General features: G+C 42.4%; 1 pseudogene; it reads right to left on the reverse strand.

Annotated features, from left to right (window-relative positions):
• Positions 1–19,642: 19,642 nt before the first annotated feature.
• LOC140186990 (uncharacterized) lies at positions 19,643–38,851 on the reverse strand (annotated as a pseudogene).
• Between the last annotated feature and the right edge of the window lie 33,238 nt (positions 38,852–72,089).

Genomic DNA, 72,089 nt, shown 5'->3' on the forward strand with positions numbered 1-72,089 from the left:
ATAATCCGACGATTCTTCATTGCTGTTTCCATACCAACCTTTTGACCAGTCAGGTTTGTTAGCCCTGCCTGAGCTGATCCCCCAAACCTGGAAGACCATGGACCACTCTTAGTCTGGCCTTTACCCTTTGACCTGTTTGGCACATGTGATCCTATCAAGAGCCAAAGCAGAAAGCCCTGACTCCAACCAACGTATCTTTGTGGGTCGTTGAAGCACGCAATCCTGTAAACACTACGACAAGTTTGTGGTGTGGTCCTCTTGGAGGAGGCTGGGATTAATTACTACTTTTTGGAGGAATTTCCATTCAAGGCATTGGTGTTTCCATACCAGACTGTAATGCAATGTATTTAAATTCTGGACGCTTTGAATCTACATTCCCGACAGGTTAATCTAGGCAGGCTGTATCTACATCCTAGACAGGTTATTCCATACAGGTTGTATCTATGTTCTAGACAGGATTTATCTACACTCTAGTCAAATTATTACTGGTAGGTTGTGTCTACATTCTTGGCAGGTTGGTGCAGACAGATTGTATCCACATTCTAAGTTGTTATTCCAGGCAGCTTGTATTTACATTCCAGACAGGTTGTGCAGTATATATCTTTCAAGCAGGTTGTATCTACAGTACATTGCAGACAGGTTGTATCTACATTCTAAGCACGTTGTTGTGGGCAGTTTCACGTACATTTCAGTCAGGTTGTATCTACATTTTAAACAGGTTATATCTGCATTCTAGGCAGGTTATCCCAGGCATGTTCAGGATAATTTTTATCTACATTCTAGGAATCACTGGGTTCCAGCAAACTAGTAACAGAGGAGCTGAAGACAGTGTGGACAGGGCCAATGAACTTAACCTGTTCTTTAACTCATCTGACATTGTGGCCCCTGCCCATCCCCCACATGAGCCGTCTGTTGTCGGACCCCAACCAACACATATTCCACTCTCCCCTCCTACTCACAGTCCCCCACCCTGCTCTCATGACTATAAGCCTTCCCCACATGAAACCACCACGGTGGGCTTCACAGCTGAACAGGTGAGAAGACAGCTGAAACGTCTCAACCCAAGCAAGGCTGCAGGACCGGATGGTGTCAGTATCAGGGTGCTGAAAGCCTGTGCCCCTCAGCTATGTGGGGTACTTCGCCATGTATTCAACCTGAACTTGAGGCTCCGGAGGGTTCCTGTACTGTGGAAGACGTCCTGCCTTGTCCCTGAGCCAAAGATGCTGTGCTCCAGCGGCCTCAATGACTACAGACCGGTGGCATTGACCTCCCACATCATGAAGATCCTGGAGAGACTTGTTCTGGAGCTGCTCCGGCCTATGGTCAGGCCACACTTAGATCCCCTCCAGTTCGCCTACCAGCCCCGAATAGGAGTTGAGGATGCCATTGTCTACCTGCTGAACTGTGTCTATGCCCACCTGGACAAGCCAGCGAGCACTGTGAGGGTCATGTTTTTTGACTTCTCCAGTGCGTTCAACACCACCCGCCCTGCTCTGCTGGGGGAGAAGCTGACAGCGATGCAGGTGGATGCTTCCCTGGTATCATGGGTGCTTGCAACACTGTGTGTCCGACAGAGTGATCAGCAGCACTGGGACTCCACAGGGGACTGTCTTGTCTCCCTTTCTCTTCACCATTTGCACCTCGGACTTCAACTACTGCACAGAGTCTTGTCATCTTCAGAAGTTTTCTGATGACTCTACAATAGTTGGATGCATCAGCAAGGGAGATGAGGCTGAGTACAGGGCTACGGTAGGAAGCTTTGTCACATGGTGTGAGCAGAATTATCTGCAGCTTAATGTGAAAAAGACTAAGGAGCTGGTGGTAGACCTGAGGAGAGCTAAGGTACTGGTGACCCCTGTTTCCATCCAGGGGGTCAGTGTGGGCATGGTGGAGGATTACAAATACCTAGGGATACGAAATGACAATAAACTGGACTGGTCAAAGAACACTGAAGCAGTCTACAAGAAGGGTCAGAGCCGCCTCTATTTCTTGTGGAGACTGAGGTCCTTCAACATCTGCCGGACGTTGCTGAGGATGTTCTACGAGTCTCTGGTGGCCAGTGCTATCATATTTGCTGTTGTGTGCTGGGGCAGCAGGCTGAGGGTAGCAGACACCAACAGAATCGACAAATTCATTCGTAAGGCCAGTGATGTGGGGATGGAACTGGACTCTCTCACGGTGGTGTCTGAAAAGAGGATGCTGTCTAAGTTGCATGCCATCTTGGACAATGTCTCCCATCCACTACATAACGTACTGGTTGGGCAGAGGAGTACATTCAGCCAGAGACTCATTCCACCGAGATGCAACACAGAGCGTCATAGGAAGTCATTCCTGCCTGTGGCCATCAAACTTTACAACTCCTCCCTTGGAGGGTCAGACACCCTGAGCCAATAGGCTGGTCCTGGACTTATTTCATAATTTACTGGCATAATTTACACATTACTATTTAACTATTTATGGTTCTATTACTATTTATTATTTATGGTGCAACTGTAATGAAAACCAATTTCCCCCGGGATCAATAAAGTATGACTATGACTCTGGTTATGCAAGTTATTCCAGGCAGCTTGTATCTATATTCAGTCAGGTTGCATCTACATTCCAGGCTGGTTCTTCCAGACAAGTTGTATCTACATTAGAAACAGGTTGTTCAAGGAAGCTTGTATTACTTTCTAGACAAGTTGTAACTACATTCTAAGCAGGTTGGTCTGGGCAGGTTGTACCTACAGTCCAGACAGATAATTCCTGGCAAGTTGCTCCTACATTCTAGACAGGTTACTCCCAGGTTATTTGACATTGTAGGCAGCTTGTTCCATCACATTTTATCTGTATTCTAGACAGCTTCTTCTGGGCAGGTTGTATTTACATTTCAGAGAGGTTGTGTCTGTATTCTCGAGAGATTGTATCTACATTCTAGACAGGTGATTGCAAGCAGGTTTGATCTATGTTATAAACGGGTTGTTCCACGCATTTTGTTCCAGACAGGTCAATTTAATTCCAGGTAGTTTGTTCTAGGCATGTTGTACATATGTTCTAGACAAGGTGTTCTATGAAGTTTTGATTCAACATTCTAGACAGGTTGTATCTATGACCTAGGTAGGTTATATCTACGTTATTGGCAGGTTGTTCTACATTCTAGACAGCTTATTCCTGACAGGCTGAATCTACTTTCCATTGTTCTAGACAGGTACTACCTACATTCTAGGCGGGTGTTTCCAGCCAACTTTTATGTACATTCTAGACAGGATATATATGCTTACTTTTTAGGGAGGTTGTATCTTTGTTCTAGGCAGGGTATTCCAGGAAATTGGTATTTTCATTGTAGATAAGCTGTACCTGCACTCTGCACAGTCTGTATCTACATTTTAGACAGGTTACATCTCCATTTTAGACGGTTAGTTCCAGGCATGTTGTTCCAGACAGATTGTATCTACATTTTTCATTCTTGGCAGGTCGTATCTGCATTGTGGCCAAGATGGTCCAGTCATGTTTTATCTACATTCTGGAATGGTTGTTCTAGGTAGGTTCTATCTACATTCTAGGCAAGTTGTTCCAGGCATGTTGTTCCAGACAGATTGTATCTGCATTCTAAATTCTAGACATTCCAGGCTTATTGTTCCAGACCTGCTATATCTATATTCTAGACAAGTTTTTCTAGACAGTTTGAATCTTCCTTCTGGGTAGGTTTTAGCCAGTTTGCAATGTGCTTGTGATGTATCTAAGGCATTCTACATTGTCTCAGTTGAGGACTTTGAGTTATAATGTTGTTATCTTCCTTTTCACCAGCGAGATATAATAACAGTTTGATTTTTTCCTGTTCTGGTTTATCTGCTCAGCTCAATATACAATGTGGAACCTTGACTCAACTCCCTTCATTTTTTTAAACAGTTTACTTGACTGTAAACCCACTGCCTCTGTCCATCATTGATTTTGTTAACTAAATGAGGCACGAAAGTGCACACCTAATAGAGATGATGCCCCACAGGGTTCAATCCTGGAGTTTGCATTTTCTCTCTGTGATCAAGTGGGTTCTTCTGTGTGCTCCAATTTCCACCCACATCCCAAAGGCGTGAGGGTTGGTAAGTTAAATTGCCCTTAATGTGTAGATGTGTGTTTGAAGCTGGTGTTAGCTAATGTTAGTGTAAGAATAGAAAGGGGTTAGAATAGTCATTTGATGATCCCAACAAACTCATTGGGCTTGTTTCTGTGTTGTAATACTCTATGACTCTGAATCACACAGCTCACCATCTTTCTATACATGTTTACGTCTTGACCCAGTAGAAAGGGCTCTCACAGAGTGATCAGCACTCAAATACAGACACAATATATAACCTTCATCATTTTATTGATCAGCATTTTTGAAAACATGCTTCTAAATCTCCTTAAAGACATTAGAAGATACTTGATAGATTCAACAAGCAAACCCATTTACAAGGAGCACTGCCAAAAGAAAATAGCGTCCATTATCAAAGACTCAACCATCCAGGCCAAGCTCTCTTCTCACTACAACAATCAGGGAGTAGATACAGAAAGCCTTAGGTCCCACACCACCAACTCCAAGAACAGTTATTACCCTATAACCATCAGGCTCCTGAACCAGTGTGGATAACTCACCACTCCTCTGAACTGATTCTACAACTTACAGGCTCTCTTTCTTCACAACTCTTGTTCTCAGTATTTTTTTTGCACATTGATTGTCATTCTTTCTTTTTCATAGATCCTATAGCTTTTTATTGTAACTTCTCCTCTAAATGGTTACAAGAAAATGAATCACAAGGTAGTATATAGTAACACTTTCATACTTTGAACTTTGAAAATCCTTCATTAGTTAAATAACTTATGGAGAGCTTGGCAATCATCAGTTTTATGTGACTGCTCCAGAGAAGCAAACTTGCACAGTAAACAGAGTCACAGCCACAAAGGGAATCATTGGTCACAAATGGTAATTCATCAAATGTTTGCAGCCAGTATTGCACACTGCAGGGAAAAAGAAGATTAAAAAAAGAATAATTATGTAATTCCTGCAGGTGGTTCTACAGAAATGGGTGTAAGGATGCACAAAGCAGGAAGATCATACTAGAGCAATTAAGTGGAAAAGTGGCTGCCCCATCCTATTACGGCATTTTTTGGTTTGCCAATGGTAGAACTTAGATTTTCATCCTCTTCAGCCTGTCAGATGATTGCATTTGTTACTTTAATGGCCGGAAGATCCATTTTATTGAACTGGAAGGAGTCCAATCCTCCTACTACATTTCAATGGTTTTCTCAAACCATATTATGTTTAAATTTAGAAAAAAAATCAAAAGTGACATTTTTGATACTTTGGTTAAATTTGAAGAGACTTGGAAACCACTTATTCAACATTTTCATATGATGTAATTTGACCTTTCCGAATCCTTCTTATTAACTTAAAATATATGAATAGAGGAGCGAAGTTGATGACATTATTGAACGTGTTCGATTCAAGATAATGGTCTAGCTTTGTTTTGTTCCGTTTGCTTTTTTTGGGGGGAGTTAGTATTTAGTTTTTTTTTGTTTCTTTTGGGGGGTTTTTCTTTGTATTTTTTCTTTTTATTTCTTTTTTCTCTATGATTAACTATATCAAGAGTTTGGAAGTCTATTATACTTGTATTATTTGAAATCTTTTCTGTATATGCTTATCAACAATCAGATTATTCCAAACTCTCTGTATCAACAATGTTATTCTGTTTATAATTTTGGAAAATTAATAAAAAGATTTAAAAAGAAAGGGAAAGTGGCGAATCTGATAGTAATGCAGCCTCACAACTTCAGAGACCCAGGTTAAATCATGATCTGTGGTGCTACCTGTGTGAAGCTTACACATTCTCCTTGTGTCTGCATGGGTTTATTCCAGATGTTATAGTTTCCTCCCATAATGCCATGGGATTTTGGGAGGAAGCTATAAAGGCAAAGACATGCATTATGTGGTAAATTAATTGGCCACTCTAAATTACCTCTTGTTTATAGGCTGTGGTATTACCTGGGGGGAGTTGCTGAGAATGTGGGAATAAGTGGTAGGATTTGTGCAGGATTACTACACCATACCTAATCAGTGTGGGCAGTGAGCTAAAGCAGGGGTCCCCAACCTTTTTCGCACTGCGGACCGGTTTCATATTGACAATATTCTTGCGGACCGGCCGACCGGAGGGGAAGAGGTTTGCCAACGGACAAGAGTAGCAGTCAAATACACTGGGTTTACCCCAGAAAGACTACAATGACCATGAAGCCTTGCACGGGCACCAGTGCGCATGCGTAAGTTGCGTATGCGTGTATAATTTTTTTCTACAAATCGTTTTTGGCGATTCTGGTCAGGGGGAGGGGAGGGCGGTGTTAATCACAACCGGAATATAGATGATAATTAGCTATTACATTCAATTTTGTTTCTAAAAGGGTTTATCTAACGAATTTAATATTAAACACATATTTTCCTCGCATGAATATAGTGATAAGTCAATTATCAGGGGAGGTCAGGGGAGCTTGAAGTAAATGTTGAACGAACTTCCAGTAGAAGTGGTAGAGGCAACTTCGATATTATCATTTAAAGAAAAATTGGATAGGTATATGGACAGGAAAGAAACGGAGGGTTATGGGCTGAGAGCAGGTCGGTGGGACTAGGTGAGAGTAGCATTCAGCACGGATTAGAAGGGCAGAGGTGGCCTGTTTCCGTGCTGTAATTGTTATATAGTTATATAAGTCAATAGCATCATAACATTTTAAGTATCGTTTGGACATTAAACACGCAGCACATATTTTCCCTGTATGAACATATAAAAGCATTGCAACACACCAGTATCGCTGAATCAGTGGGAGCCCTGGGATTGTTTTCCTGCAACAAGACAGTCCTATCGAAGGGTGACGAGAGACAGTGATACTCGAATGGGGTTCCTTATGTCCAGTCTATTCCGCAAATTAGTTTTTGTTGCATTCATTGCAGAGATACGTTGGAAATGGAAGCAACGTCTTCAGTGCTTTCGTGACTATCTCAGGATATTCAGCTTTGACTTTGATCCATAATGCTGGCAGACATGTTATGTCAAATACACTTTTCAGCCCACCATCATTTGCAAGCTCGAGGAGTTGATCTTCTTCCCGCGCTGAAATGGATGACGCACAGGTAATGACCTCGCATGTGTAATGGCTCAACAGTGGGCGTGACAGGGAATGAGGAAAGGTGCAGCTGACTCCTATCGCCAAATCATATTGTTTCCTCGTGGCCCGATAGCGCATGCTCTGCGGCCTGGTGGTTGGGGACCGCTAAGCTAAAGGATCTGTTTCATGCCACGTGACCTGTACTCAGCTTGAGTACAGTGCACAGTCCTGATTATCACATCACAAGGAAGGATGTGATTTTCACTGGGGAGGACACAAAGAAGAATATTACCAGAGCTGGAAGCTGTAGCTGTGAAGAAAGGTTTAAAGATGAACAATCTTAAAGATTAGCTTTCTTTTTGTCACATGCACATCAATACATACAGTGAAATTACAGTGGTTGTTAGGATTAATGACCAACACAGTCCAAATATGTACCAGGGCAGCCTGCAAATGTTGCCATGACTCCTGCACCAGCATGGTATGCTTTAGAACATGGGAGAAAACTAGAGCACCCAGGGAAACCCTACCCAGTCATGGGGAGAACATACAAACCCCTTACAGATAGCAGTGAGAATTGAACCCCAATCACCGATTATCAGCACTCTAAAGTATTCCACTAAACCACTCATTGACTGTACATCGTATCCAGCTGAATGAGCTAGGACGGTCTAAATAAAATGTGAATTAGAAATAAAGTTTAATAAGAAATTTAAAAAATATGTTGGCATCATAGTAGGAGTAGTATCAAATAGTCCATAAAATCTTACCACCAAAGTCCCAAGGGTGTGGGATGATCAGTCTTCCTCCACTGGTTTTGTCAGTGACACTCAAAACCAATGAATGAATAATGATTAAGGTTGGAATTTAAATAACATCTTTCAGGATGATCTGAACTGCTTTACAACAAATTAATTACTTTTGATGTTGCTGTAATGAACAGTGCAGCTTGCTGAAAGCTGAATTTGATTGTTTATGGAGGAACATAGAGTCAAAGTCATAGAACACTACAGCACAGAAACAGGCCCTATGGCCCATCTAGTCCATGCAAGCCATTATTTTACCTACTCCCGTTGACTTCCACCTGAACCATACTCAGATTTCCCCTAAATGTTGAAATCGATCCTGCATCCACATCTTCCGCTGGCAGCTCATTCTACACTCTCACCTCCTTTTGAGAGAAGAAGTTCCCTGTCATGCTCCCCTTAAACGTTACACCTCCTGTAGTTCTAGTCACTCCTAACCTCAGTGAAAAAAGTCTACTTGCATTTACCCTATCTATTCCTCTCATAATTTTGTATACCTCCATCAAATCTCCTCTCATTATATAACCATATAACAATTACAGCACGAAACAGGCCATCTCGGCCCTTCTAGTCCGTGCCGAACTCTTACTCTCACCTAGTCCCACCAACCTGCACTCAGCCCATAACCCTCCATTCCTTTCCTGTCCATATAGCTATCCAATTTAACTTTAAACAACAACATCGAACCTGCCTCAACCACTTCTGCTGGAAGCTCGTTCCACACAGCTACCACTCTCTGAGTATAGAAGTTCCCCCTCATGTTACCCATAAAATTTTGCCCTTTAACTCTCAACTCATGTCCTCTAGTTTGAATCTCCCCCATTCTCAATGGAAAAAGCCTATCCACATCAACTCTATCGATCCCTCTCATAATTTTAAACACCTCTATCAAGTCCCCCGCAACCTTCTACACTTCAAAGAATAAAGACCCAACTTGTTCAACCTTTCTCTGTAACTTAGGAGATGAAACCCAGGTAACATTCTAGTAAATCTTCTCTGTACTCTCTCAATTTTGTTGACACCTTTCCTCTAATTTGGTGACCAGAATTATACACAATACTCCAAATTTGGCCTTACCAACGCCTTGTACAATTTCCACATTACATCCCAACTCCTGTACTCAATGCTCTGATTTATAAAGGCCAGCATACCAAAAGCTTTCTTCACCACCCTATCCACATGAGATTCCACCTTCAGGGAACTATGTACCATTATTCCTAGATCTCTCTGTTCTACTGCATTCTTCGATGCCCTACCATTTAAAGATTCGAAGAAGGAGTCTGAGAGTCTGAGTGGGAGTGCCGAGAAAGACATTTTTGAAATTTTCGTTATTTTTTTTTCTCCAACGGCGTTCTGAGAGGCGGGACTGCGCAGGCGTGTGACGTCGGGCAGTGCAGCGCGGCAGATTTAAAAGGGCAGACATCCTGCTTCGGGTTTGATTCGAAGAAGGAGTCTGAGAGTCTGAGTGGGAGTGCCGAGAAAGACATTTTTGAAATTTTGGTTATTTTTTTTTCTCCAACGGCGTTCTGAGAGGCGGAACTGCGCAGGCGTGTGACGTCGGGCTGTGCAGTGCGGCAGATTTAAAAGGAACAGAGCCTCATAGAGCGGGCAGCGTAGTTTGCGGGAGCAGTAGTAGTTGAGTGAGCCGGGAGCAGAGTGAAGGCTTAAGGGCTTTGGCTCAACGGGCTTAGGCGGAAACGGGCGAGGAAGGTTTGGCATTCATTTTCTGTTGTTATTTGAGGAGAGGGGCAGTATGAGTGTGAGGGCAGTTTGCTGTTCTCGGTGTCGGATGTGGGAGGCCCTGGAGTCTCTAAGCCTCCCGGACGTCTACATCTGCGCCAAGTGCATCGAGATGCAGCTCCTAAGGAACCGCGTTACGGAACTGGAGCTGCAGCTCGATGACCTTTGTCTGGTCAGGGAGAGTGAGGAGGTGATAGAGAGGAGTTGCAGGCAGGTGGTCACGCCGGGGTCACGGGAGGCAGACAAGTGGGTCACGGTTAGGAGGGGGAAGGGGAAAGGTCCGGTAATAGGGAGTACCCCGGTGGCTGTGCCCCTTAACAACAGGTACTCCTGTTTGAGTACTGTTGGGGGGGACAGCTTACCCGGGGGAAGCGACAGTGGCCGTGCCTCCGGCACAGAGTCCGGCCCTGTAGCTCAGAAGGGTAGGGCAAGGAAGAGGAGGGCAGTTGTGATAGGGGACTCGATAGTAAGGGGGTCAGATAGGCGATTCTGTGGACGCAGTCCAGAGACCCGGATGGTAGTTTGCCTCCCTGGTGCCAGGGTCCGGGATATTTCTGATCGTGTCCAAGATATCCTGAAGTGGGAGGGTGAGGAGCCAGAGGTCGTGGTACATATAGGTACCAATGACATAGGTAGGAAAAGGGATGAGGTCCTGAAAGGAGAATATAGGGAGCTAGGAAGGGAGTTGAGAAAAAGGACCGCATAGGTAGTAATCTTGGGATTACTGCCTGTGCCACGCGACAGTGAGAGTAGGAATGCGATGAGGTGGAGGATAAATGCGTGGCTGAGGGATTGGAGCAGGGGGCAGGGATTCAAGTTTTTGGATCATTGGGACCTCTTTTGGCGCAGGCGTGACCTGTACAAAAAGGACGGTTGCACTTGAATCCTAGGGGGACCAATATCCTGGCAGGGAGATTAGCGGGGGCTACTGAGGTGAGTTTAAACTAGAATGGTTGGGGGGTGGGAATCAAATTAAAGAGGCTAGGCGTGAGGAGGTTAGTTCACTACAGGGGGATGGGAACCAGTGCAGAGAGACAGAGGGGTGTAAAGTGAGGGTAGAAACAAAAAGTACTATGGAGAAAAGTAAAAGTGGCAGGCCGACAAATCCAGGGTAAGCATTAAAAAGGGCCACTTTTCAGCATAATTGTATAAGGGCTAAGAGAGTTGTAAAAGAGTGCCTGAAGGCTTTGTGTGTCAATGCAAGGAGCATTCGTAATAAGGTGGATGAATTGAAAGTGCAGATTGTTATTAATGATTATGATATAGTTGGGATCACAGAGACATTGCTCCAGGGTGACCAGGGATGGGAGCTCAACGTTCAGGGATATTCAATATTCAGGAGGGATAGACATGAAGGAAGGGGAGGTGGGGTGGCATTGCTGGTTAAAGAAGAGATTAACACAATAGAAAGGAAGGACATAAGCCGGGAAGATGTGGAATCGATATGGGTAGAGCTGCGTAACACTAAGGGGCAGAAGACGCTGGTGGGAGTTGTGTACAGGCCACCTATCAGTAGTAGTGAGGTCGGAGATGGTATTAAACAGGAAATTAGAAATGTGTGCAATAAAGGAACAGCAGTTATAATGGGTGACTTCAATCTACATGTAGATTGGGTGAACCAAAATGGTAAAGGTGCTGAGGAAGAGGATTTCTTGGAATGCATGCGGGATGGTTTTTTGAACCAACATGTCGAGGAACCAACTAAAGAGCAGGCTATTCTGGACTGGGTTTTGAGCAATGAGGAAGGGTTAATTAGCAATCTTGTCGTGAGAGGCCCCTTGGGTAAGAGTGACCATAATATGGTGGAATTCTTCATTAAGATGGAGAGTGACATAGTTAATTCAGAAACAAAGGTTCTGAACTTAAAGAGGGGTAACTTTGAAGGTATGAGACGTGAATTAGCTTAGATAGACTGGCAAATGACACTTAAAGGATTGACGGTGGATATGCAATGGCAAGCATTTAAAGGTTGCATGGATGAACTACAACATTTTTTCATCCCAGTTTGGCAAAAGAATAAATCAAGGAAGGTAGTGCACCCGTGGCTGACAAGAGAAATTAGGGATAGTATCAATTCCAAAGAAGAAGCATACAAATTAGCCAGAGAAAGTGGCTCACCTGAGGACTGGGAGAAATTCAGAGTTCAGCAGAGGAGGACAAAGGGCTTAATTAGGAAGGGGAAAAAAGATTATGAGAGAAAACTGGCAGGAAACATAAAAACGGACTGTAAAAGCTTTTATAGATATGTAAAAAGGAAAAGACTGGCAAAGACAAATGTAGGTCCCCTGCAGACAGAAACAGGTGAATTGATTATGGGGAGCAAGGACATGGCAGACCAATTGAATAACTACTTTGGTTCTGTCTTCACTAAGGAGGACATAAATAATCTTCCAGAAATAGTAGGGGACAGAGGGTCCAGTGAGATGGAGGAACTGAGCGAAATACATGTTAGTAGGGAAGTGGTGTTAGGTAAATTGAAGGGATTGAAGGCAGATAAATCCCCAGGGCCAGATGGTCTGCATCCCAGGGTGCTTAAGGAAGTAGCCCAAGAAATAGTGGATGCATTAGTGATAATTTTTCAAAACTCGTTAGATTCTGGACTAGTTCCTGAGGATTGGAGGGTGGCTAATGTAACTCCATGTTTTAAAAAAGGAGGGAGAGAGAAACCGGAGAATTATAGACCGGTTAGCCTAACGTCGGTGGTGGGGAAACTGCTGGAGTCAGTTATCAAGGATGTGATAACAGCACATTTGGAAAGCGGTGAAATGATTGGACAAAGTCAGCATGGATTTGTGAAAGGAAAATCATGTCTGATGAATCTCATAGAATTTTTTGAGGATGTAACTAGTAGAGTGGATAGGGGAGAACCAGTGGATGTGGTATATTTGGATTTTCAGAAGGCTTTTGACAAGGTCCCACACAGGAGATTAGTGTGCAAACTTAAAGCACACGGTATTGGGGGTAAGGGTATTGGTGTGGGTGGAGAGTTGGTTAGCAGACAGGAAGCAAAGAGTGGGAATAAACGGGACCTTTTCAGAATGGCAGGTGGTGACTAGTGGGGTACCACAAGGCTCAGTGCTGGGACCCCAGTTGTTTACAATATATATTAATGACTTGGATGAGGGAATTAAATGCAGCATCTCCAAGTTTGCGGATGACATGAAGCTGGGTGGCAGTGTTAGCTGTGAGGAGGATGCTAAGAGGATGCAGGGTGACTTGGATAGGTTGGGTGAGTGGGCAAATTCATGGCAGATGCAATTTAATGTGGATAAATGTGAAGTTATCCACTTTGGTGGCAAAAATAGGAAAACAGATTATTATCTGAATGGTGGCCGATTAGGAAAAGGGGAGGTGCAACGAGACCTGGGTGTCATTATACACCAGTCATTGAAAGTGGGCATGCAGGTACAGCAGGCGGTGAAAAAGGCGAATGGTATGCTGGCATTTATAGCGAGAGGATTCGAGTACAGGAGCAGGGAGGTACTACTGCAGTTGTCCAAGGCCTTGGTGAGACCACACCTGGAGTATTGTGTGCAGTTTTGGTCCCCTAATCTGAGGAAAGACATCCTTGCCATAGAGGGAGTACAAAGAAGGTTCACCAGATTGATTCCTGGGATGGCAGGACTTTCATATGAAGAAAGACTGGATGAACTGGGCTTGTACTCGTTGGAATTTAGAAGATTGAGGGGGGATCTGATTGAAACGTATAAGATCCTAAAGGGATTGGACAGGCTAGATGCAGGAAGGTTGTTCCCGATGTTGGGCAAGTCCAGAACGAGGGGTCACAGTTTGAGGATAGAGGGGAAGCCTTTTAGGACCGAGATTAGGAAAAACTTTTTCACACAGAGAGTGGTGAATCTGTGGAATTCTCTGCCACAGGAAACAGTTGAGGCCAGTTCATTGGCTATATTTAAGAGGGAGTTAGATATGGCCCTTGTGACTACGTGGGTCAGGGGGTATGGAGGGAAGGCTGGGGTGGTGTTCTGAGTTGGATGATCAGCCATGATCATAATAATTGGCGGTGCAGGCTCGAAGGGCCGAATGGCCTACTCCTGCAGCTATTTTCTATGTTTCTATGTTTCTATTTACCATGTATGTCCTATTTTGATTATTCCTACCAAAATGTAGCACCTCACACTTATCAGCATTAAACTCCATCTGCCATCTTTCAGCCCACTCTTCTAACTGGCCTAAATCTCTCTGCAAGCTTTGAAAACCTACTTCATTATCCACAATGCCACCTATCTTAGTATCATCTGCATACTTAGTAATCCAATTTACCACCCCATCATCCAGATTATTAATATATATGACAAACAACATTGGACCTAGTACAGATCCCTGAGGCACACCACTAGACACCGACCTCCAATCTGACAAACAGTTATCCACCACTACTCTCTAGCATCTCCCATCCAGCCACTGCCGAAACCATTTTACTACTTCAATATTAATACATAATGATTGAACCTTCCTAACTAACCTTCCATGTGGAACCCTGTCAAAGGCTTTACTGAGGTCCATATAGACAACATCGATCGCTTTACACCTGGAACCACATGAGCAATACACCAATCCTCCAGCACCATCCCCATTTCTAATGACATTTGAAATATTTCTGTCAGAGTCCCTGCTATTTCCACACTAACTTCCTTCAAGGTCCTAGGGAATATCCTGTCAGGACCCGGAGACTTATCCACTTTTATATTCCTTAAAAGCGTCAGTACTTCCTCTTCTTTAATCATCATAGTTTCCATAACTACCCTACTTGTTTCCCTTACCTTACATAATTCAATATCCTTCTCCTTAGTGAATACCGAAGAAAAGAAATTGTTCAAAATCTCCCCCATCTCTTTTGGCTCCGTACAAAACCGTTCACTCTGATTCTCTAAGGGACAATTTTATCCCTCACTATCCTTTTGCTATTAATATAACTGTAGAATCCCTTTGGATTTATTTTCTCCTTACTTACCAAAGCAACCTCATATATTCTTTTAGCTTTTTTAATTTCTTTCTTAAGATTCTTTTTACATTCTTTATATTCCTCGAGCACCTCATTTACTCCAAGCTCCCTATATTTATTGTAGATCTCTCTCTTTCTCCGAACCAAGTTTCCAATATCCCTTGAAAACCATGGCTCTCTCAAACTTTTAACCTTTCCCTTAACAGGAACATAAAGATTCTGTTCCCTCAAAATTTCACCTTTAAATGACCTCCATTACTCTATTACATCCTTCCCATAAAACAAATTGTCTCAATCCACTCCTTCTAAATCCTTTCACATCTCCTCAAAGTTAGCCTTTCTCCAATCAAAAATCTCAACCTTGGGTCCAGTCCTATCCTTCTCCATAATTATATTGAAACTAATGACATTGTGATCACTGGACCTGAAGTGCTCCCCAACACATACCTCCGTCACCTGACCTATCTCATTCCCTAACAGGAGATCCAACACTGCCCCTTCTCTAGTTGGTACCTCTATGCATGGCTGCAAAAAGCAATCGTGCACACATTTTACAAACTCCAAACCATCCAGCCCTTTTACAGAATGGGTTTCCCAGTCTATGTGTGGAAAATTAAAATCTCCCACAATCACAACCTTGTGCTTACTACAGATATCTGCTATCTCCTTACAAATTTGCTCCTCCAATTCTCACTCCCCATTAGGTGGTCTATAATACACCCCTATTAGCGTTATTACACCTTTCCCATTCCTCAATTCCACTCAAATAGCCTCCCTAGACGAGTTCTCTAATCTATCCTGCCAAAGCACCGCTGTAATATTTTCTCTGACAAGCAATGCAACTCCTCCCCCTCTTGCCCCTCCGATTCTATCGTACCTGAAGCAACAAAATCCTGGAATATTTAGTTGCCAATCACACCCCTCCTGCAACCATGTTTCACTAATAGATACAACATCATATTTCCAGGTATCAATCCATGCTCAAAGCTCATCCACCTTCTTACAATGCTCCTAGCATTAAAATAGATGCATTTAAGGAACTCTCTACCTCTTATTCTCTGTTTATCCCTAATGGTGCAAACAACTTTGTTATCTTTTTCTTCCTTCTCCCCTACATCTTCGGTCTAGGTGCTCCTGTTCTCTGTCCCCTGCCTATCTTCCCTCACACACTGTCTACTAGCTTTCTCTATTTGTGAACTAACCTCCTCTCTCCTAGTCTCTTCAATTTGATTCCCACCCCCAACCATTCTAGTTTAAAGTCTCCTCAGTAGCCTTTGCAAATCTCCCCGCCAGAATATTTGTCCCCCTAGGATTCAAGTGCAATCCGTCCTTTTTGTACAGGTCACACCTGCGCTAAAAGAGGTCCCAATGATCCAGAAACTTGAATCCCTGCCCCCTGCTCCAATCCCTCAGCCACGCATTTATCCTCCACCTCATTTCATTCCTACTTTCACAGTCCAGAGATTACAACCTTTGTGGTCCGTCTTCGCAACTCCCTTCCTAACTCCCTATATTCTCCTTTCAGGACCTCTTCCCTTTTCCTACCTATGTCATTGATACCTATATGTACCACGACTTCTGGCTCCTCACCCTCCCACTTCAGGATATCTTGGATGGGATCAGAAACATCCCGGACCCTGGCACCAGGGAGGCAAACTACCATCTGGGTCTCCTGACTGCATCCACAGAATCGCCTATCTGACCCCCTAAATATCGAGTGCCCTATTACTACTGCCCTCCTCTTCCTTTCCCTACCCTTCTGAGCTATAGGCCGGACTCTGTGCCGGAGGCACGGCCACTGTTGCTTCCCCCAGGTAAGCTGTCCCCCCACCCCCCCAACAGTACTCAAACAGGAGTACTTATTGTCAACAGGCACAGCCACTGGGGTACTCTCTAGTACCTGACACTTCCCCTTCCCCCTCCTAACCGTGACCCACTTGTCTGCCTCCCGTGGTCAACTTCTCACTCTCCCTGGCCACCTGGCCAGACGAAGGTCATTGAGCTGCAGCTCCAGTTCCCTAACACGGTCCCTAAGGAGCTGCAGCTCGGCGCACCTGGTGCAGATGTGGACGTCCGGGAGGCTAGGAGACTCCAGGACCTCCCACATTTGACACCGAGAACAGCAAGCTGCACTCACACTCAAACTTCCCCCTTTCCTCAAATAACAGGAAAAATTGAAAACCAAACCTACTTTGCCTTGTCCGTTTCCGCCTAAGCCCGTTGAGCCAAAACCCTTAGGCCTTCACTCTGCTCCTGGCTCACTCCGCAGCCCGCTATATAAGGCTGTGTTCCTTTTAAATCTTCCGTGCTTCACTGCTCAACATCACATGCCTGCGTAGTCCTGCCTCTCTTAACTCCGATGAGGAAAAGAAAAAATCAAAATGGCTTCCGCCGCACTCCCGCTCCAATTCTCAGGCTTCCTTCTCTGAATTCTCCTACACTCATTCTCCTACGCTCCAAAGAATAAAGTCATAAGCTACACAGCCTTTCATTATAACTCAAGTCCTCAAGTCCCAGCAACATTCTTGTAAATTTTATCTGTACTTTTTCAGTCTTATTGATATCTTTGCTGTACATAAGTGACCAGAACTGCACACAATGCTCCATAATAGGCCTCACCATGTTCAGCTTCAACTGAACGTCTCAACTCCTGTACTCAATACTTTCGATTTATAAAGACATCTTAAACATACGCATTAAATATGGATATATTTGCGCACGCACACACACACTTTTTCCCAGTGATGCTGCGAGTACAGCAAGCGCAGTGCACACAGCAAATCAGAACTGACACCAGCTTAAAATTTTTGCCTCTACAGGTGCTGCTCAAACTGCTGAGTTCTTCCAGCATCTTATTTTTATTGTCAGTGATACAAACATAAGAAACATAAGAACTAGGAGCAGGAGTTGGCCATCTGAGCCGGCAAGTCAGCTCTACCATTCAATAAGATCATGGCTGATCTGGTCGTGGACTCATCTCTACTTATCTGCCTTTTCCCAATAACCCTCAATTCCCCTGCTAGTTTCAGTAATTTGTCTAACTGTATCTTAAGTATATTTAATGGGGAAGCATGCACTGTTTCCCTGGGCAGAGAATTCCACAGATTCACAAATCTCTGGGAAAAACAGTTTTTTCTTAATCGCTGTCCTAAATTGATTCCCCTGAATCTTGAGGTAATGTCCTCTGTTCTAGCCTCACTAACCAATGGAAACAACTTTCCTGACTCTATCTTATCTATCCCTTTCATAATTGTATATGTTTCTATTGAGATTCCTTGTCATTCTTCTGAATTCTAGCAAGTATAGTCCCTCCCAGGTGACTCAATATCTCCTCATAGGTCAATCCCCTTATCTCCAGAATTAACCTTGCAAACCTCCTCAGCACTGCCTCCAAAATCAGATAAATCTTAATAATTAATAACTATCTGATTGTTAATCTTGCAGCCTGAATACTGAAAGGACTGTGTACAAATCTGCTGCCTAAATTTGACTAATGATGGCATTTCAATTTAATTTAATTTTTGTTTAACTTTATTTTAATCATTTTGTTATCATAATCCTTTTAAATAGGGAGAGAAGAGGACTTTTGCCAAAGCTTGTTCAACTCTTATGTCCAAAAACTTGATTCCAGGGCATAGTTCCAAGATGTTTTGTGAGAATTATTAACAAGGTTTAATAGGAAAACCTTTTAGCAGGTCTTTATCAAAGATTAATAAAGACTGCCGGATATAGGAGGTGCAAGCAGTTTCCATTTCTTTCCATGCCATGTGTTAATTGCAGTTGTATAGAGAACAAACAAAAAAAAATGCCTTTGATCTTCACAGGAGGTACAATGTTATATCTCAAGCAGCAGCTTGCTTTCAAAAGTCAAATCATTCAGGAGATTTAATATTTCATGGAAAAAAACGGTTCATTTGTTTGTGTAAATAAAACTTCTGTTAGGAACTGTGCAAGACTATAAATCTGAATCTCATCTCTGTCACTCATCAGCTTTTATATGTAGGCATGGACTAAACTTCCTGCTCCAACTCTCCCACACTTGCCCTCTCTATCACTGCTCCTCCCCTGCACGGAAAACTACAGATAAAAAGAGGTCAGATTTAAACACTCCATAGCCATGTTATAAGGTACCCCTGTACCTTTAAAGTGGCCACTGAGTATATGTTCATAGTCTTCTGCTGCTGTTGCCCATCCACTTCAAGATTCAATATGTTGTGTATTCAGGGGTGCTTTCTGAATTATTGTTGCCTTGCTGTCAGTTTGAGCCAGTCTAGTCATTCATTCTCCTCTACTCTCTCTCATTTCACCCACAGAACTGCCACTCACTGGATGTGCTTGATTTATCGCACCATTCTCTGTAAACATTAGAGACTGTTGTTCAAAGTCCAAAGTACATTTCTTATCAAAGTATGTATACTGTATACAGCCTTGAGATTTGTCTCCTTACGGGCAGCCACTGAACAAAGAAACCCAATAGAACCTGATTAAAAAAGAAACCCACACCAGCAAAACCACTGAACGCTGTGAAAGTGGAACAAGTTGCTCAAACAATCAAGAAGTAAACAAATAACACACAGAACGTTAACTACAGAGTCCCAGAAAGTGAGTCTGCAGCCTTGGAACCAGTTCAACACTGAGATGCATGAATCTAGTCCAGGAGCCTGACAGCTGCAAGCCATAGTCACGGAATCAGTTCAGTGTGTGGCAAACGCTGATGGTTGCAGTCAGTTCACCGCTGAGGTGTCTTGATCAAATCACACAAATAGTAAAAGAAAGTTAAAATAACATGGCACATGAACTGCAGAGTCCCCAAAAATGAGTCCACAGCTGTGGAGCACTGAGCTGAGTGAAACCCGTCCAGTAGCCCGATGGCTGCAGGGCAACAACTGCTCCTGAACCTGATGGCATGAGACCCAAGACTCCTGCACCACCCACCCGACAGCAGTAGCAAGAAGAGAGGGAGACTGGTCAAACACAGGCAGATGGCACTGAACAACTGTTCATTATCTACTTTCATCCTCCACTATTTAAGTCTTGCTCCACGCTCTAAATGGCGCAAAGTAATGGAGCTAAACACAGGTTCATGTTCTGCCATCAAGCATTGGTACAGCGTCCACTCCCAGTGATGGTGGCGTCCATCGTACCTCCGTTCCTGAGCGTCTAGTTTGCTGAATCCCCCAAGAGATCGCAAAAGTGCCAGATCACTTAGTGAGCTCAAAAGTACATCCTTCAAACGGAAACCACAGACTGCAGTTCAGAAGTACAGCTGGAAGATGAAGAGTATCTAGTAGTTTTGCAAGCTGTCTGCAACACATCGCCGTGGGTCACGGACACCATATTGCATATCATGTGCATGAAAATCCTAGAAGATCAGCAGCTTCTGAGATCAAACCATCCCATGTAGCACCAACAATCATTCCATGGTCAAAGTCACACTTCTTCCCCATTTTAATGTTTGGTCTGAACAACAATGGAATTCCTTGACAATGTTTGCATGCTTTTATGCATTGAGTTGCTGCCACATGATTGGTTAATTAGATATTTGAATTAACAAGCAGGTGTACCTAATAAAGTGGCCAATGAGTGTATGTTCGAATGTAGACCCTACACACTGGGGGAGATATAGCTTCATACAATAAGCAACTCATGTTTCAAAGTTGTTCCTGGAAAGCTTAAACATAGTTCAGACATTTCTACGGTTCCTTTACTCCATAATTAACCTGGAGAGGGTGGAGATAATGCCACATTCTGTAGGCACAAATGGCAAAAGAAGCCAATCCTTGGAGATCATGAGCTTGAACATAATAGACGACTAGCATTGACCAAATATTATAAATTGGCCACAGAATTACAAAGAATAGCTAATTAATTTGAGCTTAATTACTACATTTAAATTGGTAAATTGTTTTATTTTTGTCACACGCAGTTAAAAAAAAATGTTTTTCACACCGATTACTTCATCACATCAAAACATCGAGGAAGCACAAGGGAAAACAATTACAGATTGCTGAATATAGTGTTACAGTTACCGTGAAAATACAATTCAGCCAGGCAATAAGTTGCAAGATCATAACGAGGTAGATTGTGAGGTCAAGAGTCCATTTTGTCATACTAAGGGACCAATCAATAATCTTATAATATTGCAAAACATAAACACAAGAGATTCTGCAGATTCCGGAAATCCAGAGTAACAAACCTCCAGACCATGGCATAAAGGTTGATTTGTCTGACTTCTGGTAATTTCTCCCCACCTTCTCACTTTTTCCATTCTCCATTGTGGCTCCCTTCTTACCCCCTTCTTTTCTCTTCACCTACCTATCAGCTCCCTCTGGTACCCCTCCTCCTTCCCTTTCTACCATGGCCCTATCAGATTCCCTCTTCTTCAACTCTGTTCTATTTCCACCTATCGCCTCTCAACTGCTCACTTCATCTCCCCTCCCCCAGCCACCTACCTTCCGCATCACCTGGTCTCACTTGTACTCCTACACCCCTTCCCCCAGTTTCTTATTCTGACTTTTCCCCCCTTCCTTTCCAGTACAGGTGAAGGGTTCCGGCCTGAAACGTTGACTGTTTATTTCCCTCCATAGATGCTGCCTGACCTGTTGAGTTCCTCCAGCAATATGTGTGTGTTGCATATAACGTAGTCTGTAGCTGGAACTTTACAGGGCTATATTACTCTGAATGAACAAGAAACAGTTAGCTTGGCTATGATTATTCCAACATTGGATCGTTAGATAAGCATTACCCTGAAATTCATCTCCGCTTAACTGTACTGCATTCTGCATAGCAGTTAACACAGTTCCTTTACAGCACCTGTGATAGATACGATAGTAAAGATATAACTATACTATTGATATAATTATAAAGAGATCATGACCATCTAGGCCAAGCTCTCCTCTCATTACCACCATCAGACAGGAGTTGGAGGCATCTTAGGTCCCACACCACCAGGTTCAGAAACAGTTATTACCATTTGGGCTCCTGAACTGGCTTCATTCACCTCGACTCTGAATTGAGTATACAACCTATAGACTCACTTTCCAACTCACATTCTCAGTATTATTTATTTATTTATGTATTTATCTATCTGTCTATCTACTGTATTTATTTAATTTTATTTGCACAATTTGTCTTCTTGGCACATTGGTTGTTTGTCAGTCTTTGTTTCTATAGCTTTTCATAAATTCTACTATATTTATTTACTTTCCTGCAAATGCCGGCAAGAAAATGAATCTCAAGATAGTGCATGGTGACATATAGGTACTTTGATAATAAGTTTACTTTGACTTTGATTTTGACTAGATGTAACAACGTGTTATTCTCTGCTTCATCAAATCAGTCCAATCAATATTTTAAGATTGTCTATCTTGTCCAACAATATGCTGTCAAAGTTAGAAAAAGTTGTTTTTACTTCTTTTTATCCTGGAATTTTTGAATGCTGGCAAATCACTCCGTTGTGAACCATGAGTATTTTTTCTTGTCCTGTGCTGATCTTTATTGCTGCCATGGAAGATTATACTGTGTGGACAGTGGAGAGGATTCTAGGATGTACTCCATGCTTCCCTGGGATAAAGCACCATCACCACACTGATTCCTGTGAAGATCTGATCTGTGACTGTTCAAAGTGGACAAGGAGCCGCTGGAAAGATGTTGAGAAACGTAAGACCATGCAATGGGAACACACAGCAATATAGTCAGGTATGAGCTCTGAGCCACGGAAGGGCTGTTGGATATTCTGAGATTGGACTGTACTTTATATTGGTCTCCTTCAGGTTTTCAGCATTTTCTTTCTTGTGGCTGATTGGTGGGTGGATGATTAGTTCTGTGTGTGTGAGTTGGAGTGGGAGGGGGTTTTGGTGCTACTGTTGCTGTTCTTTTTTCTGAGAGAGAGGTTTTGGGATTGTGATTGTCTGTTTTTTTTCTCCTGTGGGCGAGGAATTGGGGATTTGTTGCTATTTTTGTTGTTTTTTCTTCCGATGGGGAGGGATGGGGGATTCTGTGGTCTGCAAGTTTTGTTTCTTTTTCTTTTTTTGGGTGTATTTCCTGGCTATCTGAAGAAAGCAAAAATCAGACTTGTATTGTACATGCATACTTTGATAATAAAATTAACTTTTGAACCTTTGAAACTTTGATTATTTCAAAAATTAGGATTGATTGGCGCGTGGTTCAGCTACTCCCCTTAAACTCGCTGACATTGTGTGAACGGAGACTAAAAATAGACAACAATTTTGTAATTTAACATTTTCAATATGCTGTAAGTGAACACGTAGAGATGTTTTAAATGTTTCGGTTTAGGGACAGCAGTACAGTGTAGGGGGTGACATCATCACATAGGGAAAGGAACGGCAGCATAGCAGTTAACACAGTTCCTTTATAGCACCTGTGATCACTGATCAGAGTTCAATTCCTGCCACTATCTGTAAAGAGTATGTACATTCTCCCCATGACTGTGTGGGTTTTCTCCGGGCGTTCCAATTTCCTCCCAGATATGGGTTAGGGTTAGTAAGTTGTGGGCATGCTAGTCTGGTGCTGGAAGCATGGCAACACTTGTGGGATCCCCTGGTGCATCCTCGGACTGTGTTAGTTGCTGACACAAAAGGGTACATTTCATTATATGTTTTGTTGTACATGTGATAAATAAAGCTAATCTTCTTTTAGAGGTATTTATACTGAAGGGAATGGAGGGATAGGGATCATGCGAAGGCAGATGGGATTAGTTTCATCTGGCGTCCTTGTGAGCTAAAGGGCCTGTTCTGTATTATGTACTGTTCTGTATTCCATGTTCAGCCAAACTAGGGGCCGTGAGCAGAGGAAGATCTGAGCTTTATGCATGCTGGACAGTGAGAAGAAAAATCAGATGTTCATACATGTTCAAACCAAAAGAACGGATTTTATTTCCTCAAAGGTCAGATACAAATATGGTTACCAACAAGATTAATGATCATGCTTCTAAGTATGGGAGAGTGCAACAACTGTGGGTGATCCAACGTGAAATGCCACACAATTTGTTCCATTGGCTCAGATAAGCAGTAGTGGTCCAGGAGCACCAAATGAAAAGAACAGCTAATGCTGCTATTTGTCCTAGCCAGTGAACATTCCTCTCTTAACAAAACAAAAAATAAATTTGCTGCCTAATTATTTAATATCTCGTTTATCAGATGAAATATGAAAATAAGGAAGAGGGGAATAAGACAGGAGAATATACATTCTCTCTCACACCTAGCTTTGACTTGTAGTCTATTCAATGGCACAATATTCATGCTGAACTTCCCATCTCATTCATGTGTGCAATATAATTTAGTACTGGCTCAATTTTAAACTTATAAAGCACACTTCCAGTTTGTCAGATACCTTAACTGCATCTATATTGGCAGTGTGGAAGAACAGAGGGATCCACATCCATAGATTCCTCAAAGTTGCTGCACAATTTGATAGGGAGTTTAAAAAGGTATTGACCTTTGTTAGTTGGGGATTTAGTTCAAGATCTGCCCCCTAAAGTTCCAGCTCTATAACATTCTGGTTAGCCAGCACCGAGGTTATTGTGTTCATTTCTCATTGTAGGAAGTATGTGGAAGTTTTAGAGAGGGTGTAGAGGAGATTGACCGGAATGTTGTCTGGATTAGAGAGCACGTCTTACAAGGATAGGTTGAGTGAATAAGGGTGTTTCTCTTTGGAGTGAAGTAAGTTAAGAGGTGACGTGATAGAAATATATAAAATGATTAAAAAGCATAGAGGAGACAGCCAGGGTACTTCTCCTCGCACAGAAATGGTTTACATGAGGGGGCATAATTTTAAGGTGATTGGAGGAAAGTATAGGGGGGATGTCAGAAGTAGGCTTTTTACACAGAGAATGATGGCTGTGTGGAGTGCATTGCTATGGTTGATATAGACTTGGATACATTAAGGACATTACGGATGAAAAAAATTATGGACAGCTATGTGGGAGGGAAGGGTTAGATTGATCTTAGAAACAGGTTAAAAGGTTGGCACCATGGCTGAAGGGCCCGTACTATTTTATGTTCTATGTTCTATAACACTCCTGAATGAACGCTTGAAGAGCCATAACCCTAACCTTAGCATTGCAATGCCATGTAGGGAGCTAGGAATTGAAAACAACCAGGCTGGCTCCATTTTTTGCCTGCGACAGACATGATATATTTGGCTATAGTCATAGATTCATATAAAATAGAAACAGGCCCTTCCACACCAACCAAGACTTCTATCTGAGCTTGCCTCATTTGCCCATATCCTTCTAAACCTCTCCTATCCATGTACCTCTTCAAGTACCATTTAAATATTGTTGATTATACATGCGTGAACAATTTCCTCTGAGAGCCCCTTCGATATATTGTACGTACCATGCTCTGGGGGTAAAAGCTGTCTCTCAAGTACCTATGAAATCTCTCTATCAATTCCGTGAGACCAAACGTGGATTCTATTCCAATTTAAGGTATCCACACCTAGATTATCACTTAGATGTTTAGATACCTGTACGCCCTTAGAATTCTTTTCACAGGGTTAGTTGAACAGTGCCTAGCATTGGACAGTGAGGGTTCCATTTGCTCAATTTACACTCCGTCTCCAATGGCACTTGTTATTTCTACTTGTTCGAATTGCCAGCCAAATTGAAGTTATATTGCTCTACCGCAGTGCTTTTTAATGTCTTTTTGAAAAAGATGCACAATGCTGAGCACAGGTTTGAAGCGATTTGCTGCAGGGGTTTATATTTAGCAAACCAGCGCGCCTACCTATCCAATTAGCAACTGAACAGATTCTTCTCTCTCCTCGCATCTGTTATATTACGGATATTAGATAACAGAAGAGAGCAAGGAACTGGTGGCATTTTAACCAGTCACAGATACAGCCTCTCAAACAAGAATGTTAATGGGAGAAATCAGATGCATTATCTTAATTTGGAAAGAAAGTGGTGTTTCAAAAGCCACCTAATGCTTTATTATTAGGGGGCGTTTATGAGTGTGAAGGATTTTTTTTAGTGCCAGTTTCAATGCAGCTTGAGCATACAGTGTGGCAGTATCCAGAATCTCGTTGCTTTAAAGAAAGACAACTTCACAGAGAATGAATCAACAGAGTGACTCAGACTGTGTTGACATATTCCACCTCTGAGAACTCGGAGACTGGCATAAGCTTATGAGGGTGTGATGGTTGCTAGGAGGCAGGTGACGTTCTGAGGCCATGTGCAGTTGGAATTGGAAGTGGAATTCGTTTATTATTGTTACGTGTATCGAGATACAGTGAAAACCTTGTCTTACATACTGTTCAAAAGATCAGATCATTACACAGTGCAATGAGGTAGAACAAGATAAAACAATAACAATGCATAATAAAGTGTAACAGCAATAGAGAAAGTACAGTGCAGGTAAACAATAAGATAATAATGAGTTAGATTGTGAAGTCAAGAGTCCATCTTATTATATTTGGGAACCATTTAGTAGTCCTTTAGTAGGGATAGATGCTGTCCTAGTGCAAAGAGCAACATCCAATGAATTGATAAGTTAAATACAAATTACAAAGCCTAGCACATTGCCCTAAATCAAGGGTTACTACTCTTTTTTTTATGCCATGGATCCTTACTATGAACTTAAGTGTCCATGGACTTCAGGTTGGGAACCCTTCCTAGCTTAAAATGAACAAGTGCGGAAACCACCAGAAAAGTTCATCCCAAAGATCCTTCCTGGGATTTGATGTTGAATAGATCCCAACCATTCTCTGGGTACAGATGCTTCTCCTGAAATGGACTTAATAGTGACTGTCAGATATTGATGAAATGATGTAGTTAGCGATACCAATAAATGTTGGGGAATATATGCTGAGATATAGTGATGCAGAGTCCATTATTAAGGATCTCCAGCACACAGGGCATGTCCTTTTCTCACTGTTACCATCAGGTAGGAGGTACAGAAGCCTGAAGGCACACACTCAGTGATTCAGGAACAGCTTCTTCCCCTCTTCCATCAGATTCATAAATGGACATTGAATCTTTGGACACTACCACACTTTTTTTAATGTACATTATTTCTGTTTTTGCACTTTTTATAATCTATTCAATATACGCATACCGTAATTGATTTACTTATTTGTTATCTTTTTGCTCTGCAAGATTATGTATTGCATTGAACTGTTGCTGCTAAGTTATCAGATTTCACATCATATTAAAGGATAATAAACCTGATTCTGATACAAAGTGAGGAGGCAGATGGATCTCGGAAAACATCTCTGCAAATCCCTGAAGGTAGCAGGACAAGTGGATTAGATGGAGAAGAAGGGATATGGATACGTGCCTTTGTTGGTTGAGGTGCAGGTATAAAAAGCAAGAGCAGAGCCATTGGATTGGAACACACATAGTCTTTATTAAACTAGATGGTGGTGAATCTGTGGAATTCATTGCCAGAGATGGCCGTGGAGGAATATTTAAAGCAGAGATTGATAGGTTCTTGAATAGTAAAGGTGTCAAAGGTCATGGGGAAAAGGCAGGAGAATGGGCTTGAGAGGGAAAACAAATCAGTCATGATGGAAAGCAGAGCAGACTCAATGGGCCAAGTGGATGTCTGCTCCAATGTCTCATGGTCTAATCATCTTATAAACCAAAGCTTGAGCACTGTGTACCCTGAAAAGGATGTGCTGGCACTAGAAATTAGTGCAATGTGCTTCTTGCTAAGTCTGATGGGAAACCCTAGAGGAGGAGCCAAAAGAGAAACTGTTGAAGGTAATCACAAGTTCAATCAGGTGGAAAAGGATGTTGGTGGAATGCTTTTGCGTTTATGTTCCTGAAAGTAACAGTATACCCCAAGGACTTCCTAATGAGGAACAGAAATGTACAGAGACTGGACATCCTTGGTGAAAATGAGATGGTGGAGCCAAGGAATGGAAGATTGTTGAAGAGGTGGAGAGCTTGTGAGGTATCCCAGATGTAGGTGGGAAGAGAATGGACCTGGGGGTCGGGGGGTTGGGCAGGGTATGGTGGTAGGTGGGGTTACAAGATGGAAAAGAATTACAAAGGGATAGGTTCAGTGGGGCAGCAGCAGGCAGAAACAATGGACCAGGATAGTCTTACTTGTGAATTGTGGGAAGCAGGTAGAAACGGACAGTGCAGGGTCGATGAGAGACTGTTCAGTCTAGGGCTGTGTTTTTCAGATAGTCTCTGTGTCGCTTTGTCACAGTTATACAAATTCACTGTTATAACTCCAGCTCACTGTCAGAGTTCACACTAACAGCATTAACTCTGACATCAGGCAACAGCTGAAATTCTTTAGTGTTTTGGAAACTATGTCCACTGACGTGGCAATTTCACATACATGCTCATATGCTAAATCTTGAGAATTTAATAATTCAGTGTGAATGTGCTTACTTGATAAACTGCACAGAAGTGTATCCCAGCACTTGGTTCAGAAAGATGCCAAAATTACACCTCTGAGGCAGATCTTTTCAATGCCACTACATACCGATTTATGGTTTCGGATGACTATTGGCTTCTGGTCCTAAATGTGGAACTTCCTACGTTAGCATTCATTTCAAGAGGACTAGAATATAAAAGCAAGGATGTAATGCTGGGGCTTTATAAGGCATTGGACCAACCACACTTGGAGTATCATCAACAGTAATGGGCCCGTTGGTCTAAAAAAGCCTGTGCTAGTATTGGAGAGGGACCAGAGGAAGTTTATGAGAAAGATCCCTTGATTTAAAGGATTAACGTACATATGAGGAGTATCTGATAGGTCCAGGCCTGAACTGGCTGGAGTTTAGAAGAATGAGAGGGGATATAATTGAAACATCAAATATTAAAAGGCCTAGATAGAGCAGACATGGAGAAGATGCTTCATACAGTGGGAGAGTATAAGACCAGAGTACAAGTATGTCTCTTTATAACAGAGATGAAGAGGAATTTATTTAGTCAGAGGGTGGTGAATCTGTGGAATTCTATGGCAAAAGGTGGCTGTGGAGGCCAAGTCATTGGGTATATTTAAAGCAGAGGTTGATAGGATCTTGTTTAGTAGAGGCAACAAAGGTTATGGACTGCAGGCAGGGGAACGGGGTTGAGAGGAAAAATAAATCAGTGATTATGGAATGGTGGAGCAGCATTAAGTGGCTTAATTCTGCCCTGAGTCTTATGGTCGTCCTATGAACTCAGAAGTGTTGTGTTAGGATGGTTCCCCCATCATTCCATTACTTCATTGTCTTGTGTGGTGCCTGATGGTCTATCAAAACCTCATATCTGTCAGGAGGAAGGCTTTCTTTGAATTGGCACATTTTTATCCTCAGCCACAGTTACAACCAATTTCCATCTGTTCTACATAAGGACACTTCATCATCACAAATGCTAAGGCTCCCAATTTAACCAGCTGGTTTTGAAACATCGATGATGCATCATTGCACTTCAATGAGTAGAAGCTTTCCAATTAAACATCAACACATTTTAATTATTTTGTGCAGGAGTCTCTGGAAACTTTGATCACTTTGCTCGGAAGTGGACTTTGTTTTATATCTGTTCTGATGGTGTTCTTTTTAGTAAACATATTGTGCGTAATTTACACTCAGAGGCCACTGTGAGAACAGCTGAGAGGGTCATAGGGGTCTCCCTACCATCCACTGAGGATATTTATCAGGAGCACTGTGTACAGAGGGCCCTTAATATTGTTAAGAATCCCACCCATCCATCCAGCATCCTCTTTGACTTTCTACCATCAGGCAGGAGACTACGATGCATAAAACCAAGAATGGTCAGGATGAGAAACAATTTCTTCCCTAACGCCCTTAGGCTTCTGAACACCCTGCCGCACTGCATTCGAAGTGTCACCAGTTAATCTGTTCTGTACCTTACAATATTTAATATTAATGCTCTTTAGTTTGTTATTTATGTGTGATTCATCTGTAGATTTTATCCTTACCTTCATAAGTTATCATGTGTTTTGTGTGTTATGTGTACTACCGTGCTCTATACCCTGGTTCGAAGAAATGCTGTCACGTTTCTATATACATTATATGGTTATATGCATTATATACATGTATATAGTTAAATGACAATAAACTTGACTAGACTTAAATTGACTTGACTTTATTAGTTATCTCCTGCACCTAATATAGTGACCACTGAGTGTATGTTCATGGTCTTCTGCTTCTGCAGCCTATCCACTTCAAGTCTCAACATATTGTGCAATCAAAGGTACTCTTCTGCACACCATTCTTGTAACACGTGGTTATTTGAGTTACTGTTGCCTTCCTGTCAGCTTGAACCAGTCTGGACATTCTCCTCTGACCTCTCTCATTAACAAGCCATTTTCACCACAAAGCTGCCACTCACTGGATTGTTTTTTTTGTTTTTTACACCATTCTCTGTAAACTCTAGAGACTCCCATGTGTAAAAATCCCAGTCTGAGTATCTCAGCAGTTTCTGAGATACTCAAACCACCCCATCTGGCATCAGCAATCATTCCATGGTCAAAATCTTCCCCATTTTTTCCCCATTCTGATATATAGTCTGAACAACAACTGAACCTCTTGACCATGTCTGCGTACTGTTATGCTTTGAGTTGCTGCCACTTGATTAGATACAGATTTGCATTCATGTGCAGGTGTACTGGTGTACCTAATAAAGTGGCCACTGAGTGTATATTTCTTTTGTATTCCGTTTTCTTGTGAATACTGTGAGTCAAATACCATGTGGCTGTGGTGCTGCAGCAAGTTTTTCTTTGTACCTGTGCATATAACAATAAACTCAATATTGACTTTGACTTTGGACTCAATTACCATAACTTCAAATGTGTATGTCATAGTTACTGTGACTAATACTCACTCTACCATTGTGAATATACAGTCACCCAGTGTTTCTGATGATATTTTGAATTCACTTTGGTTACATTCAAGTTTTTCCTGTCTCATCCTATTGTCATATAACGTATGTGCCATGTGGGTTTTTTGCCTCCTATGGAGTAAGATAGAGTGTGTGCAAAATGAGGTACAAATGCATCACACATTTTCTATAAGTGTGTGAGCTCTGGTAAGAGAGACCTATTTATCCTAGGATCTTCTCGGAGTCGAATGAATACATAAAGGTAAACATGTGTTTAATGAGGCCACACTTAGGCTGGAGGAACAACACCTTATATTCTGTTTGGGTAGCCTCCAACCTGATGGATTTCTCAAACCTCCAGTAATGCCCCCAACACCGCTCCCCCCCCCCCATTACCCATTACCCATCCCCTTTTCCGTCTTGCATCTCGTTTCCTTGCATGCCCATTGCCTCCGTCTGGTGCTCCTTCCCCCTTTCTCTTTCTTCCAATCAACTTCCCAGCTCTTTACTTCATCCCTCCCCCTCCAGGTTTCACCTATCACGTGGTGGATCTCTCTCCCCTACCCCATCTTTTAAATCTACTCCTCAGCTTTTTTTCTCCCGGGGTTTCGGCCCAAAATGTTGACTATACCTTTTACCGTAGATGCTGCCTGGTCTGCTGAGTTCCTCCAACATTTTGTGTGTGTTGCATGTGATTAAGTGTGTGATGCAGTGATGACACATTTATTTGTGTTTACAACAGCTGGCAAGTACACAAAAATAAACTGACCTGTATAATTCTAACCCTACCTCAGCAACAAACCATGACAGATTCCTCCTGCACTCCCGTTGATTTTGTCTCTATGGTATTTGTTTCACTAATGCTTTAAAGATTAGCTTTATTTGTTAGATGTACACTGAAACATACAGCGAAGTGTGTCATTTGTGTCAAAATCAAATCAGGGAGGATTGTGCTGGGTCGCCTGCAAGTGTCACCACGTTTCTGGCACTGACATAGCATGCTCACATTTCACTAATCCTAACTGGTGCATCTTTGGAATATTGGAAGGAAAAGAGCAACCAGAGGAAAACCGCGAGGTCATGAGCAGAATGTACGAACTCCTGACAAACAACAGCAGGAATTGAACTCCAATCTTACAGCTAGCGCTGTAATAGCATTACGATATCTGGTATGCTACTGTGCTGCACTTTGGTCATTTTTCTATCCTCACTATCTTGTATAATTTCGTTATGTTTACCTTTTTCTTGTAAATGCTGCTTATATGCATGTGATGCTGCTCCAGCTAAGTATTTCATTGCACCTGTGTATATGACAACAAACTTGACTTTGACCCGAATGGATGTTCTGTGTGTTGTCCGAAACACTGTGCTTGTTTTGCTGCTGTAAGAAAGTTTCTGATTGTACTTGTACCTCCCCATACTTATGCCTATGACAATAAACTCAACTGGGTTCTTTCTGTCCCATACATTTCTAAGATTTGTTGATCACACCGGGTTTGAAACTCCGGCATCTGTAAAATATGGGGTAGAAATTCACCCTCAGACATTTGTGCTAAATGAGCAATACCACACATCTGCATTGCATTCTACAAGATGACCAAAGGATTCTAATTCTGTAATTAGAGTAGAGAAAGGTGCACTTTGATGTACCTGGATCCTGCTGGTCTTCCAGCGCAAGGACACAAATGTAAAGAAAGCTGAGGGTCAGGTTTGAAGAGTTTCCTGATTCTTTCCTCTGCTGAATCAACAGCAATGGTCAGACCAATAACTCACCTCCACCTCTGCTAGGTCACACAGTGAAAGGCCAATAGCTGGCACCTTCCTGCCCTGTCAAAGTTCAAAGTTCAAAGTAAATTTATTTTAAAGGCACACATACAGTAGTTACCTTATACTACCTTGAGATTCATTTTCTTGCAGGCATATACAGGAAAATAAAGAAATACAATGGAATTTCTGTAAAACTATACATAAGCAATGAATGTGCAAAAGTAAACAAACTGTGCAAATAAAAAAAATGAGAACGAGTTGTTGAGTCTTTGAGAGTGAGTCTGCAGTAGTTCAGGGTTGAGGTGAGTGAAACTATCCATGCAGGTTCAGGAACCTGATGGTTAAAAGGTAATAACTGTTCCTAAATGTGGTGGTGTGGGACCATAAGCTCCTGTTCTTTCATCCCAGTGGCAGCATCACATCAGCCATTAGAGAAGGGAAAATAAAACCACAGGTTCTAAATAATCTTGGACAGTTATGTCGTGGAATTGTTGATCTGCTCAAGACACCCAAAGGAGGAAATTAAAGTGTATTCCATCAGTGTTGTGCAACAACTTCTGGCATAGGAGCCCTAGTGTTTGGGGTCCTCATCCAGCCTGTTCATTTGTCATCACTGATATTGAAGATTGGAGCCTGAAGGTCGATCGGAAGTCCTGATGGCCTGGAACTTTGAGTCAACTGCGAGTCCATTGGGGAAGTCGAAGCCCAGTGTTTGAAAATTCATCATGAGTTCACTGCAGTCTGGAAACGGACTGGTCTGGGACTTGTAGAGCTGTGTGTGTGTGTGTGTGTGTGTGTGTGTGTGTGTGTGTGTGTGTGTGTGTGTGTGTGTGTGTGTGTGTGTGTGTGTGTGTATGTGCAGGAATGGGGCTTGTTTTGTTGATTGTTGTGTTCTGTATTGTTCTGCTGAGCAAAAATGCGTGGCAACACCCCGTGGGCTGTCCTCCCCCAGCACATCCTTAGTTTCTGTTTGTCATTGACACAAACACTGTATTTTTTTTGATGCACTATACATGTGATCAACAAATGTAAGATGTTAGATCCATTATATTATTAAGGTTGAAGTTTTGGGGTACTTGGAGGATCATGATAAATAGACCAAAGTCAGCATGGTTTCCTTATGGGGAAATCTTACCTGACAAATCTGGAATTTCTTGATGAAATAACAGGCAGGATTCAGAAAGGATAGTCAGTGGATGTTGCTTACTCAGATTTTCAGAAGGTCTCTGACAAGGTGCCACATTTGAGCCACACAGGATAAGAACTCATGGTATTACAGGAATTCTTCTGCCATTGATTCGAACAGTTGATGAAGACAAAAGTGCAGGAATCAATGTTAATATTGCTTAGAGACTGACTCAGGCTGACGTTTCTGGTAGGGCAGGTTCCATGTAATCCTGAACATTAACTAATTAACCTTCAGGGCTGATATCTATTTTTAATTGCTATTAAATAGCAGTTCAGTGATTTTTTTTTTAAATTCCAGACTGCCTTTTCCTTTCATACTCTGTGCAGTATAATATTTGATTTGTTGGCAGATTTAACTGTGTGATGAAGAGGGATTACAAGGTGTAGATGGATTTTAATGCTGATCCCTATAAGGTTATGCAACGTTGGAGCTGTGAACGTGTAACGTTGCATTAAAGAATGCAACCATTCAAAGATGAATAATAAAGGTTCAAAGGTTAGACAGATATTCCAAACTTGCATTCTCTAACTGACGACAAGAAAAGAAAATGTTTTTGATCTAAAAAAATGGTTTCTTTGAAAAGGCCATAATTCTTACAGAAACATCTGTATGATGCTAAACTAGGGCACATCATCAGTATGTTACCTGGGGTCATCAGGTGTTTCGGGTCTTTCAACATCATACACCCTCGCCCAGGCGACTCAACCGGGGTCGGGTCAGGAGGGCTAAAAGAAGGCATGAGGTTGCCTTGGCAGTCAAAGTGAAGGATAATCCAAAGAGCTTTTACAAGTATATTAAGAGCAAAAGGATTGTAAGGGATAAAATTGGTCCTCTTGAAGATCAGAGTGGTCGGCTTTGTGCGGAACCAAAGGAAATGGGGGAGATCTTAAATAGGTTTTTTGCGTCTGTATTTACTAAGGAAGCTGGCATGAAATCTATGGAATTGGGGGAATCAAGTAGTGAGACCATGGAAACTGTACAGATTGAAAAGGAGGAGGTGCTTGCTGTCTTGAGGAAAATTAAAGTGGATAAATCCCCGGGACCTGACAGAGTGTTCCCTCGGACCTTGAAGGAGACTAGTGTTGAAATTGCAGGGGCCCTGGCAGAAATATTTAAAATGTCGCTGTCTACGGGTGAAGTGCCGGAGGATTGGAGAGTGGCTCATGTTGTTCCATTGTTTAAAAAAGGATCAAAAAGTAATCCGGGAAATTATAGGCCGGTGAATTTAACGTCGGTAGTAGGTAAGTTATTGGAGGGAGTACTAAGAGACAGAATCTACAAGCATTTGGATAGACAGGGGCTTATTAGGGAGAGTCAACATGGCTTTGTGCGTGGTAGGTCATGTTTGACCAATCTGTTGGAGTTTTTCGAGGAGGTTACCAGGAAAGTGGATGAGGGGAAGGCAGTGGATATTGTCTACATGGACTTCAGTAAGGCCTTTGACAAGGTCCCGCATGGGAGGTTAGTTAGGAAAATTCAGTCGCTAGGTGTACATGGAGAGGTGGTAAATTGGATTAGACATTGGCTCGATGAAAGAAGCCAGAGAGTGGTGGTAGAGAATTGCTTCTCTGAGTGGAGGCCTGTGACTAGTGGTGTGCCACAGGGATCAGTGCTGGGTCCATTGTTATTTGTCATCTATATCAATGATCTGGATGATAATGTGGTAAATTGGATCAGCAAGTTTGCTGATGATACAAAGATTGGAGGTGCAGTAGACAGTGAGGAAGGTTTTCAGAGCCTGCAGAGGGACTTGGACCAGCTGGAAAAATGGGCTGAAAAATAGCAGATGGAGTTTAATACTGACAAGTGTGAGGTATTGCACGTTGGAAGGACAAACCAACGTAGAACATACAGGGTTAATGGTAAGGCACTGAGGAGTGCAGTGGAACAGAGGGATCTAGGAATACAGATACAAAATTCCCAAAAAGTGTTGTCACAGGTAGATAGGGTCGTAAAGAGAGCTTTTGGTACATTGGCCTTTATTAATCGAAGTATTGAGTATAAGAGCTGGAATGTTATGATGAGGTTGTATAAGGCATTGGTGAGGCGAAACCTGGAGTATTGTGTTCAGTTTTGGTCACCAAATTACAGGAAGGGTATAAATAAGGTTGAAAGAGTGCAGAGAAGGTTTACAAGGATGTTGCCGGGACTTGAGAAACTCAGTTACAGAGAAAGGTTGAATAGGTTAAGACTTTATTCCCTGGAGCGTAGAAGAATGAGGGGAGATTTGATAGAGGTATATAAAATTATGATGGGTATAGATAGAGTGAATGCAAGCAGGCTTTTTCCACTGAGGCAAGGGGAGAAAAAAACCAGAGGACATGGGTTAAGGGTGAGGGGGGAAAAGTTTAAAGGGAAAATTAGGGGGGGGCTTCTTCACACAGAGAGTGGTGGGAGTATGGAATGAGCTGCCAGATGAGGTGGTAAATGCGGGTTCTTTTTTAACATTTAAGAATAAATTGGACAGATACATAGATGGGAGGTGTATGGAGGGATATGGTCCGTGTGCGGGTCATTGGGACTAGGCAGAAAATGGTTCGGCACAGCCAAGAAGGGCCAAAGGGCCTGTTTCTGTGCTGTAGTTTCTATGGTTTCTATGGTTGATCAGAGCCCAGCCTGTGTCCTAGCAGCAACCCACGAATCTGCCCTCTTTATCCAGAGCCATCTTGATGCTTTCTCTGCTGCATCTGTGGTGGAAGAAATGGCTCTCCTCCTTCTCTTTCCCCTGATTCCAAGTGCAGTGTATACTTTGCAGAGCAACTGGCCTGCAAAGCCACAACACCTGACCTCCACGGGCCAACACTTTGCTCTCCAGCCTCTTCTTTGGCAGCTGTTCTTCAGATCTTCATACTTGCCTGTTTTCCGCTCATAGGCCTCCTCCATGCATTCTTCCCACAGCACGGTAAGCTCAAGCATAAGAACGTGCTTCAATGAGTCGGGCCACAACACAATGTCGGGCCGCAATGTTGTCTCTGTAATGTGGGGAGGAAACTGCAACTGTTTTTCCAGGTCTGCTTTTAACTTCCAGTCCTGCACAGTGAAGAGCAACCCGGTTGCTTTCTGGTGCTCTGATGGTCTTTCCCCCCCTTTCACAAAGCAGATGGTATTATTGACCGGACTTGTTTTCTGGCAGATGTTAAGGGTGCTGCAGGTTGTCTCAGTAATTGTCCGGAGGACCTGGTCATGCTGCCACTGATAACGGCCATTGGCAAGAGCTCTGGGGCAGCAGCTCAGAATATGCTCTAGTGTACCGGTCTTCTCACAGAGGGGGCAAGCTGGTCATTCTGCAAGGCCCCAGCAGTGCAGGTTAGATGGGCTAGGACAGCCTGGATAAGGAACTTGATGTGGTGTGGATTCACCTTCCAGAGATCGTTCCATGTGATCTTTCGCTCGATCACCTGCTCCCATTTGGTCCAGGCTCCTTGCAGTTTCATTGCCACAGCTCTGCTGGTCCTCTCCTCCTCCACAGCTGCCCTTACTTCATTCTGGACCAGTTCCCATCGCTCTTTTCCCTGTACTTTGTCAAAATGGGGGACTTCAAGGCTTCCAAGTCCAACTCTTTCCACAGTGACTGCCGCCACCAGCACTTTGTGGCGCAGTTTTGCCTCGTCTTCTCCCACCGCAGCTTCTGCTTTCCACTCTCTTCTGGTTCTCACCGCCACTCTCGCTCCGGAAACCTTTGGATCTGAAGATTCCCGGAACTGCAGCACCTCTCTTCTCGCAAGACCTTGAACTCCTCCTCGATGGATTTCAGGGGGAGCCTCAGTTTGCAGTTATTCCCGTACAGAGTGATGCTGCTGATGTTCCTTGGCAAACCCAGCCATCTTCGCAGGAACCGGCTGACTACCCTCCCTAATTCAGCAACAATGGAAATTGAAAACTCATAGAGAAGCAGCGGCCAGAGGATTCTTGGTAGAATACTGTGCTGGTAAATCCATGCCTTAAACCGCCCTGGAAGGCCAGTCCTGTCAACCTCTTGCAACCGTTGTTCAATCTCCCCACAGGTGTTTCTTATTGTCACCTTATCTCTGAGTGTTGCATCAAACATCTTCCCAAGACTTTTAACAGGGTTCTCTGTGATGGTAGGAATTGGAATGCCCTCAATAAAGAAACAAAATTTCTCCTGTACTCACCCTTTCTTCAGCACTACAGATCTTGATTTTGCAGGCTTAAAGGACATCCTTGCCCACCTCATCAACCTTTCTTGTCCCTTAAGAATTCACCTAGCACCAGGCATCAGATCATCCATAAAGGCTCGTTTTGGTGGTTGGCCGATCCCAGATCTTGATTTCGGGCCTCGACACTCTGGCTTTGCAGATTCTACCAGCATGTTCTTTGCCAGGGTGAAGAGGATGACTGAGATGGTGCAGCCTGTGATGATACCAATCTCCAGCCTACACCAGTCTGCACTAGTTATTGGCCCTGTTCAGATTCTCAGGTGGAACTCGTTGTAGTAGTCCATAAGGAGGCCTCTGATTCCTTCAGGAAAATGGTGCCTCCTCAGAGCGTCTTCAACAACCATGTGGGGGAATTGATCCATAGACATTGGCCACACCCAACCACAAAACCACCAATTCACTCTTATTCTCTCTGGTCTCTCTCAGGAGCTGTGTGATGACTCCAGTGTGCTCCAAGCAGCCTGGTATCCTTGGAACGCCACCCTTCTGGACAGAGGTGTTGATGTAATTGTTCCTCAGGAAGTACTCTGTTGGGCACTTTTCCACCACACTGAAGAAGATCTTCCCTTCAACACTCAGCAAGGATATTATCCTAAGCTGGCTGATGCTCTCGGAGTTCTCTTTGTTTGGAATCCACACTCCGTTTGCATACTTCCATTGCTTGGGCACGTTGCCTCTCTTCCAGACGAGCTTGAGGATTCTCCACAGCCGCCGGAGAAGCCGGGGGCAGTGTTTGTAGATGTTGTAGGTGGAGCCAGTTGGACCGTGAGCTGAGCCAGCTCTGGCTTTCTTGACTACTTGTTGAACCTCCTTGAAGAGAGGCTCTCGAAGGTCGAAAGCCTCTGTTGGTTCTGCGGGGGCGACGAGGGCATCACAGTCTCCCAATTCAACTTCTCTGTTCGGGTTACTGAAGGCACTTCGAAGATGGTGGTCCATCTGTTCCTTTGTGCAGGACAGCTTTCTGCTTCTCTTATGACCCAGCAGCTGTTTGGTGAACTGAAATGGGTTGCTGATAAATGCAGATCTTTTCTGTGCTCTTTCTGTCCTGCGCCTCCGATGTTGCTCCACTCTCCTCAGAGTTATGAGCCTTTTCCTCAGCATCACACGCAGTTCTTCCAGTGGTGCCCTTTCCTCATGGTTTGCCAATTTATGTTGTTGCTTGAGCGCCTTGAGTTCTTTCCAGATGTCGTGGATTTTGGTGGCTCTGTTGTTTTTAACATATGGCTGTTTGGTCCGCTTCACTTCCTCGGTACCAAATCTTTCTGCTCCCACAGTTATGATCACTGTTGTCATTATCTGCAATCTCCTCTCCACATTACATTTGGCCACTGCTTCCAACACTAGATCTACATCCTCATCAAATCTTTGCCACTCTGCTGTCAGGCAGACTTTGGGCCATCTGATCCGCACAGTCTGACATGTGATGTTGGGATGCACAGCTTGCACCACGTGGAGGCTCTGGGTACTGTGGGGCGCTTCCTGACCCTGCTCCTCCTCTGTCTCATCAGATTGGGAATCTGCACATTGTGGTGCTTTCTGTTGCTCTTTACACTTCATCCTTGGCCAATGGATTTTCAAGCCTCTCTGGTTCTTACAAATTTTGCCACAGATGCTCTGTATACTCATTGTTGTTTGTCCATTGCACTGGGTCGGTAGCCTTGTATCCGTCCAGCTAGGAAGCTCTTCCGCCCCTCCTCTCGGGCTTCCCTGGGGGTACCTTTCCATTCTTTGATCCGTAGCCTTCTTGGGTACTCCTTTACAGGAGCTGCGGTTAAGGCTGCTAACTCACCCCGCTCCAGTTTGCTGTCTTTCCAGGCTGTAATTAAATAGATTGTCTGTGGGTTTGTAAATACTCTCAGTGGCTACTTTATTAGGTACACCTGTATTCCTGCTCATTTATGCAAATATCTCATCAGCCAATCATGTGGCAGCAACTCAATGTCTAAAAGCATGCAGGCATGGTCAAGTGTTTCAGTGGTTGTTCAGACCAAACTTAAGAATGGGAAAAGAAAGTGGTCTAAGTGACTTTGAGGTGGAATGATTGTTGGTGCCAAACTGGGCGGTTTGTGTATCTTAGAACTTGCTAATCTTCTGGGATTTTCACACACAACTATCTCTAGTGTTTGCAGAGAATGGTGCAAAAATCATTCAGTGAGTGGTAATTCTGTGGGTTAAAATGTTGTGCTAATTGAGAGAGGTCAGAGGGTAATGGCCAGTCTGGCTCAAGCTGACAGGAAGGAGACAGTAACTTAAATAACTGTGTGTGTGTGTGTGTGTGTGTGTGTGTGTGCAGATTAGTATCTCTGAGTGCACAACACATTGAACCTTGAGGTGGGTAGGCTACAGCAAAAGTAGATCATTCTGGGTCCTCTCTTGCACCTAATAAAGCGGCCACTGAGTATGGCACAATAAACTGCTTTGGTCTCTTTCAGTTTTTATCCTGCTGTTAAAATCGAATTACATTAAATGCTGTCAGATTTTAACTTAATTTTAACAAATTAAGCATGGGTAATAGCTGATTCCTTGATACATGACTCAGGTACGGTGGAATAACAGATGTGGTGTTGCAACCAGACATAAAACAAAGCATGCTTGGAATCCTCGGCAGGTCATGCGGCATCGAATGAGAGAGACAATTCATATTCACTGCTCTGGTGTGCCTAATCTTACACTAATCTGCATTAAAAAGCTATCTGCCCTGTGCAATCTTTTGACATCAGATAATTAATACTGCTAATAAATCAGACTGGAGATTCTGCAGATGCTCGAAATTTTGAGCAACACACACAAAATGCTGAAGGAACTCATCAGGTTAGTCAGCATCTATGGAGGGAAATGAATAGTTGACATTTCAGGCTGAGACACTTGATCAGGACTGGTCGAATATCGACTGTATATTTCCCTTTATAGATGCTGCCTGACCAGCTGAGTTTCTGCAGCACTTTGTGGGTAGCTCAAAAAAATTGGGAAATGACCTTGCATCAGATAGAGGATCATTGATCTGAAACATTCATTCTGCTTCTCTCTCCACACATGTAGCATAGCAGCTAGCGAGACGCTATTACAGCTTGAGGCCTTGGAGTTTGAAGTTCAATTCCGACGTTACTGGTAAAGAATCTGTATGTCCTCCCCATAGAACGCATGGGCTTTCTGTGGGTGCTCTGGTTTCCCACCACAGTCCAAAGGAGTACCAGTTAGTAGATGAATTGATCATTGTAAATTGTCCAGTGATTAGGCTAGCGTTAAATAAGGAGATGCAAGGCAGCACAGCTCGAAGGACCAGAAGGGACTAATCCATGTTGTATTTTAATAAGTATAACATTAATAATCATGCTGCCTGACCTGCTGGGAATTTCCATCTTTCACTATTTTATCAAGAAAGAGTCTGTTCCCAGGAGTAGATGGCATGTGAACAAGGGGAAATAAGTGACTGAAACATAAGGGAGAGAGAGAGAAAAAAACTTCCTTATATGGAGGCCTTGGAAATGGAGACAGCCAAGGCTCTCGAGGGGCAATTTGATTGAAAGAGCAGAAATATGGGCCAAATAGGAAGTCCAGCATTCCCCGTTGCTTGTTCCAATCTTTGCAGTTCTAATCTTGTGATCTTTCCACCTCATCCGAGTTTCCTCTCAACCTGCCCCTCTGCAGGAAGAGTAATCCTATCCTCTCCAATCTAACCTTGTAGGTGAAATCCCTCATACTGGAACCCTGCTAGTAAACCTTCTCTGCACTCTCTCTAATATAGGGGGCATTTCAGAGAATGGTGGATGCGTGAAACACCCTGCCAGAGGCAGATACATTAGGGGCATTTAAGAATCTCTCAGCTAAGCACATAGATGATAGAAAAATGGAGGGCTGAGTAGGAGGGAAGGCTTAGATTGATCTTAAAGTAGGATAAAAGGTCGGCACGTAATAATGGACCAAAGGGCTTGTACTGTGCTGTAATGTTCTATATTCTATGTTCTGTGTTCTAACTCTACCCTATCAGTGTTATTTTTCTGGGTGAGGTAATTAATCAATTCCAGCCACCAATGATCCATCCCACAACCCCAGTAACATTTTGTCCAGAGGTAATTATCCAATCTCTCTTTGAATCTGCCTGATTTATTTTCCTGTTGTCCACTCGAGCAATGTCAAACTGTGAAGCCAAGCTCATTAAATTTGTTTCTTGCCTGAGGAAGAGAAATAAAAAAATCATAAAAGACAATTGTTTTACTAATGTTGAACATGCTATTTCTAGTTAGTTTGCCTGCTGGTCACTTTTAAGAGTTTGGCATCGGGGAGATTTAATGCAGTGGTGTTTTTCACAGCCAGTAAGTGAGACGAAAATGTGATCATTGTAATTTGCAAAGTTGGAAAGGGAAAGGTACTTCTTGATGCATTCTTGGGTAGTGGATTTTACTGGAAGGCTGACTTCCCTTGACCACTTCTTCATGCTTCATTAAAGCAACTTTCATCACCTTCATGATGGAATGTGGGAGTCTTTCTGAACCGATCATTAAATCTGACATTCCCTTTCACTCAGCTGAATACAAACTGTGAGAGAAACTCAATGGATCAGACAGCATCTGTTGAGGGAAATGTACAGTCTATGTTTCAGATTGAGACCATTCAAAGACACGTTTATTGCCATAAGCCTATGTATGCACAGGTGCCATGAAAAACGTACCTGCAGCAGCAGCAGGTATACAACATTCCCAAGAAATCTACAGGATAAGCATAATTTATACAAAATTATCATCATCATCATCAGGTGCTGTGACCAGTTTGAGCTTTGATTGCCATGGACCACACACTCCCGTTTTGGGTCAAGTGGATCAATTCATTGGTATTCATTTCCAGTTCTCTGGCTGCTGTCTCCATCATCATTTGTCTTTGTCTTCCTCTTGCTTTCTTCCCTTCAATCTTTCCCATAATTACCATGCATTCAAACTCCTCTTTCCTAATCACATGTCCAAAGAAGTTACGTTGCCTTTTCATGATCTCATACATTATTTCTCTTTTTGTGTTTCCTCTGTTCATAACGTCCTTGTTAGATATTTGTTTTGTCCATGATATTCTTTGCATCCTCCTCAAAAACCACATTTCTGCTGCTTCATTTCGTTTCCTCATGTTACTAGATATTGTCCAACATTCTGAGCCATATAACATAACTGGATAAACGCAACGTTTCAGTACTCTGAGGCGGGTTGTCATGTCTAGTTTAGTATTGGTCAGTATACTCTTCATTCTCATAAAGGTGTCTTTTGCCATCCCTATTCTTCTTTTGATGTCCATATCACACCTGCCATCCGATGTCACCCAGCTCCCTAAGCAGCAAAAGTTCTGTACTTGTGTTATGTCTTCCCCATTTATTCTCAGCCTGCAGATAGGATCCTCCTTCTTTTTGGATATCACCATACATTCTTTCTTTCTGCAATTGATAGATAGACCGATTTTTGCTCTTTCTTCAACAACTATATCAATTAAGTTTTGTAGTTCTTCCTCCGTACTTGCAATTTACAGTGTCATCTGCATATCTGAAATTATTGATGTTTTCACTGCCAATGTTGATTCCCAAGATGTCTCTTTTTTTTTGTAATATTGTTTCACTGTACACATTAAATAAATTAGGGGAGAAAACACACCCTTGTCTAACACCTCTCTTGATTTTTGCAACCTTACTCACTTCTCTATCTATTCTTACAGCAGCAGTTTGTTCCCAGTACAGATTTCTGATTAGGCGGAGGTCTTTCGAATCTAGATCTAGAGTTTTCTGTAGTATTTCAAATAACTTATTGTGCTTCACTTTATCAAATGCTTTTGTGCAGTCAATAAAACAGACAAACAAATCTTTCTTCACTTGAATAGCTCATTCTGATAGTATCCTTAACATCAATATTGCGTTTCTTGTAACTTTGTCTTTCACAGAACCACGTTGTTTTTTCCTGTTTCAGCTTGTATCTTACTTTTAGTTCTTGTCATCAAAATTCTCAGAAGTATCTTGGTGATATGACTCATTAAACTTATGGTCCTATGTAATTCACATTCTATTGCTCTAGGTTTCTGATTTTCTCATCTCTTCTGTTATTATTCCAGTCTCATAAATGTCATTGATTAAATCTGTATGTTTTTCAATTCCATAATCTTCAAGGGTGATAATTTGTTCTATTACTAATTCATCAGGACCTGCTGTCTTTCCTTTCTTCATCTTATTTATTGCATTACGAACTTCAGATTTTAAAATACTTGGACCTTCAATGTTTTTCTTAATTTCTGATTTTTAGCCTCGATTGTCTTCAAACAATTCCTCAATATACTCCGTCTATCTGTTCATAATCTCATCTTTTTCCATGATAGTGGTACCATCCTTTACTTTCAAACATCCACCTGAAGATCAGAGGAGCTTTTTGCCAGTGATATTCTTGATTTGTTGATGTAACCTTTTTGGATCAGTAATAGGGATTCTTTCGATTTGCTCACATTCTTGGTTTAACCATTCTTCTTTGGCTTTTTGACATAAGCCTTTAACTTTTTTATCTAAGGACTTATATTCTACAGGATTTGCTTTCTTCTGTCTCCTTTCTTCCATTAGATTTTTGATTTCATCTGTCATCCATTTATACTTTGTGCTTTTTTCTTTTGTAGGAATCAAGGCATCCTTTAGAGAGTTAAATTTCATTTCTACGTGATTGCTATCATCTTCAACAGATTCTATTTCTAGAATTTGAAATCTATTTCTTACTTCAATTGTAAATTTTTGTCTTAAGTTTTCTTCTTTAATCAGTTGTAAGCAGTCAAGGGATTGTTCAGGTTTTTGCTTCTTTTGTTTTTTAAGTTTTACTTTTACATGACATACTACTGGGTTATGGTCGCTATTACAGTCTGCACCTGGATATGTTTTGCATTGAGTCACTGAGTTTCAACATCTTTGGTTTATAGTAATAAAGTCAATTTGATTTCTGGTGTTATCACCTGGACTTTTCTAGGTCCACAAAGTGTCTTGGATGGTTTTTAAAGCAGGTATTCATAATGACCTGATTATTCATCTTGCACCATTCTACAAATTTCTCACCTCTTTCATTTCTTTCCCCTAGTCCAAATTTTCCTATGATATTTCCATCAGCATTTTGTCCTACTTTAGCATTTAGATCTCAATATCTTGAGATTTACATCCATTCTTTGCTTGTTCTTTGCATTTATCTTGAGATTTACATCCATTCTTTGCTTGTTCTTTGCATTTAGATCTCAATATCTTGAGATTTACATCCATTCTTTGCTTGTTCAATCTCTTCATAGAATTTACCTATATCCTCATTTGTTCCATCTGTTTTTAGTGCATATACCTGTATAACTGCTAAATCAAATGGTTGTCCTCTGAATCTAACAAGGAGCACTTTTTCTGATATTGCCCAATGTCCTAAAACATTTTTTGCCATGTTTTCATCCATAAGTATCGAATGTTCCACAAAAATAAATTAGTGTTTTATTTTTATTCTGACATGTTCTAGAACTTATCTAATGAACTTCACTAATTCCCATGATGTTAATATTTAGTCTTTCCATTTCATTTATCACATTGTCCAATCTTCCTGACAAAGTTATACAAGAAAGAAATCATTAGAGCAAAAAAGGCAGAGTGGCCCTAACGTTGCTGAACTGAGATGGTGATTAGAATTGTGCTGGTTGGTTCAAGAACTGAATGGTGAATGGAAGTATTTGTTCTTGAACCTAATGTGTGGAACTTCAGGCTTCTGTACATCCTGCCCGATGGTAGCTGCGAGAGGAGGGCATGACCTGGATGGTGGTGATCTATGATGCTAGGTTTTCTCTTCCTGAGGCAGCGTTTCAGCATTTTGGTGCTGAAGAGAGATGTATCCATGATGCAATGGGCACTTCTCTGGATTTTCTTACATTCCTACACTTTCAAGTTGTCATACCAGACCATGCAATCGTCTAGATTGAAAGAGTAGGAAGAGAGTCTGTACAAAAACTTAAGGCAGAGGGTCATGGTGAGAACTGGCAAGTGATAGGTGGGGGCAGGTGAAGACTTCAGTCGCATTCACTCACTTTTTATAAAAAAGTCGAATGATTGGCCACACAGGCTTTGACCAGCATTCATACAAAGAATGAGTCCTGACTTACTTGAACCAGCATTGGGGATAACTTTACTCACCTCAAAATTGAACGGATTCCACAACCTATCGATTAACTCTCAAGGACTCTACAATTCATGTTTTCAGTATAATTTATTACATATTTATCCATCATTGTCATTTTTTTGTATATGCTCAGTTTGTCTTCCTTTGCACATTGGTTGTTTGTCTGTCTATGTGTAGTATTTTCTTTGATTCTATTTGTTTCTTTGTATCCACTGTAAATGCCTGTAATGAATCTCAAGGTAGCATGTGGCAACATACACATACTCTGATAATAAATTTACTTTGAAATCTTTTGGATTGATCGGCAGAAAAGGATAACTAATTTTCTTTCCTGAATTGAATCAACTAGGCTTTTACAACAATGGCACGGTTTTCTTGTTTTAATTGGTACCACCTTTGGGCACATCAGGAGAAATCACTCTTATATTCCCTGTTTCCGTGCACAACATAGGCGGAATGCATTCTAAAGCATCAGTGGCAAAGACTGGTTTTGTCTGCTGTATCCATGCAAAGTAGTAAAGGTTCTAGCTAAAGTTGTCACACACACACACACACACACACACACACACACACACACACATACAAGGTTTCAGACCACAAGATCTGACGGCAGGATGTCAAAGAGATTGTGGGAAAGATGGGAGAGGTCTTTGACAGTGCTGGGGGCAGTGCATATGTGTATTCCTGAATTAGAAGTTGTGGGGGGGAAGACCCCATTGATGTTTCCTGCAGTCCTCATTATCCATTCCAGCATCTTGTGATCTTTTGTGAATTATATGTGCTGTGTGTGACAATACTGTATACATGATGGTTTGCACCTCAAGGCTGATTTATACTTGTGTGTACTAGCTTGTGCCAAAACCTACACAAGTGAGCTACGCCATTGTGAGCATTTATACTTGTGCGTTGGTGTGTCTGCGTCTCTCTGCAATTCACCACCAAATTGCTAGTTGGCGGTGGGGTTTCTATGCCACTGTGTTGAGTTTCTTCGTGTTGAAACTCAACATGAAGGAACTCAAACTTCAAACAATGGCGACTGAAACTGAACGAGGATGAATTTTTTTGTGCTTGTCCGGCCACATAGAGACATGGACGAGGAAATGCATTTCAAATATTTTCAGATGTCGGCAAGTAGATTTGACGATTTGGATCATCGTCTCCAACCATTTATTTCGCATCAGTGCACGCACAGTATACTCAGAGACTGGCAATCACCATTCGAGTTTTAGCTTCAGGTGGAAGTCAACAGGCTGTAGCAGCTAGCTACAAACTGGCGTCAAGCACAGGGTCCTCCATAATTTCAGAGGTCTGTAAAGCTTTATGGAAAGCATTGCAGCCAGAGCTCCTTCCTTGCCCTTCAGTCACCCAATGGGAAGCTATTGGAGCGTAGGAGAAAATGTGTTGTTACCAAGCGGATCAATCACAGTTGTTGCAGTCTGCGATGCCGCGACACGTAGTTACATTTTGGGAGAGGTGCAAGTTAGGCTATGGCGTAGGGTTGGCGTAGAGTACAGCGTAAGGTATGCGGCTATGCCATACCTGCGGCGTACATTTGACGCACAAGTATAAATCAGCCTTTAGCCCTCCAGAGGAATGACGTTTCGATTAGCTGTATACACGTGTATGGCTGAATGACTATCAATCTAGACTTCAAGTTTTCTGCTTTTCATGAACCCTCATGAATCAATCTTCTGTCTCACAATCCTAAAATGCTATCAGAAATCCATCCGTTATTTTTATCTAATACAATAGTTTCAGGGGGGAGAAACACAAAGGCTGCCAGAGGAATGATTGTGTTTAAAACAACAATGACAAAAAAAACACACTCATCAAGATAACAAGAAGAAAACATGGATTTTTACAGCATGTCCTCTGGATATCTTGTTGCCATTTACAGCATATAAAGTATTATATTTTTTATACCAGTTTCACTCTTTGGGTAGCACAGTATTACAGCTAGTAAAGCTACTGCCTTATACTTCCCGTAAGCTGGGTTCTGTCCTGATCTCAGGTGCATCCTGTGTGCCAAACCATATGTAGACGATACAATGCTAAAGAACCTCTCATAGAGTCACAAAGTTGCACAACAGGTAACTCAGGCAACCCCAGGTCCAATCTATGTCTATGTGCAGTTTGAACATAGTCTCTGTGACTGTGTGGGTTTCAAAGTTGAGAAGTTGAAATTAAATTTATTATCAAATTATGTATATGCCACCAAATTATGTATAGTGATTCTGTGGGACCTGTTTCTGTGCTTTTGATTCTATTAGTGCAAGCTAGCATGCAAATGTCTACACACAAAATGCTAGGGGAACTCATCAGGTCAGAAACTTCTGTGGAGAGGAATAAACAGTCATTGTTTCGGGCTGAGACCCTTCATCAGGACCTGTACAGAGTCTCGGCTCGAAATGTTGATTGTTCATTCCTCTCTATAGACGCTGCCTGACTTTCTGAGCTCCTCCAGCATTTTGTGTGTGCTGCTCAAGGTTTCCAACATCTGAATAATTTCTTGTATTTATCAAAGATGTAGAGAGTGAAATTCTGCCTTCTTACATTGAAGGGCCTTGAACCAAAACATCCACTGTTTATTCTTCTCCACAGATGCTGTCTGACTTACTGAGTTCATCCAGCAATTTGTGTGTGCTACTCTGGATTTCCAGCATCTGCAGACCCTCTTGAGTTCCGAAAGATCACAGGTAGTTTGGTAGCTGCTGTAATCAGTGAGTGGCATTCCTTCATTACTGATTGCAAAATCCAGACCAAGCCTTCCTAGCCCTTCCTGTCACTTCCTTCATCACTTCAAATACTGATTCTTTTCAGTAAAAGTCTATTATCGCATTTTTAAGGCATTGGTTTTTTTTCTTGTCATTTATTTTCTCACCATAAAATGCTATTGCGCATTTGGAAAATTTTCTTGTCATTTCAATCAGATGCAAATGTGCACATCATTCCCCTAAGTGCAAGTGTAATCGAAGCTTCGGCAAAATTGCAGGAGCTGTTGCTCCAAAATTATTGCTACAGTCTGTCACATTGAAGCAATAGCCTATTGCGACCATTTTGTACTTGCCTTTTATTGACACTTAGAAACTGAATGTGGATTTAACGAGAATGTAGATGAGTCGCTGTCATTTTTAACAAATCATTCTTCACCTTCATTGTGCAAATTCTAAGTTCAGATGAATAATATGAATTTGTTGGCCACTTAAATCTCTTCTTTGATCACAGGAGAATGTTAAAGTTTGTTGAAACAAGGAGGTATTAATCATTCCCAGCGTAGGCTGTTATGACTTTATTAGAAGTTGTGACTATATTTTCATGAAGCTTCTTCCTGCAATTTCCCATCTAAGTCACTGAGTTGATTCCTCTAGAACCCCCACTAAAATGCCACATCGAGACAACTTTTACTGGCTGGTATAGGAATCTGTGAGTTTCAGTAGTATGTCATCAACTTCTCAAGAACAGTTAGGGGTGGGCAATGTTATTGGCTGCACCAGCAATGCCACATCCTATAAAGAAACAAAAGAGAAAGACAATGGCAAAACTGCACAGGTCAACCCTCAACTAGTTATAAAAAATATCTGCTAATGTTAGAAAAACAACTTGCCAGAAGAAGTCAATAGGCTGAGCAACATCTATGTTGGGAGGGGAAGGAACTTTCTTCATATTTCAAAAATAAACTTTATTCATAATAAAAATATACATAAAGAATAAGGTTAAGATTTAAGATCAGTTTTACTTGTCACACTGTACATTGAAACATACAGAAAAATGCGTCATTTGCGGCAATGACCAAAACAGTCCAAGGATGTAAGGGAGCACAGTCAAAACTTTTCATTATGCTTGCATTCATTCCACAGAAGTTAGAAGGTGGTAATAGATGGAGCATATTCTTCCTGGAGGTCAATGAAGTAGTGTTGATCCACGGGGATCTGTTCTAGAACCCCTGTCCTTTGAGTTCTATAAATGACTGGAGGTGTGTAATTAAGAGAATGATTCCAGGATTGAAAGGGTTACTGTATGAGGAACGTCTGGCAGCTCTTGAACTGTATTCCCTGACGTTCAGGAGAATGAGGGGGGATCTCATAGAAACATTCCGAATGTTAAATGGCCTGAACAGATTAGGTATAGCAAAGTTATTTCCCTTGGTAGGGGAGTCCAGGACAAGAGGGCATAACTTCAGGATTGAATAACATCCATTTAGAACAGAGATGCGGAGAAATTACTATAGTTAGGGAGCAGTAAATCTGTGGAATTTGTAGCCATGAGTGCCTGTGGAGGCCAAGTCATTGGGTGCAAGGCAGAGATAGATAGGTTCTTGATTAACCAGAGCATCAAAGGGTATGGTGCGAAGGCAGGGGAGTGGGGATGACTGGAAGAATTGGATCAGCCTATGATTGAATGGTGGAGCAGACTCAATGGGCTGAATGGCCTACTTCTGCTCCTATATCTTATGGTCTTATGGTCTTATGTTCTGTGGGCAGCTCGGACTATGTCAACATAGCATACTCACAACTTACCAACCCTAACCTCTATGTTTTTGGAATGTGTGAGGAAATTAGAGCATCTGGAGAATACCCTCGAGGTGATGAGGAGAACGTACAAACTCCTTACAGACAGCAGCAGGAATTGCATCCAGGTCACTCGCCCTATAAAGTATCATACTAATAACTACACTACAGAGTGCAAAGTTCTTTACATTCTTAGTGATATCTGGCAATGCATTCAGTAATGTTAGAATTTTTTTTAATATACAGTATATAACATTATTGAATTGTTAATGTTTTGGATCAAAACCCTCCATCAGGACTGAGTGGAGAGAGAATAGCCAGTATAAAGATGAGAGGAGAGAGTGGGGTGATGGAAGCTGGAGGTGATTAATGGACTAATGGGGGTTTAGGGAGCGGATAGTTAAAGGTAGAGGGGGTGGGGGTTTGGTGGCACTGGAAGTTATGTTAGATGGAGGTATGTAGATGAAAGAAAGGAGGAATTTGGAGCCAGGAGCGTAGTGGGGAGAGTGAAGGGTCTTGACCCAAAGTGCTGCCTGTCCTTCCCCCCACCTCCCACAGATATTGCCTGAACCCTTACGTTACTGCAGATTTTTGTACATAGTTCAATGCTGGAAGCTAGTGAGGGAAGTGATTATGGGAAGCCAGAGGGGAGAGACAATGAGCGGATGGAACCAGAACCAGATGAGGGAGGGGCTTGGGATGAACCAGTGGATGAAATGTGCGAATAGTAGGTGAATTGAACCTGGGAGGGGGAGAGGGATAGAAATCGGTGAATGCAGGATGGTCTGTGGTGGTGGAACAGATTTGTGTAGGGGAAAGAGAGAAAGGGTAGGGATATGTGTGGAGGGTTGGAGTGTGTAGGGGCAATAAAACAGAGCTGAGGGTTACCTGAAATTGTAAATGTCAATGTTCTGATGTAGGAGCTGACAATAACTTGTGTGGCACACTGGCAGGATGAGACATCGTTGAAATACACCCAGTGGCCCCTTTATGGGATACACCTGTACACCTGCTCATTAATGCAAATATCTTAATCAGACAATCATCTGGCAAAAACCCAATGCATAAAAGCATGCAGGCATGGTCAAGTGTTTCAGTTGTTTCTCAGACCTAACATCGGACTGGGGGAAGAAAGATGATCTAAGTGACTTTGAATGTGATATGATTGTGGGTGCCAGATTCAGTTGAGTATCTCAGAAACTGGTGATCTCCTGGGGTCTTCATGCACAAGAGTCTCTAGAGTTTATAGGGGAATGGTGCGACAAACAGAAACCATCCCGTGAGTGGCGGTTCTGTGGGTGAAAAGACGCTGTTAGTGAGAGAGGTCAGATGAGAATGGCCAGACCGGTTGAAGCTGACGGGAAGGTTACAGTAACTCTCATATTGATGCGTTAGCACAGCGGTATGCAGAGGAGCACTTTTGAAGGCACCACACATCGAACCTCGATATGGATGGGCAACAGAAGTAGAAGCGTACGAACATACACTCAATGACTACTTTATTAATATGTACCTAATAATGTGACACTGAGAGCACATAAGCGTATCCCATCTCTACCATATGGTTTTTAAGGATATTTTAAGGAAAAATTCTTAAGTTTTTCTCTTACTTACTAGCTTGAGTGGTCTTATATATTAACCACATATACCCCTTGGGCACAAAGCCATTGAGGAGACCTCAGAGCAGTTTCCTGCCCAACTTAACTGTATAATCTATCCTGGTTCTAAAGGAAAGCACTGCCCTGTTGGTCTCTAGGCAATCAGTTTTTCATTAAACAACACAGAATACAGCAGTGTAACATTTTTCTGGATTGGTAATTTGCGCTGACTGTGTCCATATTCTACTGTGTGTCTGTGCCTTGACTCACTTAGTGAACAATCATTGTCTTTGAGTACCCCAGCTGGAGGTTGGGAAAATTACACAGTGCAGGTATTTCGAAGATGTTAAACGTAGAGCCGGTATTTCAAAGGTTTTAAGCACAGATCCTCAATTTCCCAAATGTGCAACAGGGGATACAAGTAAGTCAACAGGAAAGGCTGAGGTTGTTTTTAACTCCTTTTTCAGCTGCATTGGCACCAGACAGTTCAGGTGGTAATTCGAGCTTTTACTCTGTGTCTCTCTTTGCTTGCAGCTGAGTATTCTATGAGAGTTGGTCACCTGAGTGCAGGCTTTCTAAGAGCTATTAAGCTTTTCCATCACAGCTGCTTTTGATGTCCACTCAATGAGGCTCTCTGCTGTCTCTGTATTAGCTTTATGGCCAGCTGTCTGCTGGCCTGAATCCGTGTCCACAGGAAGCTGGAGAATGGAATCCACTCCTGGGGTTAAAGGATTATGTATGTGGGCTGGTGGGAGTGGGGAGCAGGGCTTGTTTGTTCTGTTTTGTGTTGTTCTGACAGGCATTTTGGGCATGCTATGTTGGCACCGGAATGTGTGGCAACATTTCCAGGCAGCCCCCAACACACCCTCTGGTGCGTTGATTGTTAACACAAGCAACGCATTTCACAGTATCTTTCGATATATGCATGACAAGTAAACTAGTATCCTGAAATATTGAAATCTTAAAGGCCTTTTGCCTATATCAGCTTGCAGTTCTAATGCAAAGTCCTTGAGCTGAGAAGTTAACACTGCTTGTCTCTCCGCAGATGCTGCCTGAACTACTCAATGTTGCTTTAACTTCACTAAACTGACTTACTGTATGTCCTGGAGGACAAAGGTTAGGAGGTGATCTCAGAGCCGGGATGAGAATTGGAGCCCGGTTAAGTATTAGTTTTCCCAAATGAGTGGCTGTCAGATTCAGATTCGGATTGATTTACAGATTTACATTGAAACATGCAGTGAAATGTGTCACTCGCGTTAAAACCACCACACTCAAGGATGTTCTGGTGGCAGCCTGCAACTGTCTCAATGGGCCAAATAGCTTCAATATATATTGAAGGAAAAATAAAATATAATTTCCAGCTTTCTCAGTCCTTGTTTTAATCTCTCTTCTGGCATTTCAGACTTCATTAATCTTGTCTCACCTGTGCTGTCCTTAACTAAACATCCTATGTTATTCATCGGCCTTTTCCAACCCTCTTAACATGTGTCATTCAATCTGTTAAACCACACCCCCTTCCCAGTCACAAATTGCTCTTATATTCAATGCTATTCCTCTCTGTCTTTGCAATGTAAAACTTGATTTATTTTGATGAAAGATCATCAACATTAACTGTGTCTCTCTCCACATTCGCTGTCTGAACTGCTGAAGACTATGAGCATTTTCTGTTTTTATACCAGATATATTGATGTCTGTAGTAGTTGGTTGATCAACATTGCCATTCAGAAGTACAGTAGTAATAATTCTGTTTTCCCTTTGAACCTGCTTAAAGATATCATTTGTGGCACAAAGGATCTTTTAAATTGCAAGACTGTGGATTCAAGTCCCAGAACAGGAACTTAATTATAAAATTCTCGCCTCTTTGGTATGCTAATGTCTGAAAGAAGTGCCCTCAAAAGTGATACATTTCAGAAGAAGCAATAAATACGGCTTGGCTCTCAGGTACATAGTTAAAGACACAGAACACTGAGGTGAGGGTGAGTAAGGGAATTAACCTTGATTCTAAATGTAGTGACCATTTTATTAGGAACTCCCCTCAAAAAGTAGCCACTATGTTTGTGATTTTCTGCTGCTGTTGCCCATCCACTTTAGGGTTTGACGTGTTGTGCATCCAGAGATTCTCTTCTGCACATCACTGTTGTAACATATGGTTATTTGAGTTACTGTCATCTTCCTGTCAACTTGAACCAGTCAGCCCATTCTCCTCTGTTCTCTCTCATTAACAATGTGTTTTTGCCCACCAACCTGCCACTCGATTTTTCACTCCATTCCCTTTAGACTGTTGCACTTAAAGATCCCAGGAGATCAGCAGTTTCTGAGATACTCAGACCACCCTGTCTGGCACCCCATGGTCAAAGTCACTCAGATCAAATTTCTTTCCCGTTCTGATGTTTTATCTGAAGAATTGAAACTCTTGACCACGTCTGCATGCTTTTATGCTTTGAGTTTTTGTCACATGTATAGCTGATTAGATGTTTGAATTAAGGGGCAGGTGTACAGGTATTCCTGATAAAGTGGCTACTGGGTATACATAGCTCTAAAATTTTACTTGCAAAACCAGGGTTTCTGTGCTACCTATCCGAAGCATAATAGTGGCCATTTTGACATGCAGTCCTCTTTTATTGTCATTTAGTAATCCATGCATTAAGAAATGATACAGTGTTTTTCCAGAATGATATCACAGAAACACATGGCAAACCGACTTAAAAACTAACAAAAACCACATAATTATAACATATAGTTACAACAGTGCAAAGCAATACCGTAATTTGATAAGAACAGACCATGGCACGGTAAGAGTCTCAAAGTCTCTTGAAAGTCCCATCATCTCATGCAGACGGTGAACCTCCAGCGCCGCCAACTTGCTGATGCAGCATCCTGGAAACAGGTGACCACAGTCCAACTCCGCGTCCATGCGAAAACTCCGAGCCTCCAACCAGCTCTCCGACACCGAGCACCGAACACATCTCTGCCGAGCGCTTCGACCCCGGCCCCGGCAACAGGCAATAGGCAAAGCTGAGGATTTGGGGCCTTCCCCTCCGGAGATTCTCAATCGCACAGTAGCAGCGACAGCAAAGCAGACATTCCAGAAGTTACTCCCGGTGTTCCTCTGTGCTTCTCATGGCTGTCTCCCTCAAATCCGGATTGTGCACAGCCCCCTAGTTAACACATACAATATTCATTCGAACGGCCGCACGCGCTGCCATCTTCTCCTCCCTCCTTTTTGCATCTCTGGATGCAAGTTCAATTTATTGTTATAGGCATACAGACACAGGGTGTGATTGCCATGAATAATGAGCCTTTTTCAGCAGTGGCAGCACAGTATATTACCAGCACAGAGTAATACAGCATGGAATCAGGCCTCTCAGCCCAGCTGCTCTGAGCTAATCAAAATGCTCATCTAAGTTTGTCCTATTTGCCTACATTTGGCCCAGATCCCTCCCAACCTTTCCTATCTGTGTATCTACCCGAGTACCTTTCAAATGTTGTTATTGTACCTGGCTCAATCACGTCCTCTGGCAGCTCCTTTTGACCACCCACCAGGTGAAAAAGGAGCCACTCAGGTTTCTATTGAACCTCAGTGAGTTGAACAGCATCTGTGGGAGGAAAGCGTTTGTCGATGTTTCAGCTCAAAATGCTGCATCAGACATGTTGACAGGTTCTTTCCTCCCACAGATGCTGTTTGACCTGTTGAGTCGTTCAAACAGAATGTCTGGTGTACCAGATTCCAACATCTTCAGTCTCTTGTGTCTCCTATTAAACCGCCCCCTCTCACCTTGAAGCTATCTCCTTTACTTCTTGATTCGCCAACTGATGTTACCATTCACCTTATCTATGCACCTCATGATTTTATACACTAGCAAACATCAATTAACATAAACATAAATTAGCATAAATTATTCATAACTTACGTAACACCCTGGTTAAGATTTTTACTGCTATGCTGTAGGTATTTCATTTTAACAGTTCTGTAAGAGCAGTCTATTCTGCTTTTAGCATGTTTGGGTTTGAGCTAAAGATAAGGAGCTATGTTGTTCAACTTAGGAATGTTGTGTCAGCCAATCAGGATGATGGAATTAAGAGAAGGTTCTAGAGAATGCTGGGTGGAGAGGATTTTGGTGATGGACACTGGTGTGGTCGAGGTCTTTTTGGCAGGAGCTGGGAGAAGACGGGAAGGAAGATGGTTGAGAATGCTGCCCCTGTTGCACAAGGTGCTTTGTGTAGATCAATAGCGTCAAGGAGGAAGGACCAATACTCATGTGGGAGAGCCGGTTTGTTCAATATGGATGTCGAGTGCTATTTGGAAGATGGTGTATGCTTTCACGCAGACCATGGGTCCAGCACGTGAGTTAAAGACAACTTCAAGATGAGCTCCAACTTTCGTGCATATTTGCAGTGGGTTAACTGTAATGGGTCCTTTTTATTCCTTTTCTTTTCTTTTTCCTGTGAACTTTTTGATAAAACTGAAATTTGTAAATATACTTTCTTTATAATTGTATGTGGTATACGATCTGTTATTTCTTACTGACTGGTAATTACAAGTGGGCAGCATTTGCACAGTATTTGCTCAGATTGGAGGTGCGGGTGGTTGAAGTGCCCCAGCTCTCCTGGTCTGGTAGAACCCAAGTGACAGCGACCCTAGGCGTACGGAGTTTGAGAAAGGCGGTTTTCTCATTGCTGAGTCCATTGGCTTGTTGGCAAAGGACTAACCAGCCATGTTTCTAGACATGCCCAATAAAAAGGGGTTTCCCTTACACAACAAAATAATGCAGTCTCCGATTGTGACACTGAGGGCAATTTCATTTAGAACAGTACAGCACAATGCACAACCTTCAGCCCTCATCATTGTTCCAAACTTTTAACCTAGTATAAGATCAATCTAACACTTCCTTCTGCATAGTTCTCCACTTCTCTTTCATCCATGTGCCTATGTAAGAGTTTCTTAAATGTCTATAATGTATCTGCCTCTACCATCACCCACATTCTGTGTGTATGTATACATATAAACAACTTCTGACTTTTCCCCCTATATTCTTCCCGAGTCTTCTTAAAAATTAGGCCCATCTCTCTGAGCCATTTCTGCCCTGGGGAAAAGGTGCTGGCTGTCACCTTTGTCTATGCTTTTTATCATCTTATACAATTCAATCAAGTCACCTCCTTCACTCCAAACAGTAAAGTATTAGCTCACTCAACCAATCCTCATTCCACTCAACCAATCCTCATTCTCGTATCCAGGAAGCATCTGATAAATCTCCTCTGCATCCTCTCTAAAGCTTCCACATCCTTCCTATAATGACATGATCAGATCAGTTGTTGAGGAAATTAGGCCACAAGTGGAGTATACCTCTGAATCATCATAGGTTTCATACCAAGCTATTGGATTGGGATCCCTGTAAGTCAAGTCTCATACCTATCCCTGTCCCACCTGCAGCTTCCACCCCATCTCTAATCTCCCTGTCAGGGCCCCATCCTCAGACTCCTGATATTTTTGTTCCTGCTCTAACAGTACCCATCACCCATAACTCCTCTGCTGTCACTAATCAGGCAGCTCTGCCCACAATATGGCCTCTAAAGACCAACAAAACAGAAAGAGATCCAGCAAAGATAGAGAGTACCAGAGCTGAGGGCCATAAAAGCAGGTGTTCACTAATAGTGGGGCATTTACGTGGGGCAACATGGCCACATAGGTGTTAGCGTAACATTATTATAGTCACAGCGAACTGGGTTCAATGCCGCTGCTGGCTGTAAGGAGTTTGTACACTCTCCCTGTGAACACGTTGCTTTCTTCCGGGTGCTCCGATTTCTTCCCACATTCCAAAGGCATACAGGTTTAGAGGTTAATTCACATGGGTGTAACTGGGCTGCAAAGACTCTTTGGGCTGAAAGGGCCTGTTTTCATGCCTCTAACCTGAATAAACACAATGCAATAAAATAAAATTTGGGTATTTCCAGGAGGTCAGGATTGGGAGGATGTAGAAATCATAGATTGTAAAGTAGAAGATACAGTAGATTAGATGATACAGAAAGAGCATTAGAAAATTGGAGCAGGAAAAGATCAACAGCTTCCTCTCCCCTCTCCCCACCCAAAGTCTGCCTCACCATTCAATTGAATCATGGCGGATGTACTCTCAAATCTTCTGCCTCCTATGCTTCACTGGTCAATAGGGTGGTAGGAAGGTGTATGAAGGTTTATTAGTTGAAGAATTGAGTTCCAAAGTCAGGAAGTTATATTGCAGCTTTATAAAGCTCTGGTTAGGCCACGTCCGAAGTATTGCATTCAGTTCTGGTCACCAAATTATAGGAAGGATGTGGAGATATTGAAGAAAGTGCAGAGAAGATTTACCAGGACTCTGCCTGGATTAGAGGGCATGTGCTATAAGGAGAGTTTGGAGAAACTTCGGTTGTTTTCTCTGCAGTGGCAGAGACTGGAGGAAATTCTGATAGAAATGTATAACAATATAAGAAGGATGGATAGAATACACAGCTGGTACCTTTTCCCCAGGGTTCAAACGTCTAATACTAGAGGTCATACATTTAAGATGAAAACACTAAGTTCAAAGGAGATGAGCAAAGCTTTTTTTTTTACACAGAAAGTGATGAGTGCCCGAAATATGTTAACAGGGGTGGTGATAGAGGTATTATTGGTGGAAGTGTTTAAAGTGTCTGAGGGTTATAGACCATATGCAGTCTGGAGGGATTAGTGTAATTAGGCATCATAAGTTTGATTAGTTTGGCTCAACTTTGTGGGCCGAATAGCTGATTCCTGTGTTGTACTAGTCAACGTTCTGTGTTCGACATTTCTCTGTGCTGAAACCCCATATCTCTCAGAATCAGAATCAGATTTATTACCTCTAATGTATGCCATGAAACTTGTTGTTTAGCAGTGGCAGTACAGTGAAAGCATCACAATAGTTACACTAAAAAATATAAAAATAAATAAATAGCGGAAAAGAGAGCAAAATAGACAGGTAGTGTTCACACTCAGAAACGTGATGCCAAAGGGAAAGAAGCTGTTCCCACAATGATGAGTCCTGTTCCTGCTCCTTAATGGTAACAAAGCCCTGGATGATGAGGGTCCGTAATGATGGATCCCAGCTTCTTGAGGCCAACGTCTTGAAGATGCCCTCGATGGTGGGAGGCTAATGCCCATGGTGGAACTGGTTGAGTCCACAACCCTCTTCAGCTATTTTCAATCCTGTGCGCTGGAGCTTCCATACCTGATGTTGATGCAACCAGTCAGAATGCTGTCCACCATATATCTATAGAAATTAGCCAGAGTCTTCAATGACATACTGAATCTCCTCAAAATCTTATTGTTAAGTAACTGGTATGCTTTCTTTGTGATTGCTTCAATGTGTTGGGCTCTGGATTGAATTTCTGTGACGTTGACACTCAGTAACTTGAAGCTGCTCACCCTTTCCTCTGTTAACCGCTCGATGAAGAATGATGTGTATTCTTCCAACTCCTCATTCCTCATTCCTTGGTCTTACTAACCTTGAGTGAAAAATAGTTGTTGCAATCCCTAATCTTCCAGAAACTTACCTACATTCATGTTAAGTACTCTCTAATGAACTGGCCTCGACAACTTGCTAGAGAGCTTCAGAGACCCCCTACTCTCAGCAAGAAAAAATAATGCTATGAAGAAACTGATGGCTATTTTGTGGTCAACCAGGAGCCACTGTAGGGCTTATAGGTGAAAAGCTCCAAGTCACCTAGAATCCATATAACAGCTGAAGTGCACAAGTAAGCTGTGGCCCGAAAAAAAAGCTAAGGGTCTTTTTATTTTATCGTTAATCAACCAAAACAAATTCTGCAAAGATGACATGCAGTTCATGGAAAATATAACCCCCTTAAACAATTTCATTAGGTCTATTGAAATAGGATCCAATTAACAGAAAGTTGCATCCAGTGACCAAACCAGCTAAAGTTGTTTCAATGCTCTCATCTTCAAAATGCAAACAAAATAAGATCTCCAGCTTTATGTCCAACAGAAACAGTTTGGATTGAAGATGTCCCAAGCTGGAGGAACAACATGAAATAAACATTTGTCACTGTTTTCATCAGTCACACAGCTTGAAGCAAGCAAATCTTGCCAGCATAGACATTACAAGGCCAATTGCGCTCTTGAGAGGGAAGTGATCTCGGCATTCAAACACCTGGGGTTATTTCCTCTGAAAGGGCCAAATGTTAAACATTGACCAGGAGGGGGCCATGAACAGAACTTGCCTGACAGGCCTGTTTCCTGTGGTTTTATAGGGCTAGACAAGGTAGACAGGAGGTCGGAGACACAATGGACTGCAGATGTTGGAATCTGGAGCAACAAACAAGATGCTGGAGGAACTCAATGGCTCAGACAGCATCTGTGGAGGCAAATGGACAGTCAGTTTGAGACTTGTCATCTGGATTGATAGGAGGTTGATAATTTTCCTGACTGCTCTGTCACAAAGAAGGGACCAATCTGAAAGAAGACGGAGATAAATAGAATTCATCCACAGGACAATGAATCTTTGGAATTGTTTTCTCAACAGGGCCATAGAGGCTCATGTACTGAGACTAAATTTGATAGATTTTTCAATATGAGGGGAGTCTAGGGTTTGGTGCAGGGAAGTGGCACCAAGGTCAAAGATCACATGATCTTATTGAAAGGTCAGTCGATGTGATGGGCCACATTTCTGATACTATTTTTGATGTTTACAATGAAATAGAATGTTACAGTAAAGAAGGAGGCTATCAGCCTAACTCTACGACTGTTCCTAGAAGGTTAATCTCCAAGTTCAATTCTCCTGCTCACCCCCCATTGACCAAGTTCTGCAAATTATTCTCCCTAAATCAGGATCAGAATCAGATTTAGTAACACTGACTTACAGTATGTCATGAATTTTGTTGTTTTGTGGCAGCAGTACAGTGTATGACATTAAAAAAAAACATAACTTACAATAAGAAATATTTATAAAAATTGTGCAAAAAGAGGGCAAAATCATGAGGTAACCTGATGGTGGAGAGATTGAAGCTGTTCCCAAATGTTGAATGTATGTCCTCACACTCCTGTACCTCCTCCCTGATGGTAGTAATGAGAAGAGAGCATGTCCTGGATGGTGAGGGCCTTTAATGGTGACTGCTGCATTCTAGAATCATTACCCTGTTGAAAATGTCCTTGATGGTTGGGAAGCTAGTGCCCATAATGGAGTTGGTTGGGTCTTTGACAATCCATAGCTTTCTCTGATCCTATGCGGTGCCCCATCCATGCCAGGCAGTGATACAAGCAGTCAGAATGCTCTCCACAGTATGTCAGTAAAAATTTGCTCGTCTTTGGTGACATACCACATCTTCTCAAACTCCTAATGAAGTATCGCCGCTGGCATGCATTATTTGTGATTCCATCAATATGTCGGGCCCAGAATAGGTCCTCTGAGACATTGAGAAAACATCCTATCTGGAGTGCAAATGTTCTGCCCAAGACTGCAGGAAATTGCAGAGTTACCAATGCAACCCAGTCCATCAAAAAAGGAGAAGGGGGAAGTTGCCAGAATAAAAATTAGGGGGTATGGGAGGGGAAGGAAGACATGCGAGAAGGTGAAGTTAGGTGAATGGGAAATGGAAAGGGCTGGAGAAGAAGGAACTTGATAGGAGAGGAGAGTGGACCACGGGAGAAAGGGAAAAAGGAGGGGCACCAGGGAGAGGTGATAGGCTGGTTGGAGAGGAGAAGAGGCCAGAGTGGGGAATAAAAAGAGAGGGAAGGGGGAGGGGAAAAAAGAGAAAAAAAATCCTGGAGAAGAAATCGATATTCATACCATCAGGTTGGAGGTTACCTAGACAGAAGATGGGGTGTTGATTCTCCAGAGAGTGGCCTCACCTTGGCAGAAGAGGAGGAGAGGAGGCCATGGAACGACATGTTGGAACAGGAATAGGGATAGAAGGTAAAGTGATTGGTTTTAAAACCAGGAAATTCCACTTTAGGCGGATGGAGCGGAGGTGCTCGACTGGTACAGAAACCTGAGAACTGTTGCGACTGTGACTAACGCTGAGCCTCACGGAAGCTGTAACTGGGAAATAGAGAAGTTCTACTTACACAGCAAACTTTCAGGAAAGAGAATCCAAGAGAATCTCACTCACCCAAAATTATGTTTTATACAGTTTAAACACAAAGACAACAATAAATGATTAATTACAGCTTCAATAGCAATGATAATCTACATCAATATTTTTAATACAGTCATTTAGACTTGCAGAATTACTTATTTATAATGGTGGCATATCACAAACAACTGCACTGAAAATGCAATACTTGTGTTTGTCCCAAACGCCCCAGATACAAACTCCAGACACCCAAAAGCGTACCCTTTTTGTTTCAGTGTTGAAGGATGGCTCCATGAATATGAACAAGGCAGAAGGTTAAGAGACAAAAAGACCCGTCCCGAACTGCATGTTGAGTGACAGGTGTGCACCTTTAACAATGTGCTAGTACAGCAGATGGTTACTTAATGTCTTTCCAGATCTCCTTCTGAAGTTTTCAATGGTTACTGATTAATATGAACATTCCACTGTTGTCTTCCCCTATGTAGTTTCAATGGGACAGAATTAGTATGTTCCACACCCAAAGATTGGTTACTCTAGCCACAAAGTATTGGTTGGAAGTTAAAATGTGCACAGATTTTATTTGTTGAAGACTGTTCTAATTTTAGTCAATCCATAGTTATGTTAGCTAATTTCATAACTCCAAAATGATCCCTAACAAGAACACGTACTAGTACACTCAAGGGCAACTTCTATCCTGTACTATTAAACACTTGAACAGACTCCTTACACAACAGAGATAAACTCTTCATTCTCAATCTACCCCATGATGCTTAAACTTTAAGTGTCTGCATTTTCTCTGTAACTGTGACATTATATTCTGCATTCTGTCTTTTTTCTTTTGTGCTTCTTTGATGTTCTTATGTATTACATGGAATGATCTGTCTGGATGTACGCAAACACAGTATGATTATGAGGACGCGCAGTCCCCTTTTATTGTCATTTAGTAATGCATGTATTAAAAAATGATAAAATGTTTTTCTAGAATGATATCACGAAAACACATGACAAACCGACTTAAAAACTAACAAAAACCCACATAATTATAACATATAGTTACAACAGTGCAAAGCAATACCGTAATTTGATAAAGAACAGACCATGGCACAGTAAAAGTCTCAAAGTCTCTCGAAAGTCCCATCATCTCACGCAGACGGTAAACCTCCAGCGCCACCAACTTGCCGGAGCAGCATACCGGAAGCATCGGACCAAAGTCCGAAAAACTCTGAGCCTCTGACCACCTCCCGACACTGAGCACTGAGCACCATCTCTGCCGAGCGCTTCGACCCCGGCCCCGGCAACAGGCGATACGCAAAGATACGCAAACAGGCGATATGCAAGACACAGACACTGAAGTACAAGGAACAGGACTTGACCAGAGTGGGGACTTGACAGGATACAGACAAGGAGCAGGGACAAGAATGCAGACTTGGGCTTTGACCCCGAGCCAGAGACTGGACAAGGATCCAGAGATTCTCGATCACATAGTAGCAACGGCAGCGAAGCAGGCATTTCAGAAGTTACTCCAGATGTTCCTCTGCGCTTCTCACGGCTGTCTCCATCAAATCCGGTTTGTGTACGGCATCCCTAGTTACACATATCGATATCATCCGGAACGGCCGCGCGTGCCGCCATGTGATAATATTTAGCTAATCACCAAATCTACTTCCCTTCTGAAGGCCCTTCCATAACCCTTTTGCCCAATTTTTTTTAACAGTGTTCCCTGTTCACAAAGCAGGAATACAGATTTTGCGGTTTTATCCTATCTCAACCAATGATGATGTTGTTCACATGTCAGATCCTCTCTTAATTTTCCCTGTTCCTGGGAGTTCACGTCAGCTTCTCCAGTCTAACCTTGTAGCTGAAATCCCTCATCCTTGTAGGGGGTGGTACAGTGCTAGAACTGATAGAGTCACTGCCTTACTGAGGGTGTTGAACTATGTCTAAATTGCTATTTAAATTGCTTATTTTTCTTGGTTTATGCTTGCTTATATACTCAGTGGCCGCTTTATTATGTACCTCCTGTATGTAATAAAGTGGCCACTAGGTAGATGTTCATGGTCTTCTGCTGCTGTAGCCCATCCATTTCAAGATTTGATGTGCCGTGTGTTCTTCTGCACACCACTGTTGTATCACCTGGCTATTTGAGATACTGTCACCTTAAACCAGTCTGTGTCATAGTCCGGTCCGTGAAGTCCGTGTTCTGGTTCACGGTCTGGTCCATGGTTCCTTGTTCCGGGGTTTCTGGTTTTCCCCAGTTTCTGTTGTGGGCACATGTTTCTTGTTTTGAGGCTAAGACATAAATACCTCTGCAAACCAGGGATTCCCTGCTGGACTGTCCTGTTCCCCTCCCTGTCTTTTCCCCCCTCGCCTGACGGTCTGCCTGGATACCTCACCTGACTCTCTGCCTGCTCACCTAGCCTGGATACCCCGCCTGTATACCCTGCCTGTGTCGCTGAAGTCTTACCGCTGGAGCAAGACCAGAGCCTTGTTAGGTCAGGATAAGGAACTGTCTTTCGTTGTGTGTAATTGTCTCTGTGTCCACGCCTTCACTAGGTGGGTCCGGCTGTTCGCCGCCACCTTCTGTTGGGATCCATCTCTTCATGTTCAGTGTTCTGTGTATGAGTCCCGGCCCCACATCCTGTTCCCAAGAAGAGGTTCCGGCTCTGTGTTATGTGTGTGAGTCCCAGCCCTATGTCCTGTTCCCCAGGAGGAGTCCCAGCTCTGTGGTCCATGCTCCTGTCTCTTCTAGTCCAAGGCTCCGTGCTCCTGAAGGCCCTCCCAGTCCGTGCCTAGTCCAGTCCTATCTGAGTCCTGTCCATGTGCCTTTACCTGTCCTTGTGTCTCACCCTACCCAGGAGTTCCTCACCCAAGCCATGTCCAGTCCTGTAGCCTCGTCTTGTCCTCGCCTAGTTCTGGAGTCCGAGCCCAAGTCAAGTCCCAGGTTCTGGGTCCTTGCCCAGTCTCTGGCTCGGAGTCCATACCCAAGCCTTAGACTCAAGACCAGGACCCCAGCCTGCAGGCCTCAAGATCAAGACCCCAAGACCCCAAGCCTGTCTCCAAGCTCAAGCCTCAAGACCCCAGCCTCCAGTCCTGCAGTCATGTCATGTCCTTGCCTAGTTCTGGGGCCCAAGCCCGAGGCAAAACCCAGGCTCTGGGTCCTTGTCCAGTCTCTGGCTCGGGGTCAAAGCCCAAGTCTGCATTCTTGTCCCTGCTCCTTGTCTGTATCCTGTCAAGTCCCCACTCTGGTCAAGTCCTGTTCTTGTACTTCAGTGTCTGTGTCTTGCATTTGGGTCCGTTCCCAGCACTGCCTTGTGACAGTCTGACCATCCTCCACTGACCTTTCCCATTAGCAAGGCATCTTCATCCACAGAACTGGATGTTTATTTGTCTTTCGCACCATTCTCTGCATACTCTAGAGACTCTTGTGTGCGAAAATCTCAGGAGCTCAGCAGTTTCTGAGATACTCAAATCACCCAGTCTGGCACAAACAATCACTTCACGGTGAAGGTCATTTAAATCATATTTCTTCCCCATTCTATATTTGGTCTGAACAACAACTAAACCTCTTGACCACGTCTACATCTTTATATACATTGAGTTTCTGCCACATGATTGGTTGATTAGATATTTGCCTTAGCAAGCGGGTGTACCTAATAAAGTGGCCCCTGAGGGTATGCTTAACATGTCTTGGTAATCCAAATCAAAAGTGTCCTTATTTTTTTCACAGATTGTCCTTATCAGAGAAAACTCCTATATCTAATCATCTTAAACTAGTTTGCAGTATGAAGATGGAGTCACAGAGAACTACAGCACAGAAACAGGCCCTTCAAACCATAAAGTCTCTGCCCAATAGCACACGGGCAAGATCTTTGTCTTACTTCCTTTTCCTTCCTGCTCCTTACTGTAGCTGCTTTTGCTTCACGTTATTTGCTATTTAAAGTTGACCCAGTCTAACCTGTACAATGATGAGCATGCAATAAAATGGCTGCAGACGTAAGTTTTGGGTCCAATTCTTGACTTTCAAAGAATCTTCTGGACAATATCGTCTTCAGATCAAATGGTAGGCTAGGGAGATCAAAAGTGGGATTAGTTTAGAACTGATGCAAATGAACTGTTGATTATCAGTGCAAAGTTGCACACACAAAATGTTGCAGAACTCAGCAGATCAGGCAACATCGATGGAGGGGAATAAAGAATCAGCATTTTGGGCTGAGACCCTAAATTACGACTCAGTAGGCTGAATGAGCTGTTCCCATTCTGGATAACTGTATGCAATTGACGAAATCCCTTCTGCATCCTTTCTGGGGCCTTCACATTCTTCCCAAGATGAGGTGCCCTCAGCACAACGTGTGGCCTAACCACAATATCCGTGTGGAGTTTTCAATGTTCTCTTTCGACAGCATAGATTTACAGTTCCACCCACATCCCAATGATCTCTGGCTTGGTAATTTTAAAACTGCCCATGTATGTCCTGTTTACAAAACCAAGACGAAACCAATCCAACAAATTACTAATGAATTAGTTTGCTCTCGATCATCGGGAGGGTCTATAAATTGTGACCAATAATATTATTGCGTGGTATTTTCTCACTTAATACATTGCTCAACAACACCTAATTTGTTTTCCATCAGGACCACCTCACTCCAGACATCACCAGAGGCTTGATACAAACATGGGACAGAGATTTAAGTTCCAGTGTTGGCCCGTGAGCGTCCATCAAGGTAGTCTTTGAACTCATGTAGCATAAAGGCGATCTATTGAAATCAAAGACAGAAGTCAGTAAGTGTAAGTACTCCAATGACTGGGGTCCATCCTCACACAATGAATATCTTTGAAGGTCAATTATTCAACTCTTGGCCATCACTGCAGGGCATGGTTTTAGACCCAACCATCTTTGGACAAAAATTGCAGATACTTGATAACAATTGACAACTTTCATTTATTAGGCACCATTGGTGTAGATGCTTTACTATGAAGAGCATAAGACATAGAACCAGAATTAGGCTATTCAGCCCATCGGGTCTGCTCCACCATTCCACCATGGCTGATTTATTATCCCTCTCAGCCCCATTCTCCTACCTTCTCCCTGTAACCTTTGACATCTTTACTAATTAAGATTCTATCAACCTCTACTTTAAATATACCCAATGACTTGGCCTCCATGGCCACCCTTGGCAATGAAGTCCACAGATTCGTCACCCTCTGGCTAAATAAATTCCTCTTCATCTATCTTCTAAAGGACATCCTTGAATTCTGGTGCTGTGTCCTCTGGTCCTAGACTCCCCTACTATAGGAAACATTCTCTCCATGTCCATTCTATCTACAGCTTTCAATATTCAATAGGTTTCAATGAGATTCCCACTTTACAGGAGAAATTATCAAACAAACTTCAACTTCAAGCTACATTAGTAGATATTTAATTAAAGGCTGAATCAAAGAGATGGGTTTAAGTGAGTGATAAGTATGGAAACAATTCTGTTGACCCATTGAGTCTGCATCAACCATCAAACACACACTTATAATGGTGAAAGGCCCCTGAAATCCTCCTTAAAACTCTTTCCTCTCATTTTAAATCTATGCTTGTTTTTGATACCCTTACTGTGGAAAAAAAAAAGATTCTGACTATCTATCTATGCTTCCCATAATCTTATATAACTCCATCAGGTCACACTGTTGTCTCCTTTACTTCAGGAAAAAAATAGGCCAGCCTATTCAATCTCTTCCCGTAACTAAAGTTCTCCAATCCAGACAACAACCTGGTGAATCTCCTTTGTGGTTTCTCCAGCGCAACCATATCCTTCCTCCAGTGTGACAATTACTCCAAGTGTATTGTAATCAGTATTTCCCCAACATCGATATTCTATGACCTGAATGTGAAGGCAAGCAAGCCTTCTAGACTACCATCAGATTTGGATTAATTTATTTAGCACGTGTACATTGAAACATACAGTGAAATGCCTCACCTGCATTGTCAACCAACACAGCAAAAGATGTGCTAGAGTCTGCTCTCAAGTGTCACCACATATTCCAGCACCAACATAGCATGCCTACCATGAACCAACTAGCAATCTGACTGTTTTTCCACTATGGACTGGAATACCAAGATACCTTTCTTTATCAACAATCCTTAGCACCCTATCATGGGGCTCCACAGGGGATTGTTCTGTCTCCCTTTCTCTTCACCATTTTCACTTCGGACTTCAACTACTGCACAGAGTCTTGTCATCTTCAGAAGTTTTCTGATGACTCTGCCATAGTTGGATTTATTTCCTGGCATAATTTACATATTACTATTTAACTATTTATGGTTTTATTACTATTTATTATTTATGGTGCAACTGTAACAAAAACCAATTTCCCCCGGGATCAATAAAGTATGACTATGACTGTTATGACATACTGTATGTCCAACCCTTATATGATTCACCACACTTGTGAAGATTAAATTCCACCTGCCAAAATTTCTTCTAACTTTCCAGCTGATCTACATTCTGTTTGCAGCCCAAGACAATCTTCTACACTGTCCACAAACCATCAGCTGTTGTATCATTGGCAAACTTTCTATTCCTATCTCTCTCACTTACATGAAAGTTGTTCAAAAATATCATAAGAATCAAGGGTCCCAGTCCCAGCAGTGCTCATTATAGTATCTGTGACATAATCCATCTTCTCCACCAATGCAGGGTGAGATTATTACTGACAAACTAAGAAATAAATACAGGGTGATGGTGTGAGAACATCCTGTGTATGTGGATAAGAATAAATTGACCAAATGAGAATGAAAGCATTCCTAACCATCTCTCTGTTTTTGTTTTTAAAGATTCCTGCTGGAATGTTGCTTTGTTCTGCTTAATGTCTGTCTTCTGTTTTGTTGGTTGTTGGACTTGGTCCGAAACCCAACAAGCTGCTTATGATTTGATGAGATGAAATGATTATTTTGTGAAAAATGTACATTATCTGATGTGTGTTAATCAGGGCCTATAGATGTGAGAGAATGTTGTAAACCTAGAGAGACTGGCCTCTTACAGCTTTTTCCTGTGAAACAAGTGACAAATTGATTGTAATCTGACTCTTGCATTCTGGACCACAATGTGGTATTTGTAAATCTTACTCGTTCTGTTTTAATTGTCAATGAGATATTGTTAATGTTCCTTAAGGATGATGTATATTTTAATGTGAACCTTGAAGTTAATAATTAGATTGGTATAACTTTTCACATTTTAATAATCGTGATTACTCATTTTCAATCATCCAAGGGATATTAATATGTATTCATCATTTTAAGCAGTTCTATGCATCGTTGGCTTGTTCAGACATTCAAAAGGATGGCATGTTTTGTGCTGTATTAAATTTTGTAAGATATTGGATGAAAATCTGAACAGCTGCAAATGACACTTTAACTCTTTGTGAGTTTGCAACATGTAAGATGTTAAGGTGTCTATACAGGTCGAACACTGTAGGATTGTTAATATCACAAACAAGAGAAAATCTGCAGATGCTGGAAATCCAAGCAACACACACAAAATGCTGGAGGCACTCAGCAGGTCAGGCAGCATCTGTGGAAAAATGTACAGTCGACGTTTCAGGCTGAAACCCTTCAGTAGGACTCAGGGCCTGAAACGTTGACTGTACTTTTTTCCATAGATGCTGCCTGGCCTGCTGAAGATTGTTAATATCTAATGTTTGCTGATAGGGGCTGGAGTCTTCCTTGGCCTCCGGCACCAGTGGCATGGGAACAAAAGACCAAAGAGTTTACCTGTCTCTGTCTCAATGCTTGTGAAACTTCTAAAGAAACCATGCTGAGTTGGTGGATTAAGAACAAAAGATCAAAGAGTTTGTCTGTCTCCATGTTTCTCTCTAGGCTTGTGAAACCTCCTATTTATTGAGAAACCTCCCGCTTGGTTCTTGCGACTGCACTTAGACTGAGTGATTGTGATTGGTGCCTAGCATGGACCCAGGGTGATTCCACGAGACGGAATTCAGAATTCAGAGTTCCCCCCAACAACAGTGACAATCAAGTGGAGACTAAGAATCATGAGCCCTGTGATCTTTGAAACTTACAACATCATGTTTTGTGTGGTTTATTTGTGCTTTCTATTTTATGTTAATAAATTAGGCTTAAGTTACTTTGTTGTGCTTGAATGCTCATTATCACATCTCCTGGACACTTGAACTGATTGAATCTTTTGGGTCTGAACAACCCAGCCCATTACACTCCACTAGTCACAGTCTTCTGATTAGGAAAGCATATTACCATTGCCATCCTTTGCCTCCTATGATGAAGACAATTAATAATAATAGGCATCCATTAGTCTTGTGAGACCATGGATTTGGGCCTTGGAGGGTTTCCAGGGCGCGGGGTTGGGCTCGGTTGTATGGAAGACCGGCAGTTGCCCATGCTGCAAGTCTCCCCTCTCCACGCCACCGACGTTGTCCAAGGGAAGGGCACTAGGGCCGATACAGCTTGGCACCGGTGTCATCACAGAGCAATGTGTGGTAATTGCCTTGCTCAAGGACACAACACGCTGCCTCAGCTGAGGCTCGAACTAGCGACCTTCAGATCACTAGACCATCACCTTAACCACTTGGCCACGCACCAACAGACAGAAGACAGTCTGCTGGAGAAACTCAGAAGGCCAAGCAGCAACTGTAGGAGGAAAGGAACTGTTGACGTTTCAGGTGGAAACCTAAATTCATTCTTCAGCCCCTGCAGATGCTTTTCAACCCATTGAGTTCCTTCAGTAGTTTATTTGTTGCTCCAGATCTCAGCATCTGCAGTCTCTCATGCCTCCCTTGGATGCAGTTAGCTGGCTCACCCGGGGTCCCGTTTGCCTTAATTTTTTGGATCCACGTATCTGCCTGTGTCTGAAGACAAGTGAGGTAGCATAATAAACACCCAAAACCTTCCACATTGGTTTTCATCTTCTAAGCATGAAAAATCTTTCAGCAAGTGCAATTAAATGAGAAATGTAAAGTATTTTGCAATCCAAACCCTCCAATTGGACGAACTCAGCAGGTCAGGCAGTGTCTATGAACAGGAATAAACAGTCAATATTTTGGACTGAGACCCTACAGCATTTCGTGTGTGCGTTGCTCAAGATTTCCAGCATCTGCAGAATCTCTTGTGTTTATTGTTTCTATTTTAGTACAACTAGAAGGAAAGAAAATGCTTGCTTTTATATAAGAGGCTTTCCTTGTCTCGGGATGCCCCAAAGCACTTTACAGCTAATCGAGTTCCTTAAAATGTAGCTACTGTTGTAACACAAAGAGCACAGTAATTGATCTGCTCACAGCAAGCTCCTATTAACAGGATTGCATCAATAATCCTTTAACCTGCTGTAAGGATGTTCATTGACTGATGGATGCTGGGATCCAAAAGCAAAATGACAGTTGGACAGGATACCAGGATAGGAAAGGTTTAGATGGGTATAGGCCAAATTCAGACAAAGGGACCAGCTTAGAAGGACATATTCGTTAGCAGTGATGAATTAAGCAGAAAGGCTATATTGTTCTATAAAGTCACACACACAGACACAACTTTGCAACCACATACACTTGCTATCGTACATAGAATACTAATAGACTTACACATTCAACACACTTACAGACAAACACACACACTAATACAATCAAACATAGACACCAATAATATTCTGTGTTACCTGCATATTGCTGTAATTAAGGATGAAATAATTGTAGCTGCTAGCATTCATGAAGCAGTTGAGTATATCTTCAGATAATCAACTTGATCCTGAGGATAAATGTCAGTGTTTAGCTTTGCTCATTTACTAACAATTAAATTGTATAATATGCAAATTTACTTTATGCTCATGAATGAAAGTAGTCTGCAACAATTAATGCAGTGCATATTCCAACTGGTTGCATGGTTTTGCTCCACAACAATAATAATTTACATTTATGTGGCACTTTTAACACAATGGCAGGTAATGGAACATCCTGAAGGGTCCAAAACATGGGAAGAATTAGCATGCAGGAGGACAGTTATGGCTCCCCGTGCTTCATTCAAAGCCCTTATTTTCAGTCCCGCTAAGGAGGAGTGTTATCCTCTATCTAAAAGCTCTTAAACCTAGAGTAATTAAAACTTAAACAACAGGAATTCTGCAGATGCTGGAAATTCAAGCAACACACATCAAAGTTGCTGGTGAACGCAGCAGGCCAGGCAGCATCTCTAGGAAGAGGTACAGTC

The sequence above is a fragment of the Mobula birostris genome, chromosome 23 (assembly GCF_030028105.1).
Source record: "Mobula birostris isolate sMobBir1 chromosome 23, sMobBir1.hap1, whole genome shotgun sequence".
Classification (NCBI taxonomy): Eukaryota; Metazoa; Chordata; class Chondrichthyes; order Myliobatiformes; family Myliobatidae; genus Mobula; species Mobula birostris.